Source organism: Cryptomeria japonica, chromosome 10 (genome assembly GCF_030272615.1).
Source record: "Cryptomeria japonica chromosome 10, Sugi_1.0, whole genome shotgun sequence".
Lineage (NCBI taxonomy): Eukaryota > Viridiplantae > Streptophyta > Pinopsida > Cupressales > Cupressaceae > Cryptomeria > Cryptomeria japonica.
Genome location: NC_081414.1, coordinates 296,239,061 through 296,311,149, shown reverse-complemented (window position 1 = coordinate 296,311,149; position 72,089 = coordinate 296,239,061). Strand labels below are relative to the sequence as shown.

Below are 72,089 nucleotides of genomic sequence, written 5' to 3'. Positions count from 1 at the left end.
TATTTAGACTCTAGATTATTCTGTATACCTGGTTTGTGTTTGATCATCTATTATACATGTTTGATTATATTAGATTTATACATGTTTGATTAGATTAGATTTAAATACATGTTTGATTTTCAAACAAACTTGATTTAAATGTATTCAATTATAAATGTTTGATTTTCAAACAAAAGAGTATGTATGAAATGAACAAACTAAACTAAGATAGGTCATGTATTGAATAGTTCACATCCAGTACATGTATATTACATAGGTATGTATATTTGTAGGTATGTGAGCTTCTAGGTATGTATATTGTAGTTAAATAGTTTACAACATGTACATGTCCTAATTCCATATTAAATATATCAATTTTACAAATGTACATATTACATTCTAATTTAAATATGCATTTTTTAATTAAATACAAATACAATTACATACAATTAAACATGTGCACATGAAAATACATCCTAATTTGATATAATGTATAAATAAACTTAAAAAAATATTTATCCTAAATAGTTTCAAAACAAGTTACTTGAGATCTAGAATTTATCTTGAACTTTTACATTAAAATTCAATTCAAGTGGATTACTAAATTATGTATATATAGTTCATACCACATCAAGTGGTTCACAACGCTCTTCAATAACACTTAATATTTTGTCATGATCTTCACTATCTATTCTCCACTTTTGAGTCCGCCCTCGACGTGGAACTGTTTGAAGAATTAGGCCAACAGCAATGACCAAGTGACTATACTGATATACCTTGTTATCAATTTGGTATTCAGTGAAATGAATCCCATGTTGAACAATTTTAACTTGTTTGAAATATGTCCCTTGCACTACAACTGATCCTGCATGTACATGTATATAAGAAACATGAGAAATTAAAAAAATTCACACAAGCGATTTGTATGTATGTACATATTCAAATCAGAACTCAAACCTGTGGGAAATGACATTCCATCACTCATCTCAGATTTTGATAACTTCTTTCTCTCTTCTGTGCAACGCAATAAATAATAACTAACACCTTCTATATTTCCATCTTCTGCTATGACTGCAAAAATATCTCCTGCAATTTGACACAATTTAAATAAATTCTAAGTTATATGTCATTTTTAAGGAAATGTTTACATGTGTACGTCATGTACATACATACCTTTTTTAATCAATCCTGAAATATGATCGTAATCACCAGAAATCAAAGGAATGTCTTCAAAGTTTTCATCCTCATTTGAATCCTCGTATGTGTCAGAAACATCTAGTGGCACCATTTTCCATTCACTAACATATCCAAGCTCTTGGTTCTTGCAATCAACATATTTTTCGAAAATGCATTCAGAACAAAAACATGAATAATCTCTAGTGTATAATGTCCATGGGCGATTATCTGTACTCATGACACAATGCAAAGATCTTGTCCTCTCCACACTCTTGCATCCATGCATTGATTTTCTATCCACATCTGTAAAATGTACATGTGTACAAGAATACATACATGTAGATCAAGTTGTTAAATTAAAAAAAAATAGAATAAAATACTAAAAGAGAACACATACCGGTTATCTCCCAAAACACTCTATATGGAATGGGTTTATATGTTCTTGATGATGATTCCCCAGGATAATTAGGTTGTTCAAAGTGTTTCTTACACCATTCAACAACATCATGTGCATTTTCTATACGTTCTCCTGTGTACTTTATTTGATGCTTTCTTATAGCACGTTTGATACAAGCTCCTGCACCATCATGTTCACCCTTTCCATGACCACTCTCAAAAAAACTCCAAACATGTGGTATTTTGTCATTTCGATGATATCTACATAGTGCATAAAATGGCCTCAAAGATTTGAATTGTGCTGCACATCCATCAGACCAAACAAAATGTTTAACTATTGTTATGCCTCTATCTTTCAAATATTCAAAAAACTTCTTAAAGCAATGTTGTACAAAAAGTGTGTCATGCTCCTTATCATCACTGATATAGAAGTGGTATTCTTTCTTAATGACACGATTTTCAAATGTACTATCAACACCATCTAAATTCATCTGTGCATGTCGATAACACACATGCACGAAAATAGTGATTTGCTTTGAAAAATAATACTCTGATTGAATCTCTTTTTGATGCACAAAAGAGTAATTCTCTGCGAAGTCAACTACAGATAAAATAGTTCCAAGTGGGAAAGTGTCTCTTAATCTTTTAAATTGTTCTGCTTGCCACTTGGCAAAAAAACCATGGCATATGTATGGTTTTATCAACTTACGAAAATTTTCCATAAATGTTCCAATAGGTATTTCTTCTTCTACATAATCTAGTCTTGTAGATTCCTTTCCAAATTTTGTTTCAATTTTTTTGTACTTATAACTCTTGCAATTTACCATCTTCCTCATGTCAGTATCTTCATCTCTCAAAGGCAATTTAGCCAAGTCCCCGCATGTTCCACAAATTCCTCTTATGCAATTTATTTGACCGGTTGCATTATCATCCGATTTATCACATAAGATGGATGCTATAAATTGACTTGTTCGTTTAGGAGGAGCATTTTCATAACCATCATTATCTTCTCTAATCTTTCGAAACACCTGATAGTACAAGTCAAATTCGATGTGATAACGACAACAACAAGTTTCGAAAACTTTGTTTAACTTCACATAATATGGCCTTAACCGTTCAAACATGGTTTGTCCAATCTTTATATGAGGGTTTGTTTTACTAAACAATACATACAATTCATGTTTTGTTGTGTCTAGCCAATGTTTTACATGGAGATCATAACGATCAGAACCAATCCTTTGCTTGATAACATCTCTACTATTTGATGAAGGGCGAGTATTATCATTCCAAAAACTTGTCACAAAGTTCCTAACAACATCTTCAATTCTATCAGAACGAGGAGCTCTACACATAATTGCCCAATTCCCTTCTGAGGTAGTATCATCCAAAATCTTTCTCCTTTTAACATATTTAGATATTGTCCTTCTACTAAAACCAAACTCAGATGACAGTGAAGAGATTTGTCTTTTTTGAGGCAATCTTTCATTTACTAAAGATGTCAACATCACTCTTCTTGAAATGGTCTTATCTAGTTTTCGAGATTTTTTACCAATGTTCACCAAACCTTTCTTAACATTATCAACAATAGATTTTTGTAGCTGAGAATATTTCCTCTTTTGATTTGTTGTATCTATACCCAACAATTTCATTGGATCTATTAAGTCTTTATGAGTAAGTACAATTGATAACAATTGAGCTTTTTCTAGTGTAGTATCAAGATTGTTGAAATGCGACATTATTTCTTTTGCACTTTTATTCATTGACCTCCTTTTAGTATGTCTAGGTTCTTCACTGAGACGTTTCAACTCATCCACATCCATTTCAAGTAAATGATCTAAATTTTTATAAGAAATATTTCTCTTCACCTATTTAGCTAGATCCACAATATGCTCATCCATATCAGTGGTAGGAGGTAAGGAGCCTGACCCCTCTCCTTCAAAGGTCTCCATTGGTTCAACTTGGACAATCTCCTCCCTATGTTCATCAACTATATTGTGTTCTTCAACAGGTTCATTTGCCCGTTCTGCACATAATTTAAGAGTTTGTGTAAGGTTCTTGAATTAATCAGAGATTATTCAATTAGGATTAAGAATAGGGGTGAATTTGGCTTAAAGCTTTACATGTTAAAATTAAAGCCCATTCAATTTGGTTTATTAAATTTAAATACTTTTTTAAGACCTTATTGTTATAACTCTAATTAAATTACTTGTTTAGGTTTAAAGTTCAATTTGTTCTCAGGTTAGGATTAAAGTTCAATCTCTAATTTTGAGCACTAATTTAACACATAAAATAAAATTTTGATAAATTAGAAATTCCAATTTTGAAAATTAAAAGTACAAATATTTTGATGCATGCATACGATAACTTAGGTGACCTCATATTAATTTGTTATGGACCATAATGTAAGTGGACTATAATTTGTCACATGTGAGTATATTTAAGACCTATTATTGCATAATAGACCTCCTAATCTGAAATGTTTTTGCATGTACGTGAAGTTGAATATAAATAGTTCACCTAAATTATTCAACATGTTTAATAGGAGAAAAATGCAATTACACAACTTGAGCAAGTTGATGGAAATTGAAATTTGCAAATACACATGTATTATCTCAAATTAATTATGTTTTCCAATTAAAACAAAATTATTTTTAATCCTATTAAAAATATTAGATAAAAAATATTGAATTCTAATTAATTGATACGTAATACATATTAAATTAAATATCTTCTTTGTTATAAATTTATGTCACATTTAAGAACTATAATCAATGTAATAGTCCTAATAGGCCTTATTATTAAAATCAATATGACCACATTTGAAAAAACATTTCACAAAATTAATATACTTAACTACCCTTAAGACAAATATATTATGTGATATTAAAGGACCTATCACATGAAATTACTTGTACATGTAGATTAAATATTCAATATATATAATTTAGAACCTAAAAATTATGACATAATAGGTCTTATCTATTATAAATGAACTTAATTATATAGGAGAAAAATGCAATTACACAACAAGCAAGTTGATGGAAATTGAAATTTGCAAATACACATGTATTATTTCAAATTAATTATGTTTTCCAATTAAAACAAAATTATTTTTAATCCTATTAAAAATATTAGATAAAAAATATTGAATTCTAATTAATTGATACGTAATACATATTAAATTAAATATCTTCTTTGTTATAAATTTATGTCACATTTAAGAACTATAATCAATGTAATAGTCCTAATAGGCCTTATTATTAAAATCAATATGACCACATTTGAAAAAACATTTCACAAAATTAATATGCTTAACTACCCTTAAGACAAATATATTATGTGATATTAAAGGACCTATCACATGAAATTACTTGTACATGTAGATTAAATATTCAATATATATAATTTAGAACCTAAAAATTATGACATAATAGGTCTAATCTATTATAAATGAACTTAATTATATAGGAGAAAAATGCAATTACACAACAAGCAAGTTGATGGAAATTGAAATTTGCAAATACACATGTATTATCTCAAATTAATTATGTTTTCCAATTAAAACAAAATTATTTTTAATCCTATTAAAAATATTAGATAAAAAATATTGAATTCTAATTAATTGATACGTAATACATATTAAATTAAATAGAAATAAAATTAAAAATACATACTTGCATCATGATATCTTTGTCTTCTTTGTTCTCGATATCTTTCTTCCGTTTCGGGAGAATAATTCCTTGCAGTCTTATTTTGCCTTCTCTTCTTGTTCCCCATGCTTTTACAAAAAACCTTCAAATTATTCGCTTTCAAAATAATTTTCAAATATCTTCTCTCATCCAAAAGTGCGAATTATTTTAATCATTTGAGTGATAAAAAGCGAAAAAAAATTATAGATATTTATACGATTCCACAAATGAAAAAAAAAACAAAAAATGCGTCGGCCCGTGTTCGAACGAAAGCCGACAGTTAAAAATTGTTGGGTTCGCTCGAACATGGCAGTTACCAAAAAATGCGTGCCGAAATTTAGCTCGTGGGTTCGAGCGAATGGGGGTTTGCTCGAACCCACTTTGGTTCGATCGAACCCAATCCGATCGAACATGTGTTCGATCGAAACCCCAAAATTGGAAGTTTCTCCCAAAATATTTCAGAGTCCTGAAGAATTAATGACTTCGGAGCTCTGGTTCAGTACACGAATGAAATAATCTTCATAACCCAAAAATATTAGATGGTAGTACTCGAAACAAGCTTTCCAATGGATATAATTTTGTTATATTTTGAATTTATTATGTTCTTGATTTTTTAATTTTATTAAAAGTTGGTTTTTAACCGAACATGAACTTCTCTGTTCAACGCATTGGGAAAAATAAGAAACTAATTCAAAAAATTTTTGAAAAATATCTATGCCCTTGGTATTGATGTCTTCTTTCTAACAAAAAAAAAAAAATTGAATTTCGATTTATATAGAACAAGTTATGTGTTCAAACGTAAACCTATGTTTGAATTATGACTAGTCGGACTTCAAAACTTTATAAAATGAAAAATATTAAACATATCACTATAAAACCAAATGCATGCCCTGGATATTGATGTTACAAACCAAAATTCAAAAGAATTGAGTTTTTATCATTTATAGAAAAAAAGTTATGCGTTACGGAAGGCACATCACTCTTAAAAAATGTAGTTTGTTGTAAAAAACTACTTTTCGAGGGAGATGGAAAATTTTTTAAAAAATCTTTCAAAAAAATTTGAAAAAAATGTATATAGAATCTACAAACAAAATGCTAGAAATCACTAATTTACATCATCTTCAAATTTTTAATATTTTAAAAGTTATGGTTCTCGGAAGTTGAAGATTATTTTAAAAATGTACATCTCAGTGTCAAAAGTGGCAAAAAAGTGGGAACCATTATTGTGAGTTCACCCCATATGAAGGCATTATATTTTCAAAAATATCAGATGCCACAGTAAGTAGTTAAGTATATTTAGTGTGAGACTTTAGTAGGTCCTCACTTGCCTTGTCATGAGTAAATGAAGCTAGTTGAATCTTTTGAATGGGGCACAGAGAGGGAAGACTGATTTGACCTTGTATAAATTTTGGATCATCAATACCTTGCTTGACCTTTGCTGTCTTTGTTGCCTTTGTAGTGTCTCTTTCTTCAGTTTCAACTTCAACCTTAACCTCTACCTTCTCCATCTCTGCTACTTTATCTATATTAGCTTCAATCAAAGGATTCTGAGTATCTTAAGTCTCATTTGCTTGTCTTTCTTCCCCTTTACCCTTATCTACAACATCGTCATCTCTGGTCACTTTCGAAATATTCCTTATCTCACAAAAATATTTTGTGGATCTTCAAATATACTCATACTCTTCCAAAAGTCCTTCCAATATACTAATAAATATCCAATACAACTTTTGCAACCTATCAGAATAAGGCACAGATCTCAAACAGGTAGTTTATATGATTTTCTTGAAAACTCCCCTAAGGCCGGATGCCTTAGCTTAGTTACTAGATGTAGTTCCAGCACCAGAATCAGGTGTAGACCTGCTTCCTGCATCATTATCACTCTTCTTAAAACCCACATCTTCTTCATCTAATCTCTTATCTCCACAACTTTTTCTTTGCCCTTATCATCTGCCTTCACATTCTTGTTCTTATCTTTTGGACCCTTCCTATTCACTTTTCTACTTCTGCAATATCTCACAATGTGATCGGATTTGTTGCAAGCACAAAAAACAACATTTCTTTGCATAGGCCTTAAGGTCATTTGATTTCCTCTTGATTTGCATTTATTAGCAACATGTCCAAACCTACCACATGCATAGCATCGAATATTTATTCTATTTTAAAAATTGTTCATCACACTTTTGTATTCATTTGACTTATGACCATACTTATTGCATTTGAAAGATTGACCGAAGAAAGATGGACCATTATTATTCATCCTATTTCTGCATTGACTTGCCATATGACCAAATTTATTGCAAACAAAATAGTTACCATTTAACTTATGATCATTAGGTTGCCTTATCAGAGGCCTTCTAGAATTGTTCTTTTGATGTGTTGATTTGGTATGGTCTTGACCAAATTGAGAGCTTTCACCTTTCTCAAATCCAAGACCCCTTGTGTCATTAGCATTCTTTTGGCTTTCAAGCATCTCATCAAGTCTACATGAGGTAATCTTTAACTTATCCTTGTACTCATTTGCAACTTCAAGATCAAATTTAAGAAGAAGGATCTAATTTCCAAGGTCTTCCTTGGTTTCATACAAATCATGCTCTAGTTGACCATTCTCACAACCAAGTCTGTTGCATTCATCAGATCTTTCTTTCAATTATTGAGCAAGCTTCTCCTCATTCTTCTTCCTTTCTTTGATCTCCTTGGTCAATTTCATCACAATGGCTTCCATCTCATTCTTCTAAACTGCATTCTCTCTAGCAAGCTTCTCACATTCCTCTGTCTTCTCCTTCAGGACTTGGTCATCAATGATTTGGCTCTCTTTCTCCTTCAGCCTATCAACAAGTTCCTTTCTCTTCTCTCTTGACTTCTTTAACTAATCCTTCAATGACTCGATGAATTTTTTCGCATCTTTAAGATTTGCTTTCATCTGTCAGACCTCACCTTAGGCTTGATCAAGATCCTCAAGTGTCGCAATAAGCTGATGTTCAAATACTATCGAAATCCATTGATTCACCTTCTCAAATCCTCCTCAATCTATTAGGTTTATTCCAAGGAACACTGAGAGGGGGGTGAATCAGTGTTCTGCAATCTTTAACATTATTAATTTGATTCTTCAACCATCTAATACAAATCAACAAAAGATGCAAATGCATAAAGAAAATATACACAATAACATAACACCAAGATTTTTACGTCAAATCCTAGTTTTAAAGGGGAAAAATGGTGGGATTGACACCTACAATATTAATATACTATGTTAGAAGTAAATAAATATTAAATATGGGGAATGCACATGCATTGAGACACACTACCTAGAGCTCAATGCTCAATTTACAATAAGGGCTACAACCTCAGAAGGCTCACTACCTTAAAATCATTTAAAATGATTACAAGAAGTAATGAAGTAATGAATAACATCTACAAATGCTTAGAAACAATTTTGGTTAAGCTCAAATACTCAATCTTACATTGCTCTGCTATATTGCTTGGTTCTGTTGTTCTGCTATATTCCAGATCATAAATTATTTACTTGTGCATGTGAAACTGCGCACAATTGCTCATAAAAACTTTCCACCCAACCACCGATATCCAAAATGAACATATCCGCTAGTGTTTTATATCCACAACATCAAATTAGGTCTTCTTAATGTTGGCTTAAAGAACATGATATAAATGATGAAATGTTATACAAAGTCAGCTCAATCTGAACTCAAATCTATATGCGAACCAAAAAGAATTGTCTACACGCTTCCCATAAGTCATTTGATCATCCTTAATCACAAAATCAACCACCAAAACCAATCCACATAATCCTCACAATGATTAACCACACGAGACTGCTGATGAGCACTGTTCTACCCAAGAACTTGTACACTGGACCTTCTAACTCACTCCCGAATCATCACAAAAGGCCATAAACCTGGAATATGGTAGATAACATGTCCATAAATTTTCCCACAAATTTGCAACCTAAAATATTCAATGGAAGAGAAACACCAGCCAAATGACTACATATTACCGGATGTCCTATTCTATCTCATTGGACCTAACCAAAACTCAATCTGTCTTCCGATATGAATAAATCATGAACTGCGAATGGGTGCATTAGCATTAGCTGCCATCAATGAAAACATTTGATTACCTAAGCAGTGTCTCTTCATGATAGTTACAACCACCAACCACCCAAAACTAACTTTTAATCACTTGTTTTAGAAGTTGTCACAAAAAATGCAAAAGTTGTTATTGACACCAATGACAACTTTTGAATTTTTTTTTACATTTTTCCACCAATGAACTCCAAACTTGCCCAACCAGGTCCAAATGCATCATAATGGCCTCAAATGGCCTTATTTATGTGAAATAACACAAAAACACACAAATTTTCAAATTTGTCCATGTTGACCACACCTAAGCCCCTAGGTGCTCCTAAACCAATGTGTCCCTGAGCACACATGTCCATTTGGGAGTAAGATACCCAAATTGGAAGGTTTTATTGCAAAAGAGATTACAAAAAAATGATATTCCCATGTTGTAGGATATTTAGGATATTTTCCCACATTTTAGGGAATTTCCTCAAATTCAAAGACATTTCCCAAATTTAGGAAATTTGAGATATTTTGGGAATATGCACACATATGGTGAAGGCCAAGGGATAAGGTTGACTAAAACCTATGCTTAGATAGGTGGGTTAGGCTAGAGGAAGAGTTAGATGAGGGTTAATGTTAGGAGACATGTGGGGAAGTAGAATTGATTAATTCTATGAGAGAATTTGAGAGGAAAAAGTCAACATGAATTAAATAATCAAATTGCAAAATATGACATATTTAATAGAAGAAAAGGATAAAATTTAATTAATTGATTGATTTATGGTTGTCAAAGAATTAAAATTAAAGGGGGACTATAGAGTAATTAATAAGATTAATTACCTAGAAGGAAGGGACACTAATTAATTAAATAATGTGTAACTACTTAATTAGAGTTGCTCAGGATAGATAAATTCAATAGATTAAATTACTCAAATTTAGGGGTCTACATTTTTCCCCTCTTTGTGATGGAACTAAAATAGCGTCAGTGTGAAGACAATAAGACACTAGTGACTCGAAGAACAGATAGCAATAAAAATCCCCTAGATAGGTAGAGGAATAGGTAATGAAGCCTAAAAGTGAAAATAGATAGGAAAGAGGAATGACTGCAAATGCAACAAATGATATGCATGAAATGATCACAAGTGTGAGCACCCTTGGAAATGGGTTAGCATTTAGGAAGCACTTATTTTCATTTAGCGTTGTATATGATGCACCAGGGTATGAGGAACCAAGGTGATTTCATAACCAATGCATGGACTAACACAACAAAAATAAACATAAAAGGGTTAGTCTAGCACCACACAAAGTTTTAGAGAACTTTGTAGGAGACTAAGAACTGGAAATTAAACTATCTCAAATATCCAACCAACTATATCTTCAACCGCAACCCAAACTACGCAACCAAAATTGAGTTATTCTCAATGTACTCATACTTGGTATTCGACCTTCCAGACTTCAGCAAAATGGATATCAAACTTTTGGTAGAACAATTCTGCATATACCAAATGTGATTTTTTATCAAATTTTCCATCAATAACAACCCCAAAATATTCCTTAAGCTTTTAACTCAATCGGTACAATGTCTCTTGCCAAAAATCCCCCCTTTGGCATTGATGGCAATGCTTGATGAAAAATGACATTGTTAGACCAAAACTGACATACATTGTAAAACTTCAAAACTTCAAAAATGTAACAACTCAACAACTCAACAAGATCCCCCTAAGAATATCCAAGCAAAGTATCCAACCAAGGAGTGATTAAGTTCCTTAGTTCTCCCACTCTACCAACTACTCTATCTTTTTCCTGATTGAGGCTCTTGATTTTGTCAAGTAGACCCATCACTTGAGCTTCAAAATTGCTAGCAAAAACTGATTGAGGGACATAAGACTGAGATATACCGACTAATTTCCCTTTGCATTCTTTGATCTTCTTATCAATCTCAATTGTGAACTTAAGCAAAAGAAGACATGACTCGTAGATTTTACCTCTTTCGTCCAGTACCTCTTGAATGCCCTTCATACCATAAATCAAACTATCCCTATCATCTTCAACCATTCTCAAAATCGTCCTTAACCGCATAGCATTGAATTGGTTAAGAACCTTTCCTTTGGTAGGTTTCTCTAAAGATACAAAATGAGAATCCACTGATTTTAGAATATTTCTTAGCTTACCAGAAGGTGAGTCAACATATCTTGCTTGAAATATGGTGCAATTTTGTCCAACACACTTGTAGCCATGGATATGAGCTCTTTATCCTTAGTAGGTGACTTTTGCAAGTCTTCACTGGCTTTATCTTGGGCAAGTGTTGCAAGCTTGAGTGCTTGGATAGGAGATAGTGAATTAAGATTGATAGGACCTAGGGTGAGATCTGTGTGACTTATTATTTGCATGCCCTTGTCTAATTCCACAGTGTCTCTTGCCATTAGAACTAGTTCAATCTTGTCTTCATGCTTTTCCCTCTCTCCCTTCTCCATATCTTCACCCTTCTCATCACCAACCTCCTCAACATTCTTCTCGAATTCAACATTTATCATCAAAGGATCCTTATCTTCTTCACTAGAGTCTGCAACCTACTGATTACCAATAATATCATCTGCATTAGTAGCTTAGTCAGTTGTATATTCATCTGGATCTACAAATTTTGGCTCATTTCCTATGGGTGACATCCCAAGGACTACCTCATACTCATTTTTTGAAGTATCTTCCTCAAAATTTCCTAAGTTTCCTTGTGAACTTCTTGATTCTTACCAAACATTGTTTTATTTACTCGTGTTTTTCTTCTAAATTTGTCTTTATTTTCTGTAAGAATTCTATCAACTTTTGTCTTAGAAATTACCAGATAGAGTTGTACTAACTCATACTCTCTTGTTCTCTCATCTTTTATGTTAGTCATATGCCTTTTGGCATCCAAAATTTTATATAAACCTTTCAGAATCATTGATGATAATTCTATCAGGGTTTTACTATATACATTAATTTCCTCTACAACGGCTTCTTCTAATGTCCTTTTTTCTATTTTCATCACAGTTCTCATACCATTCAAATATATGCTTCAAATTCCCTTCTTTAACAACTGCATCAACAATCTGACTTAGTAAAATGAGAGGCACATTAGTGTAATTACCTTCAAGTTTCCCATACTTCAATGCTTCATCAAGTTCAAATTTGGACTTCTTCCTTTAATGAGGTCTTTTGGATTGCTCGGCTTCAACTCTTGGCTTCTTGCTTGGCTGGCCTTCACTGGATGGTTGCTTCTTGACTACCCTAGAAAAAGTAGCAGTCTTCTCAACTTCCCTCACTACTTCATCAGATTCAGTCTCTTCTTCTGTAGTGGCTGCCACATAGACTCTTTCTGACTTATCTTTCTTCCTCTTCTTAGCTCCACCAAATGTTTTGGATTGAGGCTTTGGTGGGGGAACATGATTTTGAGCACTAGAGGAAGGTGTTGACCTTGTTTGCCTTGGCTTAGGAGGAGTAGTTGGTTTAATCTTCTTGGGTTTGACCATGTCCTCCTCTTTTAAGATGTTCTAGTCCCAGAATCTATGGAATGCTTCCTTTGTAATGCCCATCTCCTCTACAAGTTGCTTCACTTCCTTTCCTATCTTCCTCTTTTTTGGGGTCCAGTGAATTAAGAGTACAAGCTCAAAATTTTCTCCTTGTAAGTCCCAGATCTTTCTTCCTTTTCATCAACTGGATTACTCAAAATATGTTGAGTATACACATCAAGGGTATTTGCATCAACTTCATACCCCATGGGCATGATCCACACCGTCCTTGGTTCAATGGCTTCCATTAGGCATTTGTCAATTTCTACCATGAAACATATGGTGTGCTCATACTTCTCCATAATTTCCTTCAGGATTCTTTCCCTATTCTGCATCATGGCTTGGAAGGATTTAAAGTAACCCCATAGGAAGGCTTTCTATGCTTGAGCATCTCCTAATCCTTGCAAAGCTTCCTTGATTTGCACTGTCATTGGTTTGTGATATGCTCATTGAACTTTGCCTACATCGGGGATCTCTCTCATGAAATAGAAGGATAAACAGATAATCAAAGTACTGAACTTAAAAACATGCTTCTTATCTTGATTTATCTTTTTTAAATTGCACATAAACTCACTCTAAAGTAATCCACACAGATCGTACAACTTGTCCTCCTTAAGAATTTGGAAGCTGCATAAATTGTCGTACCAGATACTGAGTTTTCTCTGCTTGACAGACCTTATAGCCCATCACCATGGATGCAAATCTGACATAATACTCAACGATGTCACTGATTTTCATCGATATACTATAATGCTAGGAACTAGTTACATCTATCATTATCTGGGTCTTCACATTCCTTAGACCAGGAACTTCACCAGTTGCATTCAAACATGTCACCGCTTGGATTGCTTACTTGGTAATCTTGTACAGTTTATCAAACCATATGAATTCATCATGAACCCCACTCAAAATATATCTAACCTATTCAAGTTCATCAAAAATCAGAAAGTTCACAAATTGAATGAAACCCTTGTCCTGCAGAGATTTGAATTCTGGTTTAAGGTTTCCCATACCATTCGTTGCATGCTTGGTGTACAGTTTTAGCATTAAAGCACTCCCAATCTCCTAAATATTTCAATGGATATATGCCATAATATATTCAAAATGCAACACACCATATGACACAGATGAAAATGCTCCATTCAGATCATCTTCCACCAATTTGAATAGGTGTTTCTTGAACTTAGGTCTTGCCCTATCATTTACCTCAACAACCAATAGAGTCACCACACCAGATGATGCCATTATCAAATTCTAGGTTATAAAGAAATAGCTCAAACTCAAAAAATATTTTTTTGTCTTCAACCGGATGCAAGAAATCTTCATTGAATCCTTTCAAGCTCTAGTTTAGTTGCACAATCTTCTTCGTCACACTCTCTTGCTCTTTTGCTTCTGTGTGTGTGAAAAGTGGACCTATATCTGTATCTGGAATACACAACACTTCAAATAAGTCATTAGATGCATGGTTAGTAAATTAGTAATCAATGAATAATAAACCATTACAAAGTGACCTATTGCCTTCTAGTAGATGTGAGTTTAGATTGCTCTCAGATTGCTAAGCTATCCAGTGACTAGACAACACCTAAACAAAGGATTTTTAAATCTATATGAGCATGAATATGAGTAAATGAATGCATGATTTAAGCTGGATATGCAAGATTAATCAAACATGATTTAAGCAATATATGAATATTTAAGCTAAATGATTTAATGAATATGAAATAACTAATATGCAATATCTCAATGCAAATTTTCAATGAACCTAGAGCAAAAACAACATAATAACAATATATTCTCCAAGATCCTTGAATGAAAGATGAGACCTTGAATTTATAGAAAATTCAAAAAGAAACCAACGGTTGAGATCAAATGATGATGACCGGTCAAGATTTGAAGTACAATCCAGGTGAATTGATGTGATTGGATGCTTTTCTCAGTTTTAAAGGAAATTGAACTAAAATTTAGATAAAATCAGAAAAAAAAAAATGATTTATTCTCTATTTCATTCAATTTTAATATTTAACTGTTTTATTTGCTTTCTTTGAGATTATTTATCAATTTTTAATTTGTTTTTCAAGATTATCTCCAATTGATTTCTTTCTCAATTTTTAATTCTTTTTTTCAAATTAATTCCTCTTTTTGATGATTTAATGGCAATTTGGTTTATTTAATTAAATATGTTAGGATATTCAATAAAATAAATAGGATAATTGTTTAAAAATGATTTACTTGGAATGATTTAATTAATTAAATAAATATTTAATTAATATTGGTTTATTAATTTGCCATGTGACATTGGTGATTTTAGAAATTAATTGTGTGCTCAAGATTTATTTTAATTGCCTTTGGTTAGGACCATGGTGACGTTGCCGAGATTAGGGGCTCATGGTTTAGATGATCATTTTTAGGGTATTACATTTGCCCCTCTTTGAATTAATGTGTGAGCAGTTCGTTGGTTCAAAGAAAATTTGATGTCTAGGAGATACCAATTCTAAACTTGATTGATCACGAACCAGATGAAGAGTGAGGTGTTTAGCTTGATTTGAAGTGATGAAGCTGAATAGAGTTGATTAAAGCGATACCGATCCTGAACTTGATTGAACTAGGAACAATAGAGAGAAAAGATACCAAACTTGAACTTGATTGATCAAGAAGCAGATCTTCCTGGTCTAGAAATTGATTGAACTAGACTCAGTGAGCGAAGAGAAAATCGATCTTGAACTTGATTGATCATGATACGATGAGCGAAGATAAATTATCCAGCTTGATTTGAAGCAATGAAACTGAACACCTACTTAGATTGAGCGTATGATCAAAGATACTCTTTAAACCCTTGATTGAGTTTAAATGAATAATCAACTTGATGAAAAGCAATGAAACTAATTAACGTTAAGCGACTGATTCAGATGAAGGCAATATCAGCTTGATTTGAAGCGATAAAACCAATATGCCCCTAGAGATTGATTTGATGAAGCTTAGGTGCTTGACGATTTGAAAATTTTCTTGACATTTGAAGATGTGAGGTCTTAAGGTCATTAGTATGCCCCCTTGGAAGCGAAATCGAAAGATAGCGAGGGTACATGATTATAGGCAATTGTTTAGCGATGATATTGATTTATTTGAGAACAAATGATTCAAAGGAATATTTGAAAATTAAACATGAAATTGAGCACAAAGTTGATTTGTAGAATAAATTGACATTCTATGTTGATTTATGAGAAATTGAGTGCAAATTGAAGAGAGAATGAGCTTTTGATGAAAAGCGCTAAGTGGTCCAAATTTTATGAAATTGACTAGTAGAATGATCTTGAATTTCAATTTCGATCCTGAAAAATGGAATTAGAACGGGAAAATTAGCCAAGGGTACAATTTTTGTGTCCATCGGAGCAAGTTGAAAAATTAGGGTTTTGACTATATATGGGGTAAAAGTGTCATTTTCAATTCATTTTAACCTTTCAAGTTTGAAAATTCGAAAATCCTTCCGTGAAGAGAAATGGTGGTTCCCACTCATGTGCATCAATTCGAGCACCAGAGATGACATAATCGACCTTGGAACTATGAGCCAATAGTAAGTGATCTATTTGAAGCCTGTTAATCATTTCAATTTTGAATTTTTTTGTTGAATTTTTCAATTTTTGGTATGTTGAAGTCGGGAATTTTTTGTTTTGTCGTGCGAGATAGGACCCTGTCTCATACGACAAACTAATCAATTTTATTTTGTCGTTTAAGTCTACCAGTTTTTTCGTATGAGACCTACCCTTTTGTCATATGACAACATTCAAAAGAGTCCATTTTGTCATTTAGGGGCCAGTCCTATGTTGTATCATCCTATTTTGTCGTACTAGGCCACTTCCTAACTCGTACGAGTTGCTGCCTTTGTGATATTTTGCCTTATGGAAAATAGTGAGCATTTTTGAAGGTGTAAACTTGAAATTTTGATTTTGTGGTCGATGTAGTTGGATTTGCATGATGTTTTGCTTCCGTTGTCGGCTACTTTGGAATGTTTCCTGATGATCTTTTGTTTGATTTGTGTTGGTTTGATTTCCCCATGTATTATTCAGATGTGTATATCCACCTACGATGGCATTAGTTTGGCAGTTATCAGATATAGACCGGGCACATATTGATGTGTGTGGATTGACTCATCTTCTTGGGTTGCCTGATATTTGTGTAAATGACGGTATGCTAATTGCATTAGTGGAGAGGTTCCATTCAGAGCATAACACATTTTATTTGCCAGTTGGGGAGATGACCATCACTCCCGAGGATGTATACAGGATTCTCCATATCCCTTTTGCTAGGTATAAGGTAGATTATGAATCAACATAGCGTTCTGGCCTTCTATCCCTAAGGCAGGTATTTCATGATGTGGACATTCTAAAACGGTCATTTAGTTGGGATGAGATGATGACTAGATACAGTGAGGACTTTCCACTAGCTTGCGTCTAGGCAGGTTTCATCGGTTGTTTTCTTATGCCAGACAGGGGATGACAATGGTTTTTATGTGGATGGGGTAGGATGTTGGAGAGACTTGTTGAGCACCCCCAGAGATTAGGATGGGGTTCTTGCATATTGGCCCACATGTATCGTGAGATGCATGAGATCGTCTATTGGGAGGGGAAGAGCATGGCTGTCGGAGTTTTGATTTTGCACATATGGGCCTGGGAGCATCTCTCAGTATGCAGGTCAATTATTGATGAGGCCAGAGATCCACATCATCCCATTGTGTATAGATATGTTGGATATGTGATGCAGCCCCATCTGGGCAAGACCGATTATTGTAGATGTCAGCTGGATGATCTAATAGTTGTCACATGGAGACCTTACAAGGGTTTGGAGCCTTGGGCTGATTGGAGAGTTGTTCATAGAGACCTCTTCATGACATGGCCTCTCATCGACAGATCACAGATAGTGGTTGAGTGGTTTATTATTACTCGAGTGCTGAGGTAGTATGGTAGACCTTAGGAGATCTCGCAGGAGTTTATTGCATACGCATGTTATGCTGATGAGGAGAGGTAGGGATGGGGTCCTAGGATATCATACCCCTTGAGAATGTAGGAGTTGCTTGGGTTACAATGGCTAAGATGGGATTACCTAGATAATATTGCAGATGCAGAGGTATTGTCTTAGTATAGGGATTGGTTCCAGCAGCATCCATTCCCGAGATTCATGAATCGGGCTGAGTAGGCACCTCACACAAAGAAGGTAGAGGATGATGCCCCCACGCAGGCATGAGGATAGGGACAGAGAGTCAAGGCTCTGAGGCAAGAAGGCGGTGATCTTGGTGCTAGCAGCAACTGGGTACCAGTTGGTGGTAGGCAGCAACAAAGAGGAGAGGGTGGATCCCTAGGGATGGTTGGAGTGAGACGTAGTAGAGTGAGGGTGTCAGAGGGTGGAGGAGAAGAGGAGAGAGTCAATCTAAGATAGGTTAGGAAGAGGAGAGAGGAGCAGGGGGAGCCAAAGGCAGAGATGGAGGTGGAGAGCCTGCGAGGAACTAGGGGGCCGATGCAGTGTAGTTGATGAGAGTATGCCTAGTGGGTTTGCAGTCACAGCTGACAGTGGCATAGACATAGCTGGAGGAGTGAGACTGTCAGCTAGTAGAGATTAGAGCAGAGAGAGAACATCAGGTCACGACAATGAGGGCAGAGTGAGATGCTCTGCAGCAAGAGGTTCTTCATTAGACAAGTTGGGCAGCCTATTATGTTGTAGCTTATAGCATAGCAGTTCCAGTAGCACAGCAGGTTGTACCGTACTCTCATTATATGGCTAGATCGGAGGGAGCTTGGGCACCTAGGTAGGATTCGAGTCAGCAGGCTCCACCTCCTCCACCACCTAGTGAGGAGGGAGAGGCAGAGAGATAGATTTTCTTTTTGTAGCTCTGACATTTTTTTGTAGACACACCCAATTTATTGTAGTCCTTATGATTCTTGCTCCAATGGGAGTATGTATATGTCAGTTGACATCATTTTGTACCCTTAGACTTGATCATTTTATACATACGAGATCTTGATTTGACTTCATTGCACTTGTGTCAATCGATTTATGAGATGCTTGTCTATATGCTTTATTCTATATGTATGCATAGTTGTTTAGTATGGATGTATGTAATGCAGATGAATATGGATGTTTGTTTTTGTTTCTTTTCATATGCAAATAAAATGAATGAAACTGAGTAATGAGTAGTGCAAGTTTTTTTCATTTTTCAATGCAATAAGATGAATGCAAATGAATGTATTAATCTATATAAAATGCGTATGTATGCAACTATCTTCTTAATACACAAGTACTCGATCGGAGAAATGATGAAGAAGAGACCAGTTAGCGAAGAAATGATGAAGCTTCAAACTCTCATTCAGAAGGTAAAGAGATCATTGTTACCATACTGAAATCACTCTCAATTTACAAAATGCAAAATGAAATGCAAAATGAGATGCAACTTAAACCTAGTCACTAGATTTGAAATGCTTAAAGTTCATCACTGAGCATTTTACAACCACATCAGGCAGATTAGAGTTCTTTCCTTTTCATGTGCAATATTAATTATCTTTTCCACAATGACCCTTTTTTGTTCATATCCTTGGACATATTTTGTAGGGACCCGGATTGCATGTTAAAGAAATTCCCTCAAAACAGACAAAGAAATGATGTGAACCTCTCTATAACATACAAATAAGAGGAGTTGAGGTATGTGTGGCGACTTCACCTTGATGTTAAGGCTCTTATCAAAGACACCCAACTTATTAGATGTTTCTTGATCATCGGAATCATTCCTACAAGCAAAAAACAAAGAAAATATTATGCCCCCAATCCTCCCTCCTCTTAGTCAAGATAGACTTCCTCAAGTTACTAAGAGGGATAATAATCGAAAACCAATATAGAAGACAACACAAAAAGAAAATTTCATGCATAGCTCAAACTGTTTAGTGATTATTTTCAGTAATGTTGTTTTGCTTGTGTACTCAGTGATAAAACTCTTCAATAGTCAGGAGACAGGTGATTGACTTGGAGTGGATGACTAGGTTTTACTGACGTAAAGTTGACTTGGTTAATACTGCTTAGGACATGTTAATTGCTTTGTTGATTATCCTAAGACTAGGATATTAATTAGTTTCAAGCCATGAGGGTTCCAACGAACCAGGATGTCACAAAGTGATTGAAATATGTACAAGCGAAAGCAAAGATGCATGAAAGCGGGAATGCCAACGTTGTGTTGATAGATGGAGAGTTTAAGTACAAGAGGCACCTATTTTCTAGGTTTTTTCCTACTTGGCAGAGATTCATTTTTATTTTTTTACCAAGGTGCCTGTTTACCAGGTTTTCACCAAGGCATTTTCTCTCTTTTTCCTTTTTTTTTTTTTTTTGGATTTCTTCGGGATTTTTTCTGATTTTTAGGATTTTTTTTATTTTTAGGATTTTTTCAGGACTTTTTCTGATTTTTAGGATTTCTTCAAGACTTTTTCTGATTTTTTGGGGATTTCTTCAGGACTTTTTCTGATTTTTAGGATTTCTTCTGGACTATTTAGCTGCATAGGCTACTGGAGCAGAGAATATTTAGGTGAAGAATTTCTTCAGGTGGATGGTGTTGATCGGTTCATGGGGTTGTTCTCCTTCTGATGTTGAGAGTTGATAGGCACTAGAGTCAAAGGCTATAGTAATGATGTAGGGACCCAACTAGTTGGGTTCAAACTTCCCTTTGTTGTCTCGAAACTATTGATTCTTAGGATTTTCTCTCAGAACACGGTCAGCAACCTGAAATTCTTGTTGTTGAACATTTTTATTATAACCTCTAGACATTCTCTTTTGATATGCTCTTAGATGATCAAACACCACTTGCCGACGTTCATCTAGCAATTCGAGCTCTTAAAATCTAGCTATTGTGTAGTCTTCATCAGTAACAAGACCTTGCAAAAAAACTCTCAGAGACAGTATTTCCACTTCAATAGGTAATACTGCTTAGGACTCATACACCAAAGAAAAAGATGTAGCCGCAGTAGGTGTTCTGATACTTGTTCTATAAGTCCACAAGGCAGGGTTGAACTGCAGATGCAAATCCTTTCTAGATTTATTTACCGTTCTATGTAAGATAGTCAACAGATTCTTGTTAGATGCCTCGACTTTTCCATTACCTTGAGGGTAGTACATAGATGACTAGTGTTGTTTTATTTTGATTTTTTCGCAGAGTTCATTTAGATATTTGTTCTTGAACTTCCCTCCATTGTCAGTTATAATGGATGAAGGTATATCGTACCCGCAGATGATATAATTAAGGGTGAACAGAGCTACTTGTTTACTGGTTGCCTTGATGAGCGGAACCACTTCTACCCACTTAGTAAAGTATTCAGTGGTAGTTATAATAAACTTGTGTCTGTTAGATGATGCAGGATATATTTGGCCAATTAGATCAAACGCCCACTGTTGAAAAGGCTAGTGTGTAACAAAGGGTATGAGATCCCTTGCTAGAGCATGTATAAGGTTCCCATGTAGCTGACATTTTTCACAGGTTTTAGCAAATTTTATAGCTTCTTTCTCCATGTTTGGCCAGCAGTAGCCAACCCTTAGTTGTTTTCATGCTAAAGTTAGACCGTTCGAATGGGATCCACAAACACCTTCATGAACCTCGAATAATGCGCATTGGGACTCCTCAGTTTCTAGGCATCTAAGAAAAGTACTATCTAAACCTCACCTAAATAAGTCGTCAGCAATGATGATGTACCGTGACACATTTTGGATTAGGTTCCTTTTTTCATTTCGAGAAAGATTAGCAAGGACAACTTGGTCACGCAGGTAAGAGTAAATGTGGCTATAGTGAGATGAGTCATGTCCAATAATAGAACAGACCATCTGGGACTGGAGAGAGTCATAGGTGGGATAATCTAACTCTTCCACCAGGAATTCAAAGTGAAAATTAGATTCATGTAGCTGTGGTATAGATGCCAAGGTGACCATTCAATCTGCTGCTCTATTTATCAATCTGGGTATCTGCTGAAATGATACAAAGGTAAAGTATTTCTTGAGAGAATCCACCATTCTCTTATAAGGCATCATTTTCTCATCTCTTATTTGATATAGATAATTGATTTGGTTGATAATAAGTTGAGAATCTCCATAGATGTGTAATTCAACAATCTTCCACTCGATGGCCAACTTGATCCCGTTTATCAACGCTTCATATTTTGCAATGTTGTTTGTGCAAGGGAAGAGAATCTTGTAAGATTTTGGAATTGAATATTTTTTAGGAGTAATAAAAAGTATTCCGGCACCAGAACCATGTTGAGTGAAAGACCCATCAAAGAACATCTTCCATGGTTGTTGAGTAAGGTGCATGATTGATTCATCCAGAAACTCTATATGCAGCGGTTGACTATCTTCAAGTGGAGTATCAACAAGTTGCTTTGCAATAACCTATCCTTTGATGGCTTTACATTCCACATATTCAATATTAAATTTTGTAAGAACCATGACACATTTAGCCAGTCTTCCTATGAGTGTTGCTTTGTTGAGAAGATATTTAAGTGGATCAATTTTAGCTACCATCTTAATTGAGTGTGCTAACATATAGTGTCTTCATTTCTATGATGCAAAGACTAATGCCAAGCATGCTTTTTCTATTATAGTGTAGTTCATTTCATAAGACACCAATGTTCTACTGATGTAATATATAGCTCTCTTTTTTTTATTTTCATCTTGTTGTGCCAGAAGTGCCCCTAGTGAAGTATCTATAGTTGATATGTATAGAATCAATGGCTTACCTTGAATCATGGCATCAATATGGGTGGATTAGAAAGATAATCTTTGATTGTTTTAGATGTTGTTCACAATCTTTATCTCAATTGTATTGAACTCCTTTCCTTAATACCTTTGTGAAGGGTTGAGCTTTGTCTGCTAGTTGAGATATAAAATGCCTTATTGATTGAAGATGGCCCTGTAAACTTCTCATTTGGCTGATATTCTTGTGTGAAGGCATTTCCATTATAGATTGGACCTTTTCAGGGTCAACCTCAATTCCTTTCTTTGAAATTATGTAACCAAGCAATTTTCCTGATGTCACTCCAAATGCACACTTTTTAGGATTTAACCAGAGCTTGAATCTTTTCATTCTATCTAGTATGAGGCCTAGTTCTTGAATATGCATAGATCTCTTCATGGTTTTTACTAGAGTGTCATCAACATAATCTTCCATGTTTTTATGCATCATATCATGGAAGGTAGTGGTTACTGCTCTTTGGTAAGTTGCTCCTACATTCTCTAGTCCAAATGGCATAACATTCTAGCAAAAGGTTCCCCATGCACATGTGAAGGTTGTATTTTCTTGATCCTCAGGAGCTATCTTGATCTGATTGCAACTAGAGAATCCATCCATTAATGAATACATCTCATATCCAATAGTCATATCTACTATCATATCAATGTTGGGTAATGGAAAATCATCTTTCGAACATGCTTTGTTGAGATCCCTAAAGTCTGTACAAACTCTAATAGACTTGTCTGCCTTTGATATAGGTACTATGTTTGATATCTATTCTGTATAGTCTATAGCTCTGATAAATCCAACTTTTAGCAATTTTTCTAGCTCAGCCTTGACTAGCAGTGCCACATGAGGATGCATCTTATAGAGTTTTTACTTGACTGGTTTAACTCCTGGTGTAATAGAGAGATGATGCATGATGAGATCAAGATCTAGTCCTGGCATATCAAAGTATGTCCATGCAAAGTTGATCTTCTTTTCTGAAAAGAGGTTGCTGAAATATTTTAACTCTTCTGCTGATAGTGATTAAGTATATGAATGATATGTGGTGTTTCTTGACTTCCAATATTGACGGGTTGAGTTGGTTCAATCAATATCGAAGACCTTTCTTGGAAGTGACTTGGCAACATATCAAGTATCTCATCTTCAGGTGCCTTAGAGAGGTTTTCACCCTTAGGTACATCCTTTATTTTTACTATTTTTGATTCTGACACCACCATAATGTGGTTTTCGCCATCAGATCTCTTATTTTTCTTTTTTTGATTTTTATGACTAAGATACTTGATGTCTGTTTCAGTCATTTTCTTGCTTTTCTCACTGGTGGAAGAGTTCATTGGTTCCACTGCATTAAGATAGCAGGATAGTGTGTAGTCATTGGTGAAGGTGGGTATATTCAAAGGTTGGTTATAAAGAGTACAATCAATTAGTTCAACATGTACTAAAGATAAGTTTTTAATAGGTTCAAGGGAGTTCACGGTACTATCATCATGACTTACAACATGATTATCAAAATTCATGTTAGTATTTATTGGACCTAATCCAACCGACCTACTCCTAGCATCATCACCTACTTCAGACTGGACCACATACCATGGTGTGACAATAACAGGGTCAGCAGACTACATCTCAACATTCATGAAAGAGTATTCATAATGTGTTGTTGAATAGTTGTTGTTATAAGTAGAGCTTTTGTCTGAGTTATCAAAGTCATAAGATGAATTTCCTGACTCATCTTCAAGTGGTTTAGTAAAAGTATATATAGTATCAATACCTACATCCTTGATGATGCAAGTTCCTTCATGATTTGGTTCATTGATCACCTGTATTTGACATAACCTTGATGGTTCTATTAATCCCTATCGTCTATTCCATTCAACTTCCTTCAGACTAATGACTGGTCCTGCTTCTATAGCTTCTAATTCTTCTTTCGTAGTTGCATACCTGATTTGTCCTATCTCATTAATGGGAGAGTTAGTAGGTGAAGGAATTTCTTGTGTCCTTTCTTCCTCCAACTATTGTTCATAGTCTTCTTGTCTTTTTAGTCTGATTTCTTCTATTTTCTTTTGCATTTTTAATCATATCAGCTCTTGTGAGTCATCTACGATATCACTGGATTCTTCAGGGGTTCCTGTAGTAGATGTATATGAAAGATGGTCTAGACCCCATTCATACTCATTGGAATCAATTTCTGAATCCTCTACTTACTGTCTGCTAGTATATGTGACCGGAATGTTCAGTGGTGCAAACAATTCTCTGATTCTGTATACTTCTTCTCTTATATCCTCTGGGATTTCTACTTCCTGTAGTGTTATAGCTGATATGATCAGAACTTGATTACCATCTGCTTCCTCTCTATAGGTTGGCAATTCTTCTTGTTCATCATCGCACTCTCCTTGAGTTTGTTGAGTATTAATTTCCTATGATGTTGAAGGTAGTACCTTTTTCCTCCACTTAGGTTGATAGTGAGGAGTTCATTTCTGATCTGATGACTTTCTTGGATCGTATCCTAGTCTAGCTTTATCATTTATAGACTTAGTTTGTAACTGAATAGGTTCAACAATACCTTCTTGATGCTTACCCAGAGGACCAATACCTGAATATCCCATGCATTGAAGCATCTTATAGCATGAACCATATTGTGTCGGGGAAACCTCATAGTGTCATATTTCTTTGTTTGCGCTATCTTCTTTGAAAAGCCATTTGAGAGCAGCATCCTCTTCTATTTCATCTGCAAGGGAAGTAGAGGACTGTATAAAGAGACCATCATAAATGACGTTTAGAGTTGAAATTTGTGGCTTCATAACCTCTAATGGTTTTCATGACTGTCTTGGTGATGGAGGAAGAGACATTAGTGAGAGTACAGGCTCTATCTTGTAGCCATATATGTCGGTGTTCATGATTTTCAATTTCTTCTCTAGGTCTTTCAGCAAAGATTTTGAACTTTCAGCTATAGAGGCTGCTCTATTATGACGAACAAAAGCATTAGCACTCTGCGTTAATGCATTGCAGGTGTAGCTTGTATCAACAGGAATACTGACTTCAACTCCATTATAAGGAAATTTCAAGCACTAATGATACATAGATGGTACTACTTTCATCTCATGTATCCATGGCCTGCCCAATAAGATATTGTATGAAAGAGGAAGGTCAAGGACCTAAAAAATTACATCTCTTTCTATAGGTCCTACCTTGATTGGTAATAGTACCAGACCTTTAGAGGTTCTTTCTTCTTCATCATAAGCTTTGATTGTTATTTTCTTTGTTGGATCAATAATGTTTTCAGAAAATCTTGGCTGTATCAGTAGATTGTAAGTGCATATATTCAGCCCAGTGCCTCCATCTATCAAAACACATTTAACTCGGTGTTTATGGATCATAGCTTTGATGTGTAATGGATGGTTATGCAGGTGACTTAGTGAGTTATCATCTTCTTTGAAGAAAGTGAGGTAATGAGGTGAAGTCAGGTGACCCACCATAGATTGAAACCGATCTACATCTAAATATTTAGGGACACTAGTGGTGAGCAAAGCCTTGTCTAGGATCTCTCTATGAGCGGAAGAGATCTTAAGCAGTTCCAAAATGGAGATTTGAGCATTAGTTCTTTTCAATTGTTCGATAATACTATAACTAGGAGAGGATGATGAATCCAGTTGTTTTGATTTGGCTGTAATTGTGTCTGTTTGTCTATTTGGAGGAGTTGGTAGGTTTGATGTTGTTTGATCGAAAGTTGAGGAACTAGCTCCTTGGAGAGTAACCTTCTTTTGAGCATGGGTCACAACATTAGTAGTTTGTGCTTGATTTTGTTTGTTTTTTATTATGATCACACTACAATATTCAGGTTGGGAAGATTCAATCATGTTGACCACGTTGTCGTTGTTAGTGTAGGTATAATTGACTCTAGTACCTCCCTTGGATTTTGAGGAATCTCCTTGTTCATAAGTCGGTAAGGAATATTTAAAGGCCTTATGATCAACATTAGTCGCATGATTTCCAACAACGATCTTGCCAGCAGCAATGAGATCTTGAATCTCATGTCAAAGTTTCATGCAGTTGTTTGTGTTATGTCCCTTGTTCCGATGGTAGTCATAGTATTCATTTTCTCTCCACCATTTGGGTTTAATTTATGGATCATATGGTCTAGAATTGTCTAGCAATGTTATCAGATCATTTGCCAATAAAGTTTTAAAAGTTGATTCATATAATTCATCTAGAGGTAAACTCACGTTTAGGCTTTGAAAGCCAAGGTTTCTCTTTAAACCATTCTCTTGCTTTCTTTGGAGGATTTTCTGCTGCAGTTTCAGCTGCCTTGAGTGCTTGTGTGCCACTAGCCAAGTTAAATATGGTGGATTTTGTTTTTGCCTTAACATTGTCTACCACTCCATCATTAACAACATTTCTGTTGTTATCTTTGTCGTACTTCCAGTATTTATTCTTTTCTTTAGAGCTAGAACTTTGTGATGTTTCTTTCCAAAGTGATATATCTCCCTTTTTTATAAGAACATCTTCCATTCTGAGGGCATTATCTACCATTTTGTTGAATGAAGGATGTACTTGCATATAGACATTGTATTTCAATTTAGGGATTAAATTGTTAACAAAGATATCCATTTTCTCAAAATCTGGAATTGTTCGTGAATATCTAGAGAACATCTTTCTCCATCATTGGAGAAAAGTGAGGAAGGGTTCTCCTATTTTTTGTTTGGTATTGCAAAGCTCTATCATAGTGACTGGATGATGAATGTTATAGGAATATTGTTGTAGGAATAGTTGGATTAATTATTCAAAAGTTTTTATTCCAATAGGTAGACTTGAGAACCGTTCCATAGCTTTCCCCCCTAAACTTCTTGGGAAAAGGTGCATGAGATATGTTTGGTCGTGCATGAACTCCATACATAAAGCACAAAATTCTCTCATATGGTCTTGAGGATTTGTATTCATGTCATATTTGTCAAACTTAGGCATTTATACGTTTGAGGGGAATGGAGGCATGTAGAGATTTTTGTCAAATGGGAATGGGCATATTGTGTCCAGAGAATATTGTTTTGGTGATTTGTCTTTGTTTTTTAGTTTTGTGATCTTAGTTCGCAATGCTTGTAATTGTTTGTTTAGCATTCCCAATGGTGTCTCTTCCTCTTTAGTGATGAGGGTTTCCACATCATAACTAGGAGGAAGCTTAGCGCCTTGTTTTGCTAGCTCTATTAAATAGTCCTCTTTTCTCTAGCCATGATAACCTTCATCATTTTTCAAAAATCTTTATCCTTTTGACATTTATGAATCTCTTTTTATGGAGGTTCAGAGGCTTCATATTCACTTGATGTGGAATCACTGTTGGTATCATGGATACTGATACCGTCATAAGTTTTGTGTTTAGCAACTTGTCTTTCTTGCCTTTCTCCAGATATGGTGGGAGATAGGGGTTGACCAAGGTTTGGTATATCGTAAATTGGTATTTGTGATGATGACAGTTTGTTTGAGATGAGTTTTTTTTACAAAGAATGGATTATCGTTTGACGAAAAGGGAGTTTATTTTCCTTTGTTTGTTTTGCTGCGAGAACTTTTGGTTTGAATGGGCATTACAACCGATAAGACCGAGAGCTAGATGTGTTGCAGAAGTCAAGATCAAATTGTAGCTAGTTGTTCGTTTAACGTAGTGATTGAGTGAAGTAACTAAGATCTATTCAGGTTTTAGGAATGATCTATCATGTGTAAGATGTTATCTAAGTTAACTTAGGTTTGATAAGATGCTTATTTGAATTGGCTAAGAGATGATCGACAAAATCGTGCAATGCAATGGCAGGGGTACACTATCAAGGTTGTTTATGCTCAGGAGGATGATAACCAATTTTAGGTTCATTGTAGACTGTTTTAGGCAAGTTTGACTATTTTAGACTGATAAAATCAGAGATTCGTACGACAGAATTTCTAGGACCAAACGATAATTTAACAACTTTAGGAAAATGACAGTATTGTTTCATACGAGTTGTTGCCTAGTACCGCACGATAGATGGGTATGTTTGAAACAAAAAATTGATAAATGAAATGTTTTATCATACGACATAGGATTCAGGATAAAACAACAGTTCCCTAAACATGATGACAGATAATAAGGTCTCATACGACTTAGAATGCAGGCTCAAACGATAGACTGTTAGGATTGATGAAATTTTGTACGACACGGATATGAAGCAAAATGATAAAAAAAAAGGCTCGTATGATTGTGTCTAGACAGAGATTAAATGTTGAGTTTTTGATAACTGAGTATGACCAGCTTTGAGGTGGACTGAATTTTCACTGACTGACGAAGACTAGTTTTTGACACTGGCAGAGTTTATCATTGAGTTATTTGGTATTGTTTTCTCCATTTTTGGTATTCTAGTTTCAGTTCCAGGGATGAAAACATAGAAAACATGCAATACGAATCATAAATTCAATCACAACATGCAAACCCTATGAAAGTTGGCTTAGAAAAGAAAACCTTTGCTTGTTGACTTAGGTACACACCCAATAGCTAATTAGAATATGACCACTGAGTCTCATGCAATGGATTCTCAATGCCGTATTAGTCGACTCCAAAGGCTAATGGGGGCACCATATGGCAAGTGTCTTGGGAGAGTTACTATCTCTATTTCATGAATATTATCAACCTTTCGAAAGTGAACCAGGTAGCTTCTAATTTGAATTGGAACTAGTAAGGGGTCCGTTTAGCGTGTTGAGGTATAAACTCAATTAAGAGGTCTCCCAGCCTTGAAAACCAAGGTTTAATATACCCAAAGGTACAGAGGAGAGCTATTCTCGAGCACTATCGTTGACTTGATTTTCATCAAATCACGTTTGTTTTATAGTGGGTTTGAGTACTTGGCATAGAGTTATTATCTCCTTGGGAGGGTAGGCCCGCTAAAGATATGCAAATCTCAAACTTAAAGAAAATGCTTCAAGGGTCAGGATTTCTGATTGTCTATACAGACAAGAGAATACTCTCCTACCTCTCAGAATTCTCTTAAAACACAAAATACAAATTTGTTCTTTAACTAGATAGCAAGTTAGGTGCCTAAAAATCAATTTAAGGAATACACGATGTTTTGTTGATTCTCTTTAGGCAACCTACAAAAACAACACATCAGTAGTCATGTTGTTTTTATTCTTTGACAGGTGTATGTTTGATTGATAAATTATTTGACAAGTGTCCTGCAAGAAACTAGTTAGGCTGTGAAAATCTCAGGCAGACAGAAGACAATCTAGGGTTAGTTTTAGTGTAATCAAAATTGAACAGAAAACCTGAAGAATGAAACTTGTTTTAACCCAACAAAATACAACATCGTACAACAATCTTTACAGAATAAATGACAAAATCCTTTTATCGTACGAGTTAGAACTGAGCATGAAACGACAGAAGACAAAACTAGATATTCAGAACAGAATTTTGTACGAGTCCATTTACTAGTTCGTATGAGTCCATTTATTGGTTCGTACGATAAAACATAGACTTTGACAAAATGTTGTATGATGTAGTAATACCACTCGTACGATATTTCACGGAGATTGTATGGACTAAACCTACAAGGTAATAAAAAAATGATTTTGAGGCCAAAGTATTGAATTCCTACCCCACGATGGGAGCCAAAAATGTGTGTGTCAAAAGTGAACCTGTATTTGTATTTGAAATACACAACACTTCAATTAAGTCATTAGATGCATGGTTAGTAAAGCAATAATCAATGAATAATAAACCATTACAAAGTGACCCATTTCCTTCTAGTAGATGCGAGTTTAGATTGCTCTCAGATTGCTAAGCTATCCAATGACTAGACAACACCTAAACAAAGGATTTTTAAATCTATATGAGCATGAATATGAGCTAAATGAATGCAATATTTAAGCAATATATGCAAGATTAATCTAACATGATTTAAGAAATATATGAATATTTAAGCTAAATGATTTAATGAATATGAAATAACTAATATGCAATATCTCAATGCAAATTTTCAATGAACCTAGAGAAAAAACAACCTAATAACAATATATTCTCCAGGATACTTAAATGAAAGATGAGAGCCTAAATTTATAGAAAATTCAAAAAGAAACCAATGGCTGAGATCAAATGATGATGAGCGGTCAACATTTTCCAAGAGGAACCACAATCTAGGTGAATTGATGTGATTGGATGATTTTCTCAGTTTTAAAGGAAATTGAATTAAAATTAAGATAAAATCAGAAAAAAACTGATTTATTTTCTATTTCATTCAATTATAATATTTAATTATTTTATTTGCTTTCTTTGAGATTATTTATCAATTTTTAATTTGTTTTTCAAGATTATCTCCAATTGATTTCTTTTCTCAAATTTTAATTCTTTTTTCAAATTAATTCCTCTTTTTGATGATTTAATGGCAAATTGATTTATTTAATTAAATATGCTAGGATATTCAATAAAATAAATAGGATAATTATTTAAAAATGATTTACTTGGAATGATTTAATTAATTAAATAAATATTTAATTAATATCGGTTGATTAATTTTCCATGTGACATTGATGATTTTATAAATTAGTTGTGTGCGCAAGATTTATTTTAATTGCCTTTGGTTAGGACCTTGGTGACGTTGCCGAGATTAGGGGCTAATGGTTTAGATGACCATTTTTAGGGTATTACAGCTTCGAATCCAATGTGATAAATGAATGTTAAAATGCATTTTTATCCTTCGAATATGTAACTTTAAGTTGTAATAATTGCTTAATCTTAAAGTTTTTTGGATGCCCTATTTCTTAAGAATACTTCACTAGAATTTCAGATTGGCATGAAGTCTTTCGGAGATCTTTCAAGATCAATTACACAACCATTCAGAATCATCTACAACCTTCCATAGCTAGTTATAGATCTCAGAAAGGGGGTTTTAAGGATCTGCATGAAAAGATTTTCCCTAAGACCAAATGCCTAAGTTACCAGATGAGGTTCCAACACCGGAATCAGGTGTGGACCCATTTACTGCATGTGAATCATCCTTGTTTACCCACATCCTCTTGTGCCACTCTTTTATTTCCTCAACCTTTTCTTTTCCCTTACCATCTGACTTGTTCTTGGTTGTCAGAGTATTCTTGCTCATATTCTTACTTCTACAAAAGTTTGCAATGTGACCAGATTTGTTGCAAGCATAGCAAATAATGTCATTTCTATAATTAGGCCTTAAATTTCCTTAATTTCCCATTCATCTACATTGGTTAGCAATGTGTCCAAATCTTCCACGGGCATAGCATCTCACATTTCTCCTATTTACCATACTTTTACATTCAATTGACTTATGGCCATACTTGTTGCAATTGAAATATTATCTGGAGAATGATGAATTATTCTGATTTACCCTATTTCTGGGTTGACTTGCCATATGACCAAATTTATTGCAAACAAAGCATTTACCATTGAATTTATAAACATTAGTTTGCCTTACCGAAGATCTCTTGTTCTTCTGATGATGAGGTTTAGCATTGCTTTGACTAGATCCGGAGCTTTCTACTTTCTCAAGACCATGTCCTCCCATGTCACCTTTATTCTTCTAACTTTGTAGCATCTCATCCAACTTAGCTGAGCTAGCTTTGAATTTTTATTTTTACTCATTAGCAGTGGTAAGTTCATCTTTCAGAATTATCATCTACCTTTCAATCTCTTGCTCATCATTCTTGAATTGAGTCAATTCAAGATTCAATAGGTGATTTTCATGAAGTCTGCAACATTCATTAGATCTATCCTTCAATGATTGAGTCATAATCTCTTCATTCTACTTCCTGTCTTCAATCTCCTTTGTTACCTTCATTGCAATTGATTGCATTTCATTCTTCAAGACTGCATTATCTCTAGCAAGTTTTTCACATTCATTTGTCTTGTCTTTTAGGACTTGATTATCAATTCTTTGCTCTTCTTTCTCCTTGAGTTTGTCCATCAGCTCCTTTCTCTTTTTTATGGATGTGTTCACTTGTTATTTTAATGATTCAATGAAATTTTCAGATTCACTTAGATTTATTCTTAGGCTACTTGCTTCATTCCTTGATGCATCTAGGTCTTCAAGTGCCACAATAAATTGTTTATGTAAACCAGAGTCTATTGATTCACTATTTCAGATCTTACTCAAGTTGTTAGGCTTCCTCGGAGGAACTAGGCTATGATACCAATTGTTGGAATCAATGAATGTTGAGAGGGGGGGCGGTGAATCACTATTTTGCAATTAACAACTTTCTTAAACTAATTCTTAAACCACCAGATGAAAATAAATAAAAGAAAAGTGCAGAAACTAAATACAAACAAGCTCAAAACCATAACATCAGAATTTTTATGTGGAAACCCAAAAAGGAAAACACCACAGTGGTATTGAGACCCACAATATTATAATACTATGATCAGGAGTATAATATAATGGCAAGGGAATGCACATTCATTTTGGCACATTGCCTAGAGCTCACTGCTTAATTACAAAGAAGACGGTTAAAAACCCTTGAGGAATCACTGTCCTACAAATGATTATAAATGATAATTGATTGTTTGAACTGATGAGTAACATCTACAAATACCAAAATACAGTTTTGGTTAAGGATAAATAGTCTTCTTCCACTGTTATGACTCACTGCTATGTTCTTCTCTTCTTTGTCCTATACCAAAGCATCAATCCAAGGATAGCACATGTCAAACTGCACATAGATGCTCATACACTCTTCACACATCAAAATACATGCATAAAATGATCAAATAGATCAGCCTAATATATCTATACCACTTGATTAGATCGCTAATATCTCGACCTTTAAATAGTTGTAAAACATGAGACGTGTAATAATAAGTCCACTACTATTTGGAGACTTCTCTAGTGTGGCCCATTTCCTATTTTTTGGCAACCCAGATCATTATAGGTGGGGACAAGAATAAGCAAGAACCGCCTACTTTTGAGAAATGGAAAAAAAACAAGGAGCTGTGGCAGGAAATTGTTGATGGGGGAATTATCCCCTTCTTAGAAAGACTCCATGGCCCTTCTCCTCTGCTCACGGAAACCTTTTTCAATGGGTGGAAGAAAGGGGATCTAAGGGCTTATGGTGTTGATTACCAACTGGATGAAACCATGGTGGCTACGGTTACTGGTCTAGAGATGAATGGTAGAAGGTTTTATAGAGATAGGAAAACAGGGGAGGAAGACTTGGCAAATTTTTTCGACAAAGATAAGGAGTCTTCAAGAGTTAACAAAATGGTTGATGTTGGCTACAAAAGGAAAGATCTTATGGCTCCCTGGGTGGACATGGCTGAGTTGATCATGAGTTATATTACGTTTGATGGAAGATATGCCAGTATCTTTTCCTACCATTTTACCATTTTGAACCACTTTAGGCATGGTAAAATTATTTCTATTCCTTTCTATCTGGCCTCCTCTTTTGGAGAATAGTCTTGAAAAACATGTGGAGAATCTAAATAATCTTGTTCTCCATGAAGGCCTTATTGTGCTCATCATGGAGTACGCTAAGACCCTTGAAATTGTCCCCTCTCTCTTTGAGAAAGGCCAACATACTAATATCCAGGAAGTCTCTGACTCGGATATGGAATTGAAGGATAGTGGGGGTGCCAAACCTTTTGATGACCCTAATTATAAGTCGGTGGAAGAAGGTGAGATGATGGTCACCCCTGGTATGTGTAGCAGTAAGAATCCCCCCAGATGGGTGGCTAGCAAATATAAATCTACCAGCAAGCTAATTTCTAAGGTCGAGCCTCTTTCTAAAAAGAAGAAGCTTGCGGCTAAGGACTATGGTCTGAAGACTTCGGACCAAGAAATTAAACTGGACATTCCACTTAACATCATGAAGGAAAAATAGGAGACCATGCCTAAATTGTAATAACCCACCTTATTTAACCCAACAAAATTTGACCTTTTTTTTTTTTTTGTTAAATTTAATTATTTGTGTTTGATTCAATCGCATACTTTGGGCATCCATCCATTTGGATTAGGCATTCATCCATCCAGGATGAGCATCTAACCATACAGGTTAGGCACTTCTCCATACGGGACATAAGATTTGATCTATCCAATACGGGATAGGCATCTACCCATACAAGGTAGGCATCTATCCAAATCAGGATAGGTATCTACCCATGCGGGGTAGGTATCTATCCAATTAGGATAGGAGGTGCTCTGGCCAGAGACTTAGACTCATCGGGACCATTCGGGTCCTGAGCCACTCGCTAAGTACTACACTCTTCTAACAGAAGTGCACTGAGGTTGTCATCCTTAGGAGTAATTGAATAACATAATACAAGCTTGAATTCCACCTTGAAATTTGGCTTAAAGCCTTGGGAAGTCAAGTGAATCCATACGAGATTCCTTCCGAGTATGCACTGAATTACCTTTTTCCAATTTTAATTATCTTATCTTTCAAAATAGGATTCTTACTCAATATTTCCCACAAATGCCTGAGTACAAGGGACAACTCCATCCCAAGATTACCTACATACCCGCTTTGGCACGGGATCAAGGCGTAAAGTATGTAGTTCTATTTTCTACTCTGTGGTTTGGTGTAAACTGATTAGTGGGTACGCAACCCTTTCTAGGGTCAATGTCCCAGACTACCCATGATGGTAGCACTTACACAAAGGCTCAAGATGGCCTATTGTTTGTGCCCTAACAACTACATCCTAACACCTATCATGAGCGTCACCCTTGACCAAATTGTCAATCACCAATATCTCTTCAAGATTGAAATCAATTTCATAAAAGCATTTTACTTAACCAACCCTAAAGGGGTTTAATATGGTTTATCTCAATGGATGTAAAATCATTTAAAAATTATCTTATTAGATTATCAGTCCAAGAGGGATTACCCACCCCTTGGATTTTAACTTCCAAGTGTCCCTTATTACTCCCCGATGATTTATAGGGACAATGCCATAGACGTCGTTGATGTAGCTTTATTAGGCATTAAGTGCAGTAGTTCAGTACGATGGCATTACTCGTAAGCATGACCGAGAGGCACTGTATATACCGAATGCTACTAGGTTTTGGTTTCCATCTTCCTTTATTTAGTTTTCTAACTAAGAGCTATGAAAACATCATACTTGAAAACAATTACTAATTGAACGTGTATAATTTAATAATTGAAATAACTACTTGATGAATTACATGGAATAAAAAAAACCATTACTAAAATTATTAATTATTCAAACTTGAAATATAACTTGCATAATAATGACAATTAGGAAATTTGGATGAAGATGAAGAAAATGTAACTTTGTCATTAATAAATGCAATTAAGTAATTCGTATGAAGCAAGGATAGAGTAAGTAATATGCAAGGTTGAGGAATGCGTTGGTTTCTATCATGAGAATAATCAATTATAGGGTCACTGGACCCGAAAATAGTAATTATCTTAGACATTTGGTTGAAATCATATTAATATGAATTAATTGCCAAAAAGCTAACTAGGTGCCCCAATGGATCTTAAATGAATTGAACAACTTTAATTATATAATATACAAATATAAAGTTTACTTAAGATAAATTAATTATGAATATACTACACATTAATCCTTGATATTTATAAATTTTTCTAAGTTAAATTTAATAACTTAAAAATTTATTCTAAGAAAAGAATGTAACAATTCTTAAATGGAATATATATATATATATATATATATATGTATATATATACATATATATATATATATATATGGTTACATTCCCAGATTAATAAATTGCATAAAAGAAGAGTATATAAATAGATATGTGTATAAGAAAAATACTAATGTAAGAGTGAAAATAATAATTTAATCATAGGGACGAAATTACAATAGAGAATAGTTTGAAATGAACAGAGAAATAATTTTCTCTAGCGATACATAGATAACAGGTTTATGATGAGAAATACAAAACTTTTCAAGAAGATTTAATATTCACACAAAGGGAATTATATTCTATTTTTCAACTAATATTCACAAAGAGAGATTTATTTCCAGCATTCACAAGGAAAGAATTTATTTCCAGCATTCACAGGGAAAGAATTTATTTCTAGCATTCACAAGGAAATAATTTATTTCCAGCATTCATAGGGAAAGAATTTATTTCCAGCATTCACAGGGAAATAATTTATTTCTAGCATTCACAGGGATGAATAACACAGAGGTTTATTCACAGGGAAATATATTCTTCAAATTTCAACTATTATTCACAGAGAGAATATATATCTAGATATATATGTAAAAATAATAATAATTGAGTAATCAAATGAGAATAAAGATTTATTTACAGGGATGAATAGCACAGAGGATTATTCACAGGGAAATATATTCTTTAAATTTCAACTAATATTCACAGGGAGATTTTCTTTCAGATTTTCATTCGAAGAGCCAGAGAAATGAATTTGAGGGAATAAATATTAAGATTCATATCATTTAATCACACAGGGAAGATTTTTAATCTCGGAAAAAGAATTTTAAATAAGGGGAAATATGATTTTCAAATAGATCTAAAATCTTTGGAAAAGCAAAAAGAAAGATCATATGCATATTTTCTAAATAAAATAAATAGTAGAGCTGCATTTTATTCCTAAATAAGAAGAAGAGATTTATTTATTCATTCACAGAGAGAGAGACAGATTTATTTATTTTTATATTCAATATCATCTCTAGTTTTCAAGAGAAAGCATAAAAGCAAAAATCTGATTTTCTACCTTTTAAATAGATTAAATAAAATATGCAAGGGAAATCTGCATTTATATTTTAAAAGAGAAAGAATTATATCACTGCATTTCTTTAAAGAAAACAAAATAGATTTTCTTCCTATCTAGCAATTAAAAAAAATGGTTCTTTCAGAAAACTATATTCAACTAAAGAATCTAGAAACTATATATATTTTTTTGATAAATACAAATTCCTCATATGACAAAAGGAGAGAACCCGGTTTATTGAAGCTTGATGTTGAATCCTCTAGCTATCCTTTGATCCTTCCTTGCAACTTGAGAGAGATCCTTCAAACAACCACTTAAAAATCCTGCATCAAAAATGAGACTACCAAAGAAGATCCTACTACTAAAACTTGGGAAATTTCCTTCAAAACATAATCGACTCCCTTCTTTGAAACTTGCTTACAATTTTATAAGAAAAATCCCTCCATTCCACTATCTAGAGAATTTAATTAAAAAAGAGATTCTTTTCCAATATTGGACTCATGCAAATTGATTAAAAACTTAGTGGGGGAGTTACATGCAAGGTGGTGGAGATTCCTCTAGAAGCTTCCATTTCCTCCTAGAACATGTGCCATAATTGGGACTGGAAAATAAATAAATAAAAATAATGCCTTTTGAATTATATTCTCCAAGTGTGTGTTTGTGTGTGTTCATTTTATTCTTTGGTATTTATTCAATCATTTAAATAGCTTAACCAAAAATATAATAGAATTGTATTTAAATCAAAAAGTGATAAAAGAGGGTTGTGACATAAATAAGCGGATAGTGGGTTATAGAGGAATGGTACTCTGATGAACCTCATGATGGTAGCGATCAGAAGCCAGGAGAGATACTGAAAGTGGGTAGAGAAAGAAATTGATATCCTCAAAGTGGGGGTTAAGGAGATAATAGATATCTTCATAGCTTCACCAGAGCCTACAAAATCTAAGAAGCTCATGATTATGACCCAGAACCTCTCCCAAGATGTCAAGGTTATGAAATGCAACCATGAACAAAGAATTGAAAAGGTGGAACAGTCTATGGCAGAGATAAAGAAAAACCTCAAGAACCTAATCGACATAAGCAAGGAGGCCATGAATAATAGTATGGAGGGGTTCAAAAAGATCAATGTCATGGTTGCGGAGTACTGATCCATTCACAGTGATCCTGAGAAAGATCTTGGAGGGGAAGACATTGATGCTGGCGGCAACAAAACGACAAGCCCTAGTTCCAAGACTAGAAGCAGGAGCAGAAATAAGGGCACCTCCAGATTCATTATGGAAGAATTAGAGGAAATAAAAAAGATTACCATCTAGAAGAACAAGGAGCTAGTGCACTCTCTTATTTGAGTGCTTTTGTTTTGTTGTCTGTGTCTCTTTTGATTTCGTGTTTGTTCTGGGGTGCTCCCCTATTTTGTTGTTGGTTTTTGTTTGTTTGGCTGATGGCCGAATTTTGTAAAACTTTTGGTTTCGGGTCCATGTAAAACCCATTTATCTTTATCAAAAATAATAAGTCAGCTCAATCCGATCACAAATCCATATACAAACTTTAAAAAATTGTTAATATGCTTCACACATGTCGGCTCGACCACCTCAAACTCAAAACCAATCACCGAAATCATTCTGAAGATTTTGCATAACACACTTCATCAAAATAACTAAAATAACTCTATCTTCCTACAATACCAAATACCAGATCTTCAATTTGGCACAAGAATCAACACCAAAGACTAAGAATTGCAAATTAAACTATCTCAAACATCCAATCAACTATATCTTCCATTGCAACCAAAACTATGCAACCAAAATTGAGTTTTGCTCAATGTACCCATTCTCTGTATTACACCTTCTAGACTTAAGAAAAATAGATACCAAACTTTTGGTAGAACAATTCTGCTATACTGAATGTGATTTCTGATCAGAGTTGCCATCAATGACAACCCAAAAACTTTCCTTAAGCACTTAACTCAACTGGTACAATGTATCTTGCCAACATTTATATGCTAATACATTTGAGTTCTGACATGGTTAATACCATGTGATGGCTTATGCTAATAAAAAATATCACATGATGTGTTCAACCAAAATTATATTCTCACCTAAACATGATTAGTGACCATAATGTGTATATTTTTATAAAGAAAAATAATATTTTGAAACATGTGAATGATAGTGTTTTAATTTGTGTTTTATAAGACAATACAAAATACCAAAATGTGTGATATAAATTTTATGTTTAAATTAAGAGAGGAAGCTTAGTGAAACTTAAACTAACTGTATACGTAGAACTAAAAACAAAATTTACAAGTATATGTCATAGGTTGTCTATAAATATCTATGATAGAGAAAATATCAACATACTTTCATTACCAATGGTTATTACCATACAAAGGTTTTAAAATTTTGATTTCTCTTTGGCATATCAATCAAAACTAATTAGATCAAAATTATGCTATAGTAATGGTCCTTGTTGGCAATAACCAATAATTTTATACTCTATAAATAGAATAATATAATGTATAATATTGTCCAAGGGGTTGAGCTTAACTGGTTAAAACACTGGGTTCTCATTGTGAAGACCCAAGTTCAACTCCCAATAGGGACATCTAAAATGAATCCTAAGTTGTGACTCCTGTGGAGACCCAAGTTCAACTCCCAATAGGGACATCTAAAATGAATCCTAAGTTGTGACTCTTGGCCTTCCATAAAAATGGGGAAGGTCTGGGGTCAATCTAATCAAACATAATAATAATAATAATAATAATAATAATAATAATAATATTGCGGCATTAGTAGTAATATACAAAGTCACAACTAAGTGACTTTGTATATTACTACTAAGTGTGACAACTTTTGAATCTTATAAATAAACAATAAAGAACTTTAAAATAAATCTTCAAAATCTCATATGTATAAAGAACTTTAAATAAATCTTCCATAGAATTTGAAATTAAGTTAAGTGGGCATGTCAAGCACATAATGATGGGCCCAAAATAATGCAAATTAACTTCAATTTAGCATTGTCAATTTCCTCTATAACTATAAATAACTCAATATGTCCATATGCTTTGTTTTTGCCTTTAAATATAGACTCTTGATCAAGCAATATTTCCTATTAATTTCAATTCAAATTCAAACCTTTCATTCTTAAATCTTCAAACTGGTGACTTTATTTGAATAAGTTATTAAAATATTATGGTCATATGCTAGCACACTAAGATTATGTCATGGGTCATAGATAGTATGAGGTGATGACTTATGCTAATAAGAAAAGCTCATGATGTGTTCAACCTAAATTATATTCTCACATAAGCATATAATCATACAAATAGTCTAGAAAATGTGTGGATGACATGATTAGGGACCATAATGTGTATAGTAGATAAATGAAAAAAAAGAATATAGAACATGTGAATGTACATGTTTATATTAGTCTTGTATAAAACAAGAAAATGTGATAAATTTTATCTTTAAATTAAAAAAGGGAGCTAAAAAAAACCTAAACTATTCTTAGAGTTAAAACAACAAACAAAATTAACTCTTAAAAATAATAAAATGGAAGATAAACAAGTGCAACGTGAGACATTACTTTACAAAGAGAAATTCTAAATAATCTCTCTTCCACGTCATGCTTAATAGTAACCAGTACTAATGTAAAAGGAAGAATTTTTTATGAGAAATGTTAGTCTGCTTAAACCAATTCAACTATCAATCATCTCAGTTAAAGTATTAGTACAAAAACTAATCAACAGAAATACATGACATTAATTACATCATAAATAAGTTGAATTATTTTTCTATTACAAGGAAGGCAATGGCTATCCAGTTTTTAAAATACACCAATACATTGGTTAATATACAAATATACCACGAAGAGTAATGAAGTACAGATTCAGAGAGCTAAAATACATTTATCTACTTGTACAAATTTGTTTTAAAATAAAGCTCATTCACTTGTCTATATTGAAATATCAAATTGATTTTACTGTCACTCAAATATCTGATTACAAGTAACAAAGTCTATCCCATAAAAACAGGAAAAGCTAAGTATATGTATTATAAACATAAAGCGATATTGCCTCGTCCTGATACTAAGCACATTGACATGATAAAAACTAACCAAAACCCATTAGTGCCATTTCTGCCTTGCCCTATATATCTACTGAAAAAGGGAATCCATTATCTACTGTAAAACAGAATGGGTTAAAATGTTTTTCATCCTGTTCACAGAAAAAGCTGTTTTCATAGAGTCTTGACAAATTCTGAGTACTCTACAGGCCTCCAAGTCAGCGAGACCATATTTCAAACTGATAATATACGATGATGGCTGCACAGTGTAAAAAACTGCAAGTAAAGCCGACAAGCAAAATATCGCTGAATTGAAAAAGAAACGGAAAAAGGTACGATCCGCTCCCCGAGTCCTAGTAATCACAAGTACTAATGCCACAATAAAAGATGCAACAATAGCACCCACTACAAATAGATTGAAAAAAAGGCCATTAGCTTTGATGGTGGTGATTATGCTACGGAATCCAAGACATACGCAAAAAGCCGTCCATGAAATGCAAATGCCGGCCATCACAGGGTCTGTTTCCTCAAGTTGTCCATCAGATTTTGCCTGCAAATCTCACCCAAAAATAGTGTTAATACTTTCATGTGTGCCCACCAAATTTAAAAAGAAATGTTCATATTTATTTTACCTCCATGGAATCCATAGGGCCGATGTTTTCTGAGTTGCCTAAATCTCTTCCTCGCCGCGTTGTCCTTTAGGATTTCTTGTAATAACCCTAAATGCAACTCTTTTGGGGTTTCTTGTATGGTGCACCTTGGAAGGCTCCTGAGGCTAAAATATTATGAACGAGTGAAAAAGATGATACGATTCGGACAGAAGTTATGACCTGAAGCCTAAATTGTTTGATTTCTCACAAATGAATGCACCACATGTAGATGTCTATATGATGCACCTACATCCTAGAAGAATGTACAACTGCATTGACCATTGGAATGTTACACACCCCATGTTTTGGTAATATAATGGCTCTTCAATCTGCACAAACATCAAAAATGGATTTCAACCTCCTACATCAAAGTTTAAACTCTCATTTTAGCTCTAAAAAGTGATATCGTCAACAACAACTCACAATCTCTCTAATTTTTAGAAAACTCTACAACACTCTTTCTCTTTTCTCTTACATGGTAGCATACTAAATCTTTATTTATCACATTGATGCCATTGATTGAAGCTTTGGAGATTTCTTTTCCTTTCCTGTGCGGCAAATTTGTCTTTTAGATAGTTTTTCTTCCTTTACCAAAAGATTGGTAAAAGTGTCTTTGAAACTCTCTTTGAACATATTGCATTATCTTTAATTTGATAGTATATAGTCATTTCATTTGTATCTTTATATCTCTTTTGTCTCTTTATCTTGATTATTCATGGAGGCAGAAACACTAAAACAGGGGTTTGACTATTGGAATGGCCCTATACAACCACCCCAAAATTTCTCCTTGCACTTATGTGTCCAATTCTTCAGGGGTGACTGTCCCATGGAAGCTCTTCCAACTTTCTAGCCATCTTGGGCAATATCTCCTCCTTTTATTTTTCATTATTCCATTTATTTTAAATTAATAATACTATCATTATTTGTTATTGCATCTCATTCTACAAATTACTTTCCTTAGAATCTATGTAAGATTGTACTATCATTTTCTCATGATAGTCTATTTTCTACCTATATGAGATTGCCAACATTTTGCATTGGATAAACATTATGGATAAAGAGATAGCTAAACTATTTGGAATGTCTATGTTAACTACACTTTCTATTTTTGAAGTCCCCACAATTTATTTATATTATGCATTCATAACATAAACAAAGATGTATAACACTTCCTAAAGTAAACTTTAACTTCATAATTAATAAGATAAACTCGAAGGTTGAGATTACCTTTGGTTTATCTAAGTCCATTGTAGGAAGTTGAGCCCTTAGAGGATAGATATACTTTTATTGTAGTTAAATTGTCACACTCTTCATTTTGTTGAACCCAATGTGAACACTTCCAAGGGTAAAAATTTGTGCAAAATCAGATAGATCTATTAGTAGAAACTTTTTGTAAATTTTTCTTCTCTTTTTCCTTGTGTTTTTTGGATAGTGTATTGTGTGAGTATCTCATGAGATTCACAACATAGTCTACCACTTCTAGGAACGTAATTATAAGGATTTTGTGGAACTTAAATATCTCTAAAACTAGGCGTACTCATAGTCCTCTTAGACTAGGACCAATATTTTAAAACAATCCTAATTTTCCCAATAATGTTCCTATATTTTTAAATTTTGTATCAAACTCTCCCATTGAATCTCCTCCTCTTATATATCATGATGTGATATCAGGCCCCCGCTTTAAGCAAGTCTATTCTCTAGAGAACTTGACCTAGAATTTTAGGACTTTCTTAATCGAGATTCTCTTCTTAACACTCAAGCAGCCCCTATTATTGAGAATATGAGAGAATTACTCATCTCATATTTCAAGGTCCTTCAACTTATATGTGAGGAAAAATATTTAAATTTTTGAAATGTATTAATTAATAAGAATTGACTTTGAGTAAAAAAGTATTGATTGTATATAGAGAAAACTAATACTTAACTTGTTAGGTGTATGTATTAAATAATTTAGACATTATAGAAAATAGTAGATTTTCAAACAAAATTTGAATTATGTATTGATTCATAGATAATTGTTTATTACTTAAAACTATAGATATTATTTAATTTAATTTTATTGGGATAATTTTGAATAGATAGTAAAAAAATAGTCGGACTTTGATCAAATTATTCATCACAATATAAATCATTAACAAAATTAAAAATTAGGCAAAACAAATGATATTGGAAAAAAAAATTCAATTGTTTACTAACAAGTGAAGAATTTATTATTACGCAATACTATAAACAATGTTGCATTACATTTCTTGTATTTTCCTTGCTGTAAGTGTTCATCATGAAACAACTCTTTGAAGAATTTACTAAATACAACAATATTATGAAAATTAGCATGATACTTTTAGACAGTTTCTTCAAAAGTTGTGATGTCAGCACATTGTATCCAATGAGAATGAGAGCCTATTAGTTTTAGCTATTGAACCTGTTTGTTGCACTGATTTAGTAGAAAGAAGTGGGCTCATGACAAAGTCTTAAGACTTAGCATCATTCAAGTCATTTGACTTAACTAAAACATTTTGAAGTTGTGGCCTTGATATGGACTTTTTTGTATTGGTGCTATCAATCTCTATTATTTTCTATTTCATTCTCCTCATTTCCTTAGAATGAAATATAGATAAATTATGTGTACTACTATGACAAACCAAGGTAACTGAAAGTGATTTAAAAAATTTGTTAGGATTTGTAAGCATGGTGTGATTGGTTGCTACAACTTTTTTGTGATTGATTTATTTTATTATAATGAGATCTTGTTTTATAGAAAAAAAATTAGTTTCTTTTAATTTATTCTATAAAAAATGCAACAGACCTCAGTTTGAATCATGTATAGTTTTTTTAGTTACAAACATTCTTCAATGCATTATATGAGTAGCCTTTCGACATAATTATCATAATAATAGATATAAAAGAAACTTATTTTTCACAAACACTCTTCAATGCATTATGTGAGTAGCAATTAGACATAATTATCATAATAATTTAGATATAAAAGCAACTTATTTTTAAAAACTTATATTTAATTGTAATCAGACAAAAATATCGCAACCCCAAAATGCATAAGAACCAAGAAAAAAAAATCTCCCGAGCATAAGAACCAAGAAAAAACTATCTATTGAAAATAAATTTTAAAAAGAGAAGTATGATTTCTTTCAAATATAAGAAAGTAAAAAATAATTTCAAATATTTAATCAAAATTTGATGATTTTTTCTTGATGTTTAAAAAAATACTTAAAAAATAATCTACAAAGAAAACAAGGCATTTCTTGTTTTTAGAAGCAAGATGATTAAAAAAAAACTTAGAAGACAATATACAAAGAAAGCAATGCATGGACTATTTTTAAAATCAATTTCATAAAAGAAGATAATTAGGAAAATAAAATAAAAAACACTTTAAAACAATCTTAAAAAAAACAACTCATGAACTATTTTTTGAACAAACAGATCAACATGCTAATTATACTTTATATTGCATGAAAAAAAAAAACTAAATCAAAGGCTTATCATCTAATCTAATCTAATCTTCATTGTAGAAACTAAAACAAAAAAACTTATGATAAAAGAAGATGGAGAAAATAATTATAAATCTCCATTGCAAAAATGTTAAATATATCAATATATCTAGTCTCTATACTTTAAGTTAATATTGAAGGTTGACGAGTATCATAGTAAAAGCTTGCAATCCATGGGAGACATTTCATAGAAGGGACTGTCATGGGATATGTAAATTTTTGTGCATAAACGAAGGATACATAGCTTCCTGCAATTATTGTATTCCCATTGTTCACAAGACAGTAGTTGTACTTCAAACGCTATAGTTGTACTTCAAATGCTTGAATAATTTTGTATTTATCTCTATTGCAGAGGTGAACCATGCATAGGTGAGGTGTACTTGTGCTATCGAGCAACCTATGTTGCACAAATTCTCGATTTGTACACTGTATGATGGAATTCCATTTGGCATGGTGTATTTCATTCTTCAAGACTGCATTATCTCTAGCAAGTTTTTCACATTCATCTGTCTTGTCCTTTAGGTCTTGGTTATCAATACTTTGGTCTTCTTTCTCCTTGAGTTTTTCCATAAGCTCCTTTCTCTTTTCTCTGGATGTGTTCACCTTTTCCTTCAATGACTCAATGAAGTCTTCAACATCACTCATATTTATTCTCAAGCAATTTGGTTATGTTCTTGTTGTATCTAGATCTTCAAGTGCTACAGTGGTTTGCTTGTGTAAACTGAACTCCATTGATTCACTATCCTGAATCTTCCTTAAGTTACTAGGCTTCCTCTGAGGAACTAGGCTCTAATACCAATTGTTAGAATCAATAAACACTAAGAGGGGGGGTGAATCAGTGTTCTGTAATTTTTCACTTTCTTGAACTAATTCTTAAACCACTCGATGCAAATGAATAAAAGTAAAGTACAAAAACTCAATGCAAACAAGCACAAATCCATAACACCAAATTTTTTACGTGGAAACCCAGAAAGGGAAAAACCATGATGGGATTGAGATCCACAATATTAAAATACTATGATCAAGAGTATATTAATATTATAAAGGGGAATGCACATGCATTCAAGCACACTTCCTAGAGCTCATTTCTCAGTTACAAGAGAGGGCTACAACCCCGAGAGGACCCACTGTCCTACAAATGTTTACAAATAATAACTTGAATGTTTGAACTGATGAATATCACACAATAAATCTCTTCCTTAAAACAATAGATATTGAAGTATACTTAAACCTTTAAATTTACCATTCATCATATCTTTTTAAATTTAATTCTAAATTTTATTTGTAATATATTTTTGAATATGTTATTTTTCCATCTTGTATATTAGTGGATAGTATTTACATTTCTAGTAACTTTAAACATATTTTATCCATCAATACTTTTGCACCACCAATCTATATCTTCTTTATACAATTTAAGACTTTGGGTGCACATTTTGTCAAATATAAATTGAAAATATTTTCTTTTTACCCATCTTCTTAGTATACATAATAAAAGGAGAGTAATATTCACCTATTATAGTTAAAGTGCATAAAGAGAAAAAAATTAAAAGAAAGATAGTTAGATGTTATAAGAGAACGATCTAATCTTAATTGTATGAGAGAAAAAAACCCTTCAATTCGGTCACTACCCTCCAAATCTAGATTCATTGTTAAGATGAATAATGTCTACCAATAATTCTTAATTTTTCAATGAGTATAGGATCACTCTTTTCTACATCTATAATCCTATCTTCAACTTATCCTGACAGCCCATTTCAAAAGCGAGATCAACTAAATATTATGTATTTTTTCATTACTCCTCTAAAACCAAAGAATATTGTTTTTATTTCAATAAATTTGCAGCAATATGGATCTCAAAAGTAGCATTATGCATTTTTTTTATCTTTTACTCTTAAAATTTCAATAGGAGAAGGTTTAAAATATATTTTTGTTTCTACTAGGGTCTACTAATTTTACACTCGTAAAGTTCCTAATCATTTTATTCAAATAAGATCTCTAATGTTCTATTTTACTTCTCATTCTAAATCCTCTCAAATAAGAGGTTTAGAATATAATTAACTAAAATATAGTTATTTGTATAAATAATTTTCTTGTAAGTCCATAGATAGTCTAGTATAACAAAAAAAATACATGAGAAATGTTAAAGGATTTCTTTGAGGGTTCAAATCAAATATTCCCAATTTTATTTTAGACTATGTGACTTCTAGAAGGAAATTCTATAATCTTACCTCCTATTTTACTTAAGAGATTTGTGATCTTGGCTATAATCTTTCTTATCTACTTTTATGTAACTCAACTTAGAACCGTTAAGTCCACAATCCTCTTCATATCTTAGTTGTTCCACCTTGGATCAAAGGGGGCCCTACTTCGAAGATGTTCCATCATATATATGATCATCTATAACATCTGCTACCTTAGATTCATTGTTAAAAAATCCATCTTCTTTCTCAACATCTATATTTTTAGACTCATACATTCTTGGTTAATGCATGGAGATAATTTATCTAAACAATGGATTTATTTTATGCTATGTGATACTATTTAAAGACATTTATTAAAGTCGTTATAATAATCAATAGTAATTAAATGAAAATCATTTGAGAAAAATCAAAATGACACATTTGTATTTGATATAAAATAACTAAATAATATATATCTTAATTGATTTCATGATATTTCTAGTCATTGAACAACCTAGTTAAGATATTTATTAAAATTATGTTATTTAGAGAAGCACATAAATAATGATAATATCTTAAAGACAATCTACAAAGAAAACAAAGCATGAACTGTTTTTTGAACAAACAGATCAACATGCTAATTATAATTTATATTGCATGAAACCAAAAAGCAAAGCAAAGGCTTATCATCTCATCTAATCTAATCTCCATTGCAGAAACTAAAACATAAAACTTATGATAAAAGAAGATAGAACAGATATTTTTAAATCTCCATTGCAGAAACCTTAAATATATCTATTCTGTAAGGCAGTAAATAAGCAGTCAGGAGCAGTAGCAGTATCATAGTAAAAGCTTGCAAGTCATGGGAGACATTTCACAGAAGAGACTGTCATGGGATATTTAAAATTTTGTGCATAAACGAAGGATACAGAGCCTCCTGCAATTATTGGATTCCCATTGTTGACAAGACAGTAGTTGTACTTCAAACGCTTGAATAATTTTGGATTTATCTCTACTGCAGAGCTGAACCATCCGCAGGTGAGGTGTATTTGTGCTATCGAGCAGCCTGTGCTGCACAAATTCTCGATTTGTACACTGTATGATGGAATTCCATTTGGCATGGTGGATTCTGGGCTCTGATTCACGACTATGTCTTCTTTTGCACAACCTTGCCCTATTCTCTCTGGAATATGATCTGCAAATATATAAATCATACTCATCAAATTCCTAAAAATGAAATTGTTAATAAGGCGTTCCAAAGATTCAACTTACCCACACCCAGCAGCCGAGAGTTTTTATAGCTTGAATTCACACTGTCATTCGTCAGATTCGATCGTGAATCTTCCATTGCTAACAACCCTGCATATATTCCAGAGTTAATATGCGTTCCTAGATATACAATTGTTCTCTAACAATGTTAATATGAACTTGAAACTGCAAATTGATTTATAAAATGGATACCTGAAACACATATGAAGAGGACAAAGAAGGCACTGATCAAGTGATACATCCTCATTGTTGCTACAAACGTTTTGCAACTACATAACACCTTGCCTTGAACTGGTATAGAAATTCTGTGTAAAAATGCCTGCACCTGTTTCTTAGAAAGAAATGAAAATCTTTGTATAAAAAGTTGGGAAAAAAAAAAAAAAAAATTTTAAAAAAACTGAAAATCTTTTTTTTTATTATTCATAGCATATATGGTATCTTACATAAATTTAAAAAATTAAAAAATTAAAAAACAAATAATAAATTAGTAATATATGCAAAAATCTTAAATTTATTACATAAGTTTCTAAATTCATATTAAAAATCTTGTTAACAATTATATTCTATTTTAAAAAATTCTAAATTAATATATATTTATAATAAATATTATACAATCATTTATACTACATTTTCAATGATAATATGTTAATAATTACTAAATTACTAATAATAAATGAGAAAACAAATTTTTGAATTCATTTTTAAGACAATCTTATTAAATATATTTACAAAATTCAATTAAGTTTCTATGAAAATAGAAAATATTCTAAAAATTTATATTAAAATATTATGAATTTATATTTTTATAATAAAAAGTCTAAAATTATATATATCACATTAATTATAATATCATATAATATAGTACCTATTATAATTTTTGACAGTTTATTAATAACATCAAAGGAAGACTAATCTTTTTGTTCTAAAGAATGTCACAATCTTTCCTTCTACCATAATAGCCTCCATTATTACTACTTTCAATTATTAGTATTATGTTTGGTATTAAAATTTTGGTATTATAGAAACAAATTCGAGAACCACAATTTTCTTTAAATTTTTTTTTAAAAAATCTATTTTTAAATTGTTTTATTTTATTTTATTATGCCAAAGGCATACCCTATTTGAAGTAATTGAGTTAACTCTGAAGATCTATGGTTTACATCTTCTAAGACGATTGAACTTGTCATGACCATCGATATTGAATTCACAAATTTAAATTAATCATATTTACCTCATCACTCAACATTCTTTTTTCCTCATTGGCCAGTTCGGATTTAGAAAGATTTTATTTGTAAGAAAAGCATAGTCTTTTTTCCTCATTGAGTTAGGATTAAGAAAAAAAAAAATTGTAAGCAAAGCAGAGTATCCATTTTTAAAATAATATTATAATTTTGTGAGATTATTTTACCAAAAAATAAATAAATAAATAAAAGTTTTACTACTTGATGGGTATTGAATTAACAAATTACAAAAAATAAATAAATAAATAAAAGTTTTACTACTTGATGGATATTGAATTAACAAATTACATTCTTTTTTTCCTCATTGGCCAGTTGGGATTGAGAAAGATTTTTCTTGTAAGCAAGTATCCATTTTTAAAATAATATTATAATTTTGTGAGACATTAGTGCTCAAGAGACTTGCCACCTTCTGTTAAAAGTACTACTCTCCATATGTAGCAGGACATTTGTTTCTTTAAATATAAACCGAAAAAACTTTCAACGTCTTTCAAGCTCACCCACATCCACAACCACATCCCCAAGTTATATAGATGCTTATATGGCACGACCTACACATTTAGAAAAATTCTCACTTATTCAAGTCACTCAAAAGAGGACCTTTAAAGCATGGAAAAATGGGCAACTTTCTCTTGCTACTACCAACTATGGCATGTGCGACGCACACCTCTGCAACCAGATGAAGAAACTAATACTGGAAGTCCGCCTATTTAGGAGGACCGCATGCAAGAAGATATACCTGATGAATGGAAAATCTTATCAAGTCTATATTCAGGCCTCCCTATGCATATTGATGAAATTGACATGCTTGGTTGATGTGGAATTGACCTCAACCATGATTGGGGAGAGGATCATGTAAATCTGCAAGAAGAAATAATAGCTACTACTTTCATAGACTCAAATCGGTCAACATTTCAAGCTCCCTATGATCTCAATCAAAACACCTAACTTCACCTGTCTATTGAGCAAAAAAAAGCATATGATATAGTTGTTTCACACCTACAAGCCAGTAGTTTGCAGCCGCCAGTTAAGATAATTGTTCAAGGAACAACTAGAAATGGAAAGCATCAAGATTGCATTGATGATCACAACACCAATTGGCCAATCACCACTACTACTTCTTGCACCAACAGGTATCGCAACATTCAACATACAAGCACCAACAATTCATTCTACCTTGAGAATACCAATAAAAGAAATGACCCCCTTACAAGGACAAACGCTAGCAACACTCCAAGAGAGCATGTACTTCATTCGATACATTCTAATAGATGAAATGAGTTTCATTGGCCCAAAGCTACTACAGTAAATTAACATCAAATTGCATGAAGCATTCCCAAGCCAAAATCATATCCCATTTGGAGGATGGTCAATCATGTTATTTGATGACTTAGGGCAGCTACCACCAGTCAAAGATATCCCTATGTATGCTTCAACTTCTTATGGGAGAATATTGTGGTGTTCTTTCACAACAGTTATAACTTTGAACAAAATATTTCATCAAATTGGAGACGATCCAGCACAAATTAGTTTACCTATCCTTCTCTCAAATTTATGAAATGCGGAGCCTACAATTGCAAATTGGCAACCTCTAATGTCACGATCAAGCTACTCACTCACAACTGAAGAGAAATCTCATTGCTCATCCTCCATAATTCTATTTTCAACGAATGAAATGGTGTGTTCACATAATAAACGTATGTTGTTATCTTTAGCAATGCCAGTAGCATTATCCTTAGCAGAGAAACTTAGGGGATCAACATGGTCAAATCCAGAAGAAGAACAACTATACATAAATCATAGGGGCTCACACTCCAACGAGCAACAATCAACATCAACAACATTGATCATCAAGGATTGACATTCACAACTATCTCAAGAGTTCGTGAACTCGCAAGCCTCTGCATACATGCCACCTTCACATTCGAAAGATATTCACACATGCAAACCAACCCATATGTTGCTCGTCGAAAACAAGAGGAGAAGTGATTGCTAGAATTATCAAATACTAGTTCTACAAACACAAGTTAAAAGATCTCCAGGTTTGTTCACTCAAGCACTTGTTTCTGTAACTTTAAAATGTATACATTAAAACCATACTTTTTAAACTTGCAAACTATTCAACAAACACTTCCTTTTGTTTCAATTATTAAATCTAAAAATATTTGATAATTAATGTTAAACAAACAAGCAAGTAACAAAAGTTCTACAATATTCAAATTCAAATTATCTCTTTTCCATACTCTACAGGTACAAATTCTACAAAATCCATAATTGAACACTTATTCGTAATACTATTCTATTATTACTACAAGTGAAAAGATCTCAAGGTTTGTTCAATAAATCACTTGTTTTTGTATCTTTATAATGTATACATTAAATCTAGACTTTTTCAACTGACAAACAATTCAACAAATAGTTCCTTTAAAAATATATTAATTACTAAATCTACAAATATTCAATAATCAATGTTAAACAATCAAGCTTGTAACAAAAGTTATACAATTTTTTACTTTCTAAAACTAATTTGTACAAAAAAAGGAACATTACTTGTTAATTGCATATATTGTTCAAGGTCCAAAACTAACTTAAATATAATATCAAAGATATCCTCGGTGTACCCATTGCACACTAAGGTGTGATTGCTAGTTTATAATATTGTAAATAAAGTGATTTTTCTTTATAAATTTTTTTATTTTTTAAAATATAGATAATAAAATCAATTAACTATATAATAAAGATTTACTTTCCATTATTTAAATTAAAAAATAAAAAATAAACTATTATGTATTCTTTATAATTATAATTTTATACAATTTTTTCCACACTAAATGAACAAATTCTACCCTCCTCCTTAACCGCCTGTAGTTTCTTTTCGACCATAAACCTTTTGCAGCCCTTAAAAACCACATTCCGCCATTTCTCCACTAGCTTGCTGAAATTAGGATGATAATACCAAAAAATCTCCATCTTGAAGGGGATACCATGAGGCTTGTTTGGATGAATTAAGGAAAGAAAAATTGGTTTATGATCAGACCCCCCAAATTGCAAAACTTTGGAACTAAAACTACCCAGTTCTAGTAACCAGTCAGAATTAATTTAAGAAACGATCCAGTCTACATTGAATGAAGTCCTCATTCAACCACTTGTTACTCCAAGTGAACCACCCAGTTTTAGGCCTGATATCAGCCAAGGCAAGGTCGTCACAATACTAACTAAAGTTGATTGAACCATTAGACCCCTATAACTTACCACCAAGATTGTCCTTAGGAGCAAGAATAACATTGAAATCACCTCCCATAATCTAATTGTCCCAAGGGAAGGAAAGCTTAAAGGAACGAAGGTAGTCCCAGACCAAGACCTGGTCAGCCTCTTTGTTAAGTCCATAGATATTAGAAATCAAGAAGCTACACCCACTTCTTGACTCCAAGCAACGAACAAAGAGACAAAATTCTTGGCCTCCACCATAGAACGACGAATGCTCAATCTATTCTAGAGAATAGAAATTCTCCCCAGCAGAGCCCAAATCACTATGAGAAACACCATCCCCATTCCTCCACAATCTAGCCATCATCTCCTTGAATTTGATTTCTTTGACTTTGGTTTCTTGAATCAAAACAATGTCAAGAGCTTCTTTTTCAATAAGTGATGCTTCTCAGGGTTGTTAAGCCCTCTAATATTCCAACTGAGAACTATCATTGATTACTTGGTGAATGGAGGTGCTCGCCTCCCTGAGAAATAAGTTTTTTCATGGGCATCTGAGACCCATTTTCCAAGTCCCTTAAAGCCTTCGACTTGGCTTTATGGGCATTTGTTTTCCTACCCTTTGGATTACCACCAGCATCGACTGAGATAGCAGCCTTGGAACCAAATTTCTTGGATCTTTTGGTGACTCTACTCCATCCATTCTCCTTTTCTTCAAGCCTATTAGCCTCCCCAAAGTAACAAGGGCTCCATGGAGGGATAAGCGCATAAATTGGTTGGTTTTTGGTTTTGTGCTTCCTTGTACTAGCGCAAAAATTTTCATTTTTTCTTCTATTTCATCCCCTGTCCCGTCTCCCTCCTCTCACAACAACAATTCAAGCTTCCTTGATGAGAACGAGAAGCTAAAGAAAGACAACCTGACTCTCTTCTCTGACCTTTCAGAAATGACATAGCAATGCAACGACCTTCTCATGTTCCTATCAAAGTTTGAAATCTAAGCCCCTGTAATGTTAAAGATAGTGCCTTCATGTGTAGGTTGTACTTTGACCATCTTTTGTCATCGTTGATTCAACACGGTCATAGTATTTTATTTTGACTCTCTACGTATTGAAGGCTTGTAACAATATTTTTTAAGGGCTCATTTCTTGTTTGTAGACATTTCCTATGACTGGTTATTTTCTCAGATTTCATTGTGTTTCAACAACCCTTCGACTCTCCAACAAGATATGTTGGCTTTCATTTATGCCTTATTTTTCCTCTCAACACAGTTCTCATTTAGCCTTATTACATGGCTTAGTCACTATAGATGGTCATTTAATACCCTTCTGGTAAAGCTTCCTTGCTCATGTTGTTCTTTGTGACCAAATATATATTCAAAAGACATACAGTGCTATCACTACTCTTTATGTTTACTTTGTTGATGATATATATGCTCACATAATTAATCTTCTCTTTAAATTATCCCTGTTACACTCGTTGACTGTATTTTTATATCTCTATCTTTAGGGACCAAATTGGATACTTTTGGACTACAATTTGCGTCTTCAAGATCTTTTTGAAGGCTGCCATCCCATGGCTTTAGTAGATGCAAACATGATAATATATGTATTGTGTCTACTCTATTTGACTGCCACAATATCACATGGTATACTTTGCTTTTAGCTACTATTCTATCTACTATGTGATGGGATTCTGACTTCCTGAATTCTTTTTGACTATGAATGAGACATGTTTGAAATACCAAAGCATTTACCCTCCATGATAGTGATTTGATTATTGTCTTTACTGTGATGATCACTAGTTTTGTGTGCTTCTTGAGGCTTTGCCAGATAAAGCAATGCCATTATTTCCCCCAAAACCTTCATGACTAATCACTTATCTGTAGAAAAAGAGTAAGCTAAAAAATTTAGGCCTATAACTACTACTTATGTCTATGATTTGTTGCATAAGCTCATCTTGACCAGTCAACACCAATCTTTGTTCTGCAAATACAAGTTAATCAAATCATCACTTTTATGTACAACAGATGTAACTAAACATCATTTTTTGTTTAACATAAAATTACATGTCAACCAATAAAACAAATAACACATTTGTTTTACACCTTGGATCTATCAGATATTAGTTATGTTATAGTGTAGAGGAATAACTTTACTCAAATAGGGTAAGGATGTCCATGAAAGAAAATGTGACTAACATTGTGTGTTATGTGCCTTCGTAGTTTCGCAGCCTATGTGGCCAACACCTTCTTGGCCACGACTATTCTCGCTCCAAAACGAACCTTTCGTACAACGTGATAGCGACATGTTAGTCAATCACGACCATTTATTGCAAAATCGATGATTTAAAATGCACGACTAACACGCGTGTTAGTCAATCTGTACTGTCATTTTGGAGCCAGAATAGATGCGTCCTTCTTGGCTTCTTTAGCCACACAATACGGCGAATGCAAATAACATTGCGTGTTATGCTCCTTTGCAGTTTCATGGGCTGCGTAGCCAACACCTTCTTTAGTCGTGTGATACGACGAATGAGACTAACATTGCGTGTTATGCGCCTTTGTAGTTTCACGACCTGCGTGGCCAACACCTTCTTTAACCACGCGATACGGCGAATGCGACTAACATTGTGTGTTGATTTCGGTGGTCATAGCTCTGTGTAATGTGCTGGGTCTAAATGGTGTATTCACTGTCCTTGACGATTGGCCTTAATCTTAAACTTTTTGATATTGGCATATGATTGTTATTGTTCTTTTTAGTAGTAGACTTCTAATGCTTTGTAAGGTCACTTCCCTCTGATGGAGCACTCACTCTCCATTTATCCTTGGTCAAAATCTAACCATTATTATCCTTATTCTTATTGATCTAATAGCCTCTTAGTATGGGATTTTTATCCTGGTAAAAACTCACTATACCGGTTAAAACCATTTTCCGGATACCGTCTTCTTTGTCGAGCATGTTTTCTCGATGCGGTGGAAAGGGGAGGGCAAGCTATTGTATTTATATCTCTCTCTCTCTCTCTCTCTCTCTCTCTCTCTTGTATATCTCATTTTTGCCTCCTCAACCTCTATCTTCCCATCTCCCCCTCTCACACTCTAGCTATATCTCATTATCATAACTCTATATTATACTCTTCATTTCTCCTACACTCCCTATATATCCCTCCATACCTCTTTATATATATCACTTCATATATGTTTACCTTCCTATCTATCCATCTTCCCATCTCTCATTTTCTCCTTCTTTATATCTATCCATCTCTCCCTCTTCCTCTCCCTATCTCCTTATCACTCCCTCATTCTACATTTCTCTAATTCTTCTCTATCCACTCTCTACTTCTATCCATCTATCTTACTCTCTCTCACACACACACTCCATGCTTCACACACCCTATCTTAATATCCACATCTCTCCCATCTCCATCTCGCTCTCCTTATGTCTCTATTACTTGTTTCTATCACCTCATCTCTCTATTATTCTTACCCCCTCTCCTCATACCCTTTCTATCCATATCTCTACATCTCTACATCTCTTACTCAATCCATCTCACCCTCTATCTATCCTACATTATATATCTCTCTCTATTTATCTATCCCTTTATCTCCTCTCCTTCTATGCATGTCTTCCTCTACCTTTATCCCCTTAACTATATATCTCTCTCGATATATCTCTCCATAACTTTCTATCTCTTTATATCACCCTCTATCTATAGCTCTCCCACCCCCTCTCTCCCCCTCTTCTCTCTCACTTTTTATCACTACCTTTATCTCCTCCCTCTCTATCTTTCCCCATCTCTTACACCCTCCCTATCTTCCTATATATCTCTCTATCTACACACCTCTCCCAAGTTATATTACCATATATCTCTATCTACCTCTCTTCCTCTTCCTATTTATCTCTCTCCCTCTCTCTATCCTAATTATTTCTCTCTCCCTCTCCCCAATCTATTTTTATCTCTCCACTTCTTTATGTCTCTCTCTCTCTCTCTCTCTCTCTCTCTCTCTCTCTCTCTCTCTCTCTCTCTCTCTCTCTCTCTCTACATACCTCCCTCTCTTCTCCATATTTCTTTCTTTCTCGATTTCCACCTTCACCTCTATTTTTATCTTGACCTCTATCTCTATCTCCTTACTATATACCTTCCTATAGCTATTTTTATCTACATTCTTCTATCCCTCTCACATTCTCTTACTCTCAATATATTTGTCTTTTCCATCTACGTCCCTCTCTATCTCCATCTCCATCTCCATCTCATTCACTATATCTATACCCTTATATCTCCTCGCATCTATCTCTCTATATATCACTTCCTATATCTATCATTATCTACATTATTCTCTCCCTCTCAATATATTTATCTCTTTCATCTCCATCTCTAAAACTATCTCTATCACCCTTTCTATCTCTATCCCTTATTTCTATCTCCTTACCTCCCCCCTTTCTCATGCTCTTTGCTAGACCAACTCTCTCTCATTGAACTTCCACACCTATTTGGCGTACTCATTGCACACCAAGGTATGAATTCTAGTTAAATAGATGTAAACAAATATCAAATAAATAACCTAGATTCCTATAAATTAAAAAAATTTATAAGAAAAAAAACATTAACTTCAACTTGATTGACAAGGAACTATTTTGAGAATGTAAAAGAAATTATAAGGAAATTAAGATAAGATTTAGTTCATTATGAAAAAATGATACAAATAACTTCAATCATATTAAAATGTGGAAGGGTTCTACAAACAATTTTATAGTGGGACTTACTATGTATCTATCATTGTACAAGATAACTATTAAGGAACATTAGTGATACATATGACCCCTTTAAATGTGTTCTATATTAAGGACCCAAGGAGTCAAAGTAAAAGAAAATTTTGTAAGCATGTGATAACATATTGTATTATAGAAAAATACAATATGATATGTAATGCCCACCAAAATACCCTAGATAAATTAAACAAAGTTACATAATAATAAAAAAAATTATAAATAAAAAAACATCACATATAACCATCTATTCATATGCATTAAACATCCATTAACACAATAAGCACATTACCACATGAACACTAAGTATAATCACCTAACTGGTCCATTTCATTTAACATCATAACATACACATAATCCTAAATGCACAACGATGAATCCAATACCATTATTTCTATTAATAAAACAATCCCAATATACAACATGATACATCATATGTTCTCTACAAGAGTCATATCCATGTCCTAAAGAATCGCCTATCATTACATGTACATCATCCTAATTACATCAAGGAGCGTAGCTCTCAACTACATAATACAATTATAACTACTACAATCTCATAATAAGTACAATACATGTGCCATAAGAACAACTACATCCATCTTCTACAATATCCATCCAAAATCTGAAGACATAGGAATCCACATCCACACATGAAGCATCCATCGAAGAATATCCCAATGGAAGAAAACATCAAACCAACCAACCATGTGGAGCCAAAGGAACCACCCCCCATGCAAGGAGATGATACAAGGTTCCAACTAACACTCTAGCCCTAGGCTGACACCTTACAACTAAAGAGACTCAACAACTAAAGAAACACAACAAGAGACAATACATAAACACAAGCCAATCACAAGGCTAATCACAAATATAGAAACTCCCAGAGGCATACCAACAATCAATGGCATAAGGAACAAGGACCAAGGACACATGTAGGAGTGAAGTGTAATCACATGCTATCCTCACAAAGAAGGAACCACCCTGATAGACATGCCTTGTACATGTTATCCTCAAATAGAAGGCATCATCTAGATAGACATGTGGAACAACAACTCAACCTATGTGAGAAACAAGGGAGTACGGTTTGTCATAATATGGCCTTCCCAACCTTATCCCAAAATATCCCCCTTGGAACTAAGCATTGGGGCCCAAACTATTCATTATCTTGATTAAGTGTTCATCCTAAATACCCAATCCATATAATTAATTATTAAGGTTATCATTTGTATAGGAGTTGAGGGAAAATCAACTCTACACATCCCAAAGATCACTTGCATGCAAACCTGTCACAGAAGGAGAGAAGTAAAAAAGCTACGGAGGCCAGAATTCAGAGATCTAGAAAAGAGGAGTCATATTGATTGTGCAACAAGAATGCAATTCAATAATTACAAGTGTTTATGAAAATACAAAGAGAGAATCCTTATAAGAGGATACTTGAAACCCTAAAGGTGAAAACCCTAAAGAATTATAAGATTCCTAAGTTTAGCTTAACCATGGAGTATAATAGACTAATAATTAAATAAATAATTATTAGCTAATAAAAGATAACTCTAACACCCCTCCTTAAGATGAACTTAGGGATTAGCTAAAAAACAACTAAGGACTAAAAAACTAATGAACTAAGAACTGCATGACAAAGAACCAGAAACATTGAAGGTGCAGAGAAAGTACATAGTTTCGTGGAAGGAACACTCACTTGACACACATAATGAGGCTAATGTCGTGGAAGGAACACTCGCATGATAAAGGTAGATGGCAAACAAAGGCAAACATAAACCCCCCCATGGCACTTTATAAGTAGTGCATGTGCAATAAGGCACAAGATTTGCAAGATCCCAAATATACAATGCATGGTGGCACTTTATCTCAGTGCGTTTGCATAATTAAAATTCTACAATGATCAAAAGAAGCAGAAGATTGGAAATAGAAAGCCAAAGACAAGACATCCTACTCAAAGAAAGAGATCCTGGGACCTAAAACATCCAAGATATTCACCAGAGTGCTGAAAAGAAAAAAAATGAATAAAATATACCTAGAGAAGAATATGCAAAGAAAACACATATGACTGGAAAGTACACAAAACAAGCTTTCCAACAATATAATTTTTTTGAAAAACAGAGTTGAGATGCTCAAGTGATGTCTCCCAGAGTGCAAAAAGGAACCTCGGGTTTTGACAGAAAAAAATGCTATTAAAAAAGAAAAATCAAAAGTTCAAACCTCTAGATCTGGGTAGATCTCGGAAATAGCTTTCTGACAATATAAGATTTTTGAAAAAGCACCTCCGTATGACCAGGTTGCGACCGAAAAGAAAACTCCTCTTGTAGGGGATAAAGAGGGTTAAAAAAATAATAATAATAATATTTTTTTAATTTTTTTTGACGAAACATTTTTGATGCATTTGCAGGTACAGCCGCATGGATTTTCATTCCTCGAAAAATGTGCCAATAAAAAGTCATGCCCCAAATGTCCCTGTCACCGAAAATAGGCAAATTATATATCAAAATTCATGGAATCAGGCTTTTGAATCCAATTGTGAGGTCCTTTTGGCACCAAAATTTACCAAAAAATAAAATACCCCTAGAAATGGAAAAAAGCAACTGCACAACCCTCGAATACATAGATCTAAAGAACAAGGCTCAAAATCCCTCATGAAGAGATTAGGGGAATGCAAATCTGGAGCTCTGATACCATATAGGAGTTGAGGAAAAATCAACTCTACAACTCCCAAAGATCACCTGCATGCAAACCTGTCATAGAAGGAGAGAAGCAAAAGAGCTATGGAGGCCAGAATTCAAAGATCCATAAAAAAGGAGTCATATTGATTGTGCAACAAGAATGCAATTCCATAATTACAATTGTTTATGAAAATACAAAGAGAGAATCCTTATAAGAGGATACTCGAAACCCTAAATAATTATAAGATTCCTAAGTTTAGCTTAAGCATGGAGTATAATAGACTAATAATTAGATAAATAATTATTAGCTAATAAAAGATAACTCTAAAAATTTGATTACATAAGGAAAACTTTTATGAGCTCTTGGAAGTCTAGACCCACGATCATGAGGCATATTCCCACGTGACCCCAGCTAACGCATGAAAGTCCACTCCCCCTAATCATGCTCCAAGACCTTAGAGTAAAGCACAAACATCCCTAACACAAGAGGCTCATATAAACACATTCAATAAGATTCATCCACTTACATGAAGAGATGAATTCCAATTAATACACATAAACCATAGTGCCAACATCGTGAACTAAATAAGAGCCCTTGATAATAAAATCCTCTACAAAAAGGGTTGTCAACTTGTTGGAGCCATAGAATATAATCAAACATCAAAATCTGAACAATATACAATGCTGGAAATCACAAGAGTATCACAAAAAACTCTCGTACAAAGATAGAATCAGAAAAATCAACTCAAAAGATCAAAAATAACCAAAACACACCATAATAGAGCAATTTAGCACATATGCAGAACAATGTAGTGCCTTTATAGGGCAAAACATTGCTTATACCGGATAGTATAGTGCATATGCCAAATCAAATAGCATGTTTACAAGGCGCTTTAGTGCATTTATAACAAATTAGCACATTCATTTGATGAAGTAGTGCTTATGGTAGATAAAATAGCACATTTGCTAAAATTAAATAGCGCTTATGCAAAATACTTTTGCGTATTCTTCAAAGTAGCGCTTTTGTTCAAAACTTCAGAAAATAGAAATAAAAAATACAAGTAAAAAAAAAAAATTATTAAGACCAAAACGAGTGTCAAAAAAACATCCACGAGGACACCAAGGAGAAAGGAAACCAAGGAGACCAACATAATTACAAATTGAAATCAATATGGGGAGATAACTGAACCTTAAATCAAGACTCCCAACATAATCAAACAAATAGACAACACATAGAGCCATACAATACTACAATACACATAAAGCTCCAGAATGATATTACATAACCAGTAAGTAATAAACCAAAATTTTCCAACCAACATGAATACATAGGGAGTCACAACCAACATATGAATCCACAACATACACAAAACAAGTAGAATGTCATTCATGGCAAAAATTAAAAAAAAAAACTAAATATAATTTTATATAAATATTTCTCCCAACTATACAATATGTCTATGATATTAATCCATTTCAAAAGCTTATTCTAGCTCATGAAAACAATCTTTCAAAACATAGTGCAGACAATCTTTTCTAGGAAGATGAAATACATAGGGAGAAGAAAATCTCCAACCTAGAACCTAAAGTAATAGAAAATGAATCCAATGAAGTGCAATCCACAAATCCAAACCAAGCCAAGCAATACCAAATCCAAATCTCCAGCCAAGAAGCCAAAATTGTAGAAGAAACTCAAGAAACGCTAACTCAGAAAAATACATAGGTGGGCAAATTAATAGAAATCTCAAATAAAACTATAGCTAAACATCGGCCAATCAAAATATCTAAAACACTATATCATATACCTACCATGCCAAATAAAATATATTTATTTCCCCAAAGCTATTTAGTCAATAATAATAAAGGGTAGCTAAATAATATACTATTTATTTACCCAAGTAACAAGAGATATAATATTACAATATTATTAAAATCAAATGCATGAATAATAACCATGTCCAACAAAATAAACCAGGGGCTATAATAGATAAAATCCACAATTAAAACATAAGCCTTTAAATAATAATAAAAAATAATTAATTAATTAATTAAACAATAAATCACTTTTATCAAATAAATAATTAAATAAAATAAATAAGTACAAATTATTAAATCCACAAGGCATGATCAAATAATAATAAATAATAAATCTCTCAATAATAATTAATTAATCAAACCATATAAAAATTTAATTTAACATTAGTAAACTATATTAACCAAGCATAAATTAAATAAATAATTAAATATTCACAATGCCACAAAACGACCACAACTCAAGATACTAACACTATGACTCTCACTAGGATGCTCAACTAACAAGGATGACAACTTAAGCGTAAAGTGTATAGAGGGAATTTATGCCATCTCCAACAATTTGCCATTCAGATAGAGACATGCTCAAACCTGTGAGACCAGGTGGAATCGATGTCTAGTACTTGCAATCCTACAACCATTGATAACCATAGGATAACATATAGCATAAATGCTCAGGCAAGTGAGAGAGAATCACAATGTCATATCATTCTCGTAGTGAATGATATATGACATTGTCTCTATCAAGAATACACTAATAAGACAGTCAAACACATCATAGTTTCATCTCATCCAATGTAAACATCAAGTAGGGTTAGCATAGTCAAGATGTCATCATAATCCCATAAGAAATATAATTCATCCATGAATCAATGAGCACATATAAGACATCAAATGTAAGTCCATCATCATAGTAATCCGAGATATGTCAATTATCTATGAGAGTCATCATATAACATATATCCATATAAAATGTCTAATGCCATAAAATAGTGTCTATGAAGAAAATAAAGTCATAAGTAGTCATCAAAATATCATCAATAAGTCTATCGATACATAGATCAAAAGATAAGTCAAGGAGAGACACTACATCCTCGCCCCCTTTGCCTCGGCTTACTCTTGGAAGCCTAACAACAAATAAGGGTAATGCTCTCTCATCCATGTCACATTCCCCTAAGTCACTGAAGAATATTCATTTGGGTCTCATTCGGCCCTCTCCTGTTCCACGTCACAACCCCTGAGGGTAATTCCCCGATGCTGAAAAATGTGCATGGGCTCCAATGAAAGTTACGTATGCCCTCTACTTGCAATGTATTCCAATCCAATTCATGGGACACATAAAACAAATAAGGTCTTAAAATGGCTACAAGAAACACATGATGGAGGCAGGGGAAGCTAGGCACATAAAGTGCTCCCGTTGTGCTACTTTGATCACAACTACGGGCAAGGGAAACCATCACTACATTGGTTCTTGTACTAACTCAATCTTTCACTTAGTGACTTGCTTGCCATAACAATCCCGCATAACTCTACCAATAAGGAGAAATGGAAGAGTCAAAAACACCAAAATCAAATATTACCAAGAAGAAATGCCACCTATCTCACCTGCATTCCCCACAATTGTAGGCTCAATGACTAATGTCTTTTTATTGGAAATCTAAGAAAATATCTAAGATCAATGAATAACAATATGTCCTTTCTAACCACAAGTGTAGTAACTCCTTCACCTGATACCTTGGCTAGATGAAGGTGTACCATCCTGCTGGAAACCATCCCTAATAAGGTTTTGTTGATTATCTTGTGTTGATTGAATGGCATGGAAATGAATAGCATGTTTCCTGCTACGCTCTATATACCTCTGCAACCTATGTCTATGACATCCACCCTCGACTAATGGAGGGTGACTCCTAGAAACTCCTAAAATCCGAACCAAATTCTCCTCAACTGAGTGCACCTCTCTTTGCCTCCAAAGATCTAATAGGAAATAATCGCAAAACCACTCCAAGAACATCTCCCAAGACACCATCATAATGTCCAAATGAAGCCTCGATTCCTCAAAGTGTCACCAAGTGGAAGCCATACCATAAAGATGCATGATCGCACACCTAGCCTTAGTATTGCTACTACATGGGCACATAGTAAAACACTTTCCTAAATCCAAGAGCCAAGTCTCTGCCTCAATCTCCCTTCCCTATCCATCGAAAGTGGGAGGTCGAGACCTAAAAATATCTCTCAGATGTCCTACTGAAATGGCATCCTGATCAAACGCTGATCCCTCTTTTCTCTCTTATATGTAACTCCATCCACTTGTCCAGTATGAGGAGACTCCTCCTCCCTAGCTCCTGAAGGTACAAGAATCTATAGAAGAACATTAATCAACTATGGAACTACATCACCACCTTGCACTCCTTCATCATGTTGAAAATATTGTTGCTGGTCATGGCATGCCTCTTCAAAAACCTTGGGGCAAGGATTTCATCGAGTACCCATATGATCACCACATCCATAGCCTCTACCTCTTGCAGGTATCTTGTCTAACTAAGACACAAAAGAAAAATAAGCTAAAATCGAGGGCAACTAAAGTAAGAAAACAACAAGTAGGGATAAACCGTTGGGCTACCTCATGCTAAAGTGCTAACATGCGCAATGGGCTCATATGAAACTAGAGTGCCCAATGTATGAACATGGGATCTGATACCAGATGTAATACCCACCAAAATACCCTAGAGAAATTAAGAAAACTATTATATTACTAATAGAGAACTTTTTTTCTTATAAAAAAACATCATCTAAAACATCAGATATAACCATCTATTTATATACATTAAACATCCATTAACACAATAAGCACATTACCACATGAACACTAAGTATAATCACGTAACTGGTCCATTTCATTTAACATCATAACATACACATAATAATAAATGCACAATGATGAATCTAATACCATTATTTCTATTAATGAAACAATCCCAATATACAACATGATACATCATATATTCTCTACAGGAGTCATATCCATGTCGTTAAAGCATCACCTATCATTGCATGTACATCATCCCAATTACATCAAGGAGCATAGCTCTCAACTACATAATTTGATTACAACAACTACAATCTCATGATAAGTACAATACATATTCTATAGGAATGAGTACATCCCTCTGAGCCTACAATATCCATCCAAAAGCTGAAGACATAAGAATCCACATCCATGCATGAAGCATCCAACAAAGAATATCCTAATGGAAGAAGGCATCGAACTAGCCGACCATGTGGAACCAAAGGAACCACCCCCAATGCTAGTAGATGACACAAGGTTCCAACTAACACTCTAGACTTAGGCTGACACCTAACAGGGTATGTGCAAGATCATGGTGGGCCAAAACAAGGCCTTAAATGGCAATGAAATTTCAAAAAATCAGAGTAATGCAACTTGACATGAAAATTTGAATAAGTTATGAACATTATTTTAAAAATATGTAGGAAGAGAATCTGTAGCAAATTGAATGTAGTTTCTAAGCTACTAGTTTTTTTTTGAAAAAAAAACCTATTTGATCAAGATTTGAAATTTCAACGTAGTAAAATTAAAGTTTCAGGAAAAAGATAAGTAGGTGTATGTCTGACCACCTTAACCACAATAAAATATTAATATTTTTTTATAATATTTATAATATAAGTAGTAGACTCATGTTTGGATGTGACACATTTTTTTGTGATTTTTTTTGAAGTAAATAATTGATGCTCTGCAAAATGGACAAGGTTAGACTAAAGTCTGTGGCGTATAACACACAAAAACACAAGAAATCGTTAGTGTTATTCAATCAAAGACTAATCTAAGCAGGCATATCAAAAGAGATACTAAAAACAAAGTAAAACATTTAACTATGGATGTAAATGCAAGAAGACATCTCCAAATGCCTTCTACCATGCTCTTAGCTCCTTCTCCTTTGTTCCTCTCCTCTCCAAGTTCCAAATTAGTGTAGCTCTCAGCATCTTTTTGCACTATGGATGCTTATGGAGATTCAAGATTGTAAATGATTACTCTAAAATACTATGCAAATGTGGATAAAAGATAATATTAGATGCTATGATGCTAAAATGATTTATTTTAGGCCAAAATAACAATATTTTAGTGATTTATGCTAAATGCTCTCTAAAATTTCACTATAGATCAAATGCATACAAGTTTTCAAGATCTGGATTATGAAGAAATGGGCTCTATTTATAAGAAAAATGGAGCAATGAATGGTTGAGATTGAGTAATCTCAACAAGGGTCAGGATTGAATGATATTCAATCCATGTGAGGACTTTCAACCCAATCCCAAGATGACAAATGTTAATATGAGATAGGTTGAGAGGAGAGGGAATAAGCATTAAATGCTTGACATGACCTAAGAGTTAACTTGGGAGTTAAGGTCAAGGTTGGGTTGAATGAATAAATTATTTATTCAAAGAATAAAGCTTTTATCCAATGGATAAACTCTTGTACAAAGGCAAAAGGGATAACCATAGTCAAAGCAATAAATGCTTGAGGAGACCCATGAGTGTAAGTTGAATTAACCATAAATGGTTATGTAAGAGTCATTAATGGTCATGTAAGAGCCATAAGTGGTTTGGAAGACATTGGAGGTTGAATTGTTGAACACACAAAGCATTTAATATTTTTTAAAGACTTTGAAGTCTTTGAGAAGTGACTTCAAGTTGCTTAGGAATGTGACAATAATTAGGGAATGGATTAGGTTAATTAGGAAGGGGTTAGAAGAATCTAGAAGGGGTTTTAGGAGTGCAAGTGGATTTGGTGGGTGAGGAAAAATAGGATTTTAATTAAAATAAAATTCATTGATTTCAATAAATGTGTGCAAGTTGCATTTGTAGGAAAATGCAAGTGGGGGGGGGGGGATAATGATTTAAATAAATATTTTATTTAATTTATTTAAAAGAGGAAAAGGGGGATTTAATTAAATAAAATAAAATTTATTTATTTAATTGATTTGTGAGTTTGGTTTAATGACTTAATTAAAATAAATTGAATAATTTATTTAATTAATAAGAGAATATTTGAAGATGAATTAATTAAATATTAATTTAATTAACTGATGGCTAATGGATTTTTAATCAAATAAATAACAAATATTCATTTAATTAAATTGGATAGATTTATGTGACTACATTTGCCCCTCTTTGAGACGGTGCAGTTTATCGCATCATTTCAAAGAAAGAAAAATAGGTGTCAAGAAATGCCCCATAAAATGTTGATTTAATGGGTGGTATGCCCCCTCGAGAGATGGGCTGAATTTTTTTGAAAAATCAGGCGATCTCTCAAAAAAGAATGAATATTGGCAGGGTGATAAAAGAGAAGAAGTTAGCAATCCTAGTGAAAAATAGAAGAAATCGGAGATAAAATGAAGAAATGGAAGGCTCGGGAAGTTCACGGGGACCACGGCGGTGAGCGGGGGAAAATTTGGGTTACGGTGACGGGTTTATATGGGGAGAAAGGGAGGAAAATAGGGTCATTTGTATCTGCGACCATAGTAAAATTATAGCTCTGATAGTGATGTTTTGGAGGAGCAAGCAGCAGTCACGGTGCTGGTACCCGTAGAAGAACACCGATTAGAGTGAGTCCGACGAATCCAGCGGCCAAATGACTACGAACCAGCGGTATCAAGATTTGAAATTTTGAATTTTATGCATTTTTGATGTGTTTTTTGCTGAGTCCAAGTTGAGTCGAGACAATAGCGCTGAAACTGTTTTTTGGTGCTTTTGTCAAATGAATTAACACTTTTGTGCCGCAATGGCGCTATTGTGTAGTCGTTTGAGCACTATTGCAAATATTAGCGCTATTGTATAGATGTTTGAGCACTATTGTTTGTGTAGCACTGTTGAGGAGTCAATTGAGTGCTTTTGATGGTAAGCAGCACGATTGCATAGGGACTATAGTGCTTTTGTAGTTTTGAGTGCTTTTGTATGGTTGATTAAGCACTTTTGTTAGGGTATTAACACTATTGTTTAGGAGATAGCACTTTTGCTTGTAAGATAGCGCTTTTTTTGAGGAAAATAGATGCCCCAGTTTGTGTGAACAAAAATCTCTTGATGCCAATGATGGATGGATGGGGATGTGAGGTGATAGTTATTTTGAACCATAGTAGCCTTGATGAGACTTAGGTCATTAGGATAAATGCCTATTGAAGTCTAGGTGTGCCATGATTGCTTACCTATTGAGACCCGAAGATACTTGATCAAAGTATCTGTTGATAGTCTAGGTTTAAACTTAAGAAAGTTTGAAACAAAACAACTGATGATGATGGTTGATGCACATGTATAGGAGGATTTACGCATCTTACAGTTGCGTGAGAGGCATCCCACTACACAGTGGCTACGTGATCGACTGACAGAGGCCGAGGTGGATTGCATTGCAGTGACTAGGCTGTACGATGTGATGCATATGCTCGTGATTCGAATGAATCACGGTTTGATTACAGCATTAGCAGAGTGTTGGCACAGTGAGACATGCACATTTCACTTGGTGCAAGGGGAGATGACTGTGACACTGGAGGATGTATGACACGTCCTGCATATTCCCGTTCGGGGTGCACTGGTGACATATGATAGAGCATGGGGGACCCTAGCGGTGTAGAGATTCTTTGATGAGGATGTGTATATTGATGATGGTTCGATAGCCTAGCAGGATATCGCTACATTGTACGAGCCATTACCAGTGTTTTGTCAAGGATCGTGGGGGGGCTACTATGTCCGGTTAGACAATCACATGGTCTAGCCGTTGGTTGGGGGCAGGTGATTGAGCAGATGATGACAGAGGGGACCCAATTTTCCTGGGGACCGTGCATGTTAGTGCACCTATATCAGGAGTTGCATGAGGTAGTATACCACGGGAGGGGCTCATTGGCAGTGGGAGTGACACTACTGCATATTTGGGCGTGGGAGCACTTATCAGTTACCTGACCAGTGAGTCTGAGATTTCAGGCAGTCGACCAGCCCTATGTATTTATGTATAGTGGTATGATGAGTCAGCCCTACCTGGGGAAGTTAGAGTGGTGGTGGCGGGTACTAGATGATTTGGATACAGTGATCTGGAGACCCTATATTGAGTGTGAGCCTCGAGAGGATGATTTGGAGGCATTGCCTTATGTATTCATGACCCGATTCCTCATTGGGAGGATAACCTACCATGTAGAGAGACAGGTGTCGGGTAGAGTTATGAGATAGTTTGGACATCAGCAGGGATTGCCTAGGGGATCAGGAGAGTATGCTAGAGTGGTCTGAGAGAGGTATGCATGGGGGCCAGTACTTCCTTATGATCAAGAATTGGTAGAGTTTCAGATGCTATAGGCAAGACCATGGGATATACGGCCGAGGGGAGTAGATGCAGGGGTGTCGGAGGAGTATACGCAGTATATGGCGGCTCATCCGATTCCTCGAATATCAGATCCGACAGAGCCAATTCCTGATTTTGAGGAGGATAGGGGACGGAGAAGGAGGAGGGGAGGAGGTCGCGGACCAATAGTAGGTGGATGAGGGAGAGGGGATGGTGGTGATGGAGGAGGAGGAGGGGGGGATGGGGGAGGTGGTGGAGGTGGCTTAGGTGGGCGAGTTCAGCGGAGAGGGAGAGGCGGTTTGCCCTTGCAGATATCACAGGGACCATTGATGCAGGGAGGAGTCAGATTAGGAGGTCAAGGTATGGAGAGGGAGGTACCAATGGATAGAGGGGAGGGAGCCACTGGAGAGGGAGCTACAAGTGAGGCACCTATGGATACAAGGGAGGGAGCCACTGGAGATCTTCGGGATCATATGCTAGTATATTTGTAGACTCGACTTATAGCGGCCAAGACACAGGTGGAGGATCTGGAGGCAAAGGTTGCAGCTAGAGATGTGCAGCTATTTGCATGAGAGTCAGAGTTGACTATAGTGCTGCGAGAGAGGGATGAGGTCATGGAGAGATTTGCGGCATTGTAGGAGAGAGTATGGGTGTGAGCAGGAGTAGGAGCATAGGGTCCTACTGGGGATGTGATGAGGGAGATGCAACGGGTACAGGAGGAGATAGATTATTTGTGGGGCTTATATGAGCAAGCGGTGCCATCTAGTCAGTGAGTACTTAGCTATTCACAGATGTGGCAAGCGAAATCAGAGTGGTCTCAGAGGATGCAGAGCAGTGGGGGTGTGATGGGTCCTCTACGAAGAGATAGGTCAGGTGATGCAGGAGCTAGTGGGTGTTTGATGGGTCCTCCATGGAGAGATAGATCAGATGATGCAGGGACTAGTGGGGGAGCAGGTGGTGATAGTGGTGCAACATCGGGTCAGAGTGGCATCTGAGAGAGCATTTTGTATGTATTTTGATATGGTCATTTTGGACTATGTCTTGGATGGCTCTTGGTAGCCAATTTTTTTGGACTTCATTGTACTTTGATACCTGAGATGATATATATATGAGGATATCCCATTTTTTTGTTATGATATGCATGTTGATATGTATGGATGTTATGCAGGATGATGATTTATGAGTTATGCTTAGATGGATGGTTGTACTTACTATACGGATACGTTTATGAGATGATTCCTATATGATGTCTCTGTGCATGTTTAATGATGATTTATGATGTTGGATACTAACATGTGAATGCAGGTTTATAGATGCATGATTTGTTTGATGTATTATTTTATGTATGTAATGCCATGATGATGATGTATGCATAATGATATAATGAGATAGATAGTATCTTGTACTTTATTTTAATAGAAGGATGAGATAATTATATGCAATGATGTTAATGCAATGCTTTGAATGAATGATTCTTTTTATGGATATGCATCTATATGGTTTTAAAAATGAATGTATCATGGATAAACAAATGTAAAGTACAAATTTTTAAATGATGATTTCTAAATGAATGCATATGTTATAATGTATGAACCAATCTTTGAGACAAATGGTTTTATGATTTCTAAATGCCCAAATATGATGAAGTAAAATGATAATGTGATGATAATGCAACTTATGGTTAATAACTGCATCTTAATGCAATTAAAAGGGATAATGAATGCAATCTAAATGAATCCTAAGGGAAATAAAATGAGTATAATAAGACAGTAAAATGGATGAATGAATGCACTTTTTAACTAATGGATAGATAAATGAATGTTTAGTAATGGCTAATTATGGTAGTAAATGCAAAGAAGGACAATTTATCATATAAGTGAATCTAAATGTCATGAGTGGAATAATGAAATGATATAATGATATGAATGCAAGTAAATGAGAATGAACCATATGTAATTTTATGCAACTAAAATGATATGAAATGTACTAAATGCAACTAAATGTAATGATGATGGATATGACCATGATAGATGAATGCAAGGTTGTTTAGACTTTGCATGATGCACTAATAATATATCAAAGTAC

The 72,089-nt window shown here is 34.1% G+C and overlaps 2 protein-coding genes across 2 annotated transcripts; both read right to left on the bottom strand.

Moving 5' to 3' along the window:
* Positions 1–41,326: 41,326 nt before the first annotated feature.
* Positions 41,327–42,203, bottom strand: LOC131859619 (uncharacterized). The gene is made up of 2 exons (XM_059213580.1): positions 41,994–42,203; positions 41,327–41,911 (listed from the first exon to the last, which is right to left on the bottom strand). Exons 1-2 carry the CDS (start codon positions 42,006–42,008, stop codon positions 41,477–41,479), a joined length of 450 nt encoding a protein of 149 aa, XP_059069563.1. The 5' UTR covers positions 42,009–42,203; the 3' UTR covers positions 41,327–41,476.
* A 6,357-nt stretch (positions 42,204–48,560) lies between these two features.
* Positions 48,561–49,216, bottom strand: LOC131858921 (protein TAPETUM DETERMINANT 1-like). The gene is made up of 3 exons (XM_059212407.1): positions 49,162–49,216; positions 48,973–49,059; positions 48,561–48,895 (listed from the first exon to the last, which is right to left on the bottom strand). The coding sequence occupies exons 1-3, from the start codon at positions 49,214–49,216 to the stop codon at positions 48,561–48,563; spliced, it is 477 nt and encodes a 158-aa protein (XP_059068390.1).
* Positions 49,217–72,089: the final 22,873 nt, after the last annotated feature.

Bases quoted from the DNA above. Each gene is read 5' to 3' on its own strand.
- LOC131858921 (XM_059212407.1), bottom strand. From the start codon at position 49,216: ATGAGGATGTATCACTTGATCAGTGCCTTCTTTGTCCTCTTCATATGT. The intron at 49,060-49,161 runs GTATCCATTTTA...GAATATATGCAG, and splicing joins CCTCTTCATATGTGTTTCAG to GGTTGTTAGCAATGGAAGAT. The intron at 48,896-48,972 runs GTAAGTTGAATC...ATATATTTGCAG, and splicing joins CTCTCGGCTGCTGGGTGTGG to ATCATATTCCAGAGAGAATA.